Here is a 63,332-nt window from a genome sequence, read left to right as displayed (position 1 = left end):
AAAGGGAACACTGTGCTGTTCCGCGAGGACCAAAGTAAGGTTCAGGTAGTCCCTCCACGAACTGAGGCGTGCAGAGGCTTTCCACGAAACCTTAGGCAAGTAGTGCATGAATGTTCGTGGGCCTTTCCCAGGACCCCCGCTGCCTCAGCATGTCCCCTGGAAGAACACTGTGTACCGAGTACTCTTCTTGGCCCCCTGAGCACCGTGCCGCTACCAAAGCCCTCCGGATCATCTCTTTGCATGCCGAGTGAGAGGCAACACACTCTTTTCTTTGTTGGATAGCTAGATAGCCAAGACATTCAAAAGTGCTCCCCGAACAGAGGTGTAGAAGGTCTTAGGTGTAATGCCTAGTGTGTCTCTCAGTGCTGCCGCTGAGGAGCAAGGAGAAAGCCGGTGCGTAGTGTTCCTTCTGGGTGTACTTAGCTACCGGCTCGTTCTGGCGAGCAGTCACTCGACGTTAGCTGCAGTCTGGAAAATGGACGGTTTCCCCCTGCACACTGCTAGGCTTTTGGCAGCTGCAGGGACACCTAACTCACTCGACCTAGCCCCTCCAATATTTCATGCCATTCGCACAGTGCGCCACACCCCGGCTACCAAGTTATTCAGAGGGGGGGGCACAGTCCTCCTTGTGTCCCTTTCGGTGCGGGAGAACCTATAGGTACGTGGGGCCGTGCTCAACTTTGAGATTGGGACCTTCAGAGCACTGTAGTACCTCCCAACTGGAAAGAAGGGTGGTTCAACGTGAAAGCTGCCTGAAATACAGTGCTCTGTCAGCCCACGCGTGCCTGCTGGCATGTCTTTGGACGGAAAGTGGGCTTTCCTTGAGAGGCATAGTGTGTTTCCACGTCCACTCCTGAGGCACCCCAGGGTCGCCTCTACCTAAAAGGAACACTACGCTGAGCGCCAAGCTGAAGGCAAGGTCCGGGAATTGCATCCACAGCGCCGGGCAGGCACGCAGCGTTTCCCAGGGAGCCTCACTCCAAGCAGTGGCTAAACGCTAGTGTGCTTTGCAGGACTCCTGGGACTCCCGCGTCCTCACCACGTCTCATGGAAACACAGTGTGTACCGGATGCCACTTCTTAGGCGACCTACCAACATACAGGGACCTAGGCTCTTCGGTCCATGCCACTCTCCTACTTTGTCAATACATTGTTAATGTTAAGATTCGAGGTAAGTTTTTTATGTTTGTATGTTTCGAAGGGCTGTGTTCTGCTAGTTTTGGGTCTGTTTTCCAGATGATCCCCTTATCAGATACATTGTTTGAAAATCAATTTTTCTCAAATTTGGTCTGTTGCCTTTCCATCCTGCACACACTTGCCTGTGCCTTTGAAAACCTTTTCAGTCGCCTGGAGCCCCAACTGGGTTTATTTTGTTTCTGTTTCCCTTGCTTGAGTAGACTGATCCACAAACATGTTTCCAAGACTGATGTCCAAATCATACTGCTTATGGTGTCTTCTAGGCCCTTTCTGGCTTCCGAGTTTACAGAGCCTAGTCTATTTGGTTTGAGGTTGTGGTTGTAGGTGGCACGAGAAAGGAATACTGTGTGATGCTTGGGCATGGAGTTGTCCAGTATCCCCAACACCACTCAGAGCAGAGGCTATCTTGTCCCCATTGAACCTTCTCACATCCTTTGTCAGAGACGAACTGACCACTGAAGCATGTGTATCCTTCTAGGCTGTCAGTTCTCTTCTATGTGTCTATGTAGACGTCTGGTTTGCCAATACCATGCTATCTTGAGATGGTTGGTTTGCTGGCTAGTTGGGAAATCAGGCAGTGTGGGACGTCTAATGTCTGTGCTTCTTTCTGAAGAGCGTATTGACGTTCTCTAGGCTATTTTGTGTTTCCAGGCACATTTTCGAATTCTCGGTTATAGTTGTCTGAGAAACATCCATGGGTAATTTTGAGAGGAATGACACCGAGTCTCTAGATTGCCTTGGCAGTGTGGAATCATTTCCACGAGACGGATTGTTGCAATCCATGTGTACCACCTATTTTTCCATGTTGTGTGTCGTCTTCATATTCTTTCATCAATATGTCTCTAGTCTAGTTTTCTGAGTTACAGGTCTTTTATGTCGTGGGTTACAAGCTCTCCTAGGTATTTTATTTCCATTTTAGTCATTGTCCAAGAGGTTGTCTTCTTCATTTCTCATTCAGATATTTTGTTGTGAGCGTACAGAAACGCAACCGATTTCTGTATTGTCGATGATGTTTGTACCCTGCAATAGAACTGATATTTCTGAGGAGTTCTATCATTGCTTTTTTTTCAGGGGGTGACGGGATCTCCTTCAGCATTTACTATGTAGAGAATCTGTTTAACTGGACTCTTTCCTCTATCATCGGATCCCTCTTCTTTCTTCTTTCCATGTAGTTATCATGGTGAGGACTTCCTCCACCTTGGTGAATGAAAGCAGCATGAGGGGTCAGGGTTAGATTTAGACGTAAGCAATATCTGTCCCTCTTCCCCTCCCTCCCTCTCCATCTCTCTGAGGCCTCCAGAAAGGGCAGGACTAAGCGAGGGCCCCTTAGGGCTCAGGGAGTTGAGGTGGACAGCTGTTCGTATGTCCCTCCATCCCGGGCATAATTTGGTTTACCATCTGTGTCCTTTCTGTGTCCTTTCTGTGGCCAGGGGGGTCCCTTCAGATCTTTCCCTCTTTTGAATGGGAGTTCTTTGAACATTTTGAGACCAATCCTTTCTTTGTTATGTGTTGGCAAATTGCAGTCCACAAGATGGGTAGTCTGAGGTTGACCTTTATTTCGGGCCCAGCTCCAGCCTCTGGGGACTCCACCCTTTGGTGCCCAGCATTCAGCCCAGCCTGGTTAGGTTTGTGCTCCACGTTGGTGGACTCTGGGACCTCCAGCTTACTCGGGAGGAAGCTTAGCATGTTGCTCCATCTCAGAGCTGGCTGTGCTGAGCTCCGTGGATGCCTGGGAGTGAGTCTGTGAACCTCTGGGCCCTGGTTCAGGAGAACCCTCCATAGCCACACTCACCCGGTGCCTGGGCTGGCCCTCACGGGCAAAAGTAGTGGGTGGTGGGGAGGGCGCCCCTGCCCCTCTTTTGTGGAGATGCATTGGGTATCCCGGAGGGATCATGGCCAGGCCCAGCAATTATCACTGCATCTTCTGCCCACTCGACCTTCTGCTCCCATATGAGGCACAGACCTGGGTTGGCTCAAATATCCACCCGGGATGAAAAAGATCCACCCAAATGCTTTGGCATAAACCTCAAGCTGAAAGGGCACTGGCTGCACTCGCTACATCTGGCCCAGCAAGGTTGGGCCTGTAGTCTGGACCTGAAGGGTAACCAGGCTTCTCAGCCATGTTCAGCCTGATGTTGCTAGAGGCAGAAGCCACCAGACAGGAAAATCCCCCAGCTCCCTCCACGCTCCACACATCCAGGCAAGGGACAGAGGGCTACCCAGCTGGCAGCAGGGTGGTGGCCTATCCTGGGGCTCCTAGGCTTACCTTTGTGCTCCTCCAGGCAAATGGCCCATGCCTTTGGATAAGACCTCACACAACTCGACAGCTCTGAAGGACACCCTGACTGTGATCTTTCCTTAGGCTACAGCCCCAGCACATCAGGACACAACCAAACCATGTTTCTGGCCAAGTAAGCTGGGGAGGGAGCTCCTCTAAGATATCGATGCCTGGTTACCCAGGTTCCAGGTTCTGTTGGGCCCTACTGACAGGGAAGTGAGGTCTCGTCCTGGGCTCCCCTGGCCTGGGTTTCTTCCTTACACCAGTGACACGAACACAGCCTGCCTGAAAGTCTTGGGGCGGCTTGGGTGTAGCCAGGGCCCCCAGCTCTGTGGACACAGTTGCTTTCAGACCCGTCTCTCCTTCTTATCAGAGATGTGGCAGTGGATAAGCCATGGACCTCTCAGGGTCTCCCCAGTCTCCCCATCTACACAGTTGGCAGTCATTCTGGCATCGTCTTCCTGGGGAAGCCCTCAGGCAGATAGGCCTAGAAACAACTACAGTTCCTGTCAAACCTGTTGGCTGGTATCACATGGAGCACAGGTACACACTGCAACAATGGAAGAATTCCCCCAATGACTGGCCTAGTGCAAAATACAACTGAAAGAGGCCTGGCTCTCTCTGACATCTAGGGAGTGTCACTCATCTTCCAGCCTACTTCCCAGTTCTGCTGTGGGAGGACTGAAAGTCAAGAAAATTCAGACATCACCCCTCTGGCATACAAACTTCCAGGTATTCCTGTTGCAGATAGATTTACATCCAAGTGTCTCCTCTTGGCCTCTTGGGTGGGCTGTCCATACATTGTCTCCCAGCATTCTTGCCTCCTGGTCACATCTCCTTGTGGAAATCCCCACCTCTCCAGAATGGATGGACATTGTGGTCTGTGCCTCACCTATAGATGGATTTAGGAAAAGTCTGATTTCTATTCAATTCCTTTCTCCTATATTGTGTGTCGTATGCGTGTGTGTGTGTATATATATATATATATGTGTATATACATTTGATATGTAATATATATGTATTATATATTTATTATGTAGAAAAATTTATGATAGCTAATATATATATAATTATTATATATACTATATATTAGGTATCATAAACTTATTCTATATAATAAATTTATGATATATGATTATCATACATAACAGATGTATATTATGAATATAGTACATATAGGTGCACATACATACACACATCGTTAGGACAAGATTTGGGGTAGGTTTTTGTGTCTCAAAGTGTTGACTTGTGCAAGTTCTCGATCTTTTCTCCAGATGATCCCTTTATCATATACATAGTTTGCAAATCAGTGTTTTCTCACGTTTGGTCCAATGCCTTTCTGTCCTGTGGATGCTTGCGTGTACCATCAAAAAGCTTTTCAGTCGCCTGGAGCCCTGGGTTTATTGTGTTTCTGTTTCCCTTGCTTGAGGAGACTGATCCACAAACATGTTTCTAAGACTGATGTCCAAGAGCGTACTTCCTATGGTTCCTTTCTAGGCCTTGCTTGGCTTCAGCTTTTATGTTGCAGTAGTGGATTTGGTGTGAGCTTGTGGTTGTAGGTGGCATAACAAAGGAATCCAGTGTGATGCTGGTGCATGGAGCTGTCCAGTTTCCTCAACATTCTTTGCACAGGCTATCTTTTCCCCACTGGACATTCTCACCTCCTTTGTCAGAGACGAATGGACATCACAAGCATGAGTTTCTTTCTGGTTGCTCAGTTCTGTTCCATGGAACTATGTGGAAGTGTGGTGTGAAAATACCATACTGTCTTGATGATGTTAGGTTTGCAGGCTAATTGGAAATCAGGCAACGTGGGACATCCAAAGTGTGTGCTTCTTTCTGAAGAGTGCATTGACATGCTTTATGTTCTTTTGTGTTTCCAGACACATTTTGGAATTCTCGGTTGTAGTTGTCTGAGGAAAATCCATGTGTAATTTTGAGAGGAATGGCATGGACTCTCTGAATTGCCTCTGGGTTGTGGACTCATTTCCATGAGATTGATACTACCGATCCATGAGCACCGCCTATCTCTCCGTGTTGTGTTGTTCTTCTTTATTTTCCTTCATCAATAGGTCTCTCTTCCAGTTTTCTGAGTTACTTGTTTTTATGTCATGGATTACATGGACTTCTTGGTTTTTTATTTATGATGTTACCACCATTGTCCATGGGGTTTTTATCTTCATTTCTGATTTGGATAGTTCATTGTGAGTGTACAGAAAGGCAACCGACCTCTATAGTGTCGATGAAGTTAGTATCCTGCTATTGAACTGACTTCTCTGACGAGTTCTATCATTTTCTTTCTTTTTTTTTTTTTTTTGGTGGGAGTCACCTTCAGCATTTTCTATGTAGAGAATCAGGTCGATTGGACTCTTTCCTCTGCTGTCAGATTCCTCTATTTTCTTTCTTCCATGTAGTTACTATAACGAGGCCTTCATCTGCCTTAGTGAATGAAAGCGGCGACTGTGGTCAGGGTTAGAGTTAGGCGTAAGCAATAACTGGCCCTCTTCCCCTTCCTCATGCTCCATCTCTCTGAGGTCTCCACGAAGGGCAGGACTAAGCCAGGGCCCCATAGGGCTCAGCAGGTTGAGCTGGACTGCTGTTCGTCTGCCCCTTCATCAGGGGTAAAAATTGGTATACCATCTGTATCCCTTCTGTGGCCAGGGGGTCCCTTCAAATATCTCCCTCTGTGAACACTTTGAGACCAATCTTTGATTCATTTTGTGTTGACAAATTGCAGTCTACCAGATGGGTAGTCTGAGGCTGGCCTTTGTTCCAGGCCCAAAAGCAGCCCCTGGGGTTCAGGCCCAGCATTCAGGCCCAGACAGCTCACTTTTTCTCTCCACCTTGTTGGGCTCCAGGTCCTCCAGCTGACTCAGTGGGAAGCTTGACAAGGTGCTCCAGGCCAGAGGCTGCTGTGCTAAGCTCTTTGGAAGCCTGGAATAGGACCCCATGGAACTCTAGGCCCTGGTTTGCAAGAACCCTCTATGGCCACACTCACCCAGAGACTGTGCTGGCCCTCGGGAGCAAGGGGGGTGGGGGCATGGAGGGGCACCCCAGCGCCTCTCTCTGGGAGATGCATTGGTTGTCCCCATCGATGAGCTCCTTGCTGATCTCCAACTGAGGGCTCTGCTATGACAGTGACCAGCAGACGGCCCGGCCTGGCCAGAGGGATCAGGCCCCTGCCCGGCCATTATTGTTGCTTCTTCTGCCCACTCGACCTTCTGTTCCCGGATCTGTCACAGACCTGGGTTGGCTCACATATCCACCTGGGATGAAAGAGATCCACCAAGAGAGCTTGGTATAAACCTCGGGCTGAACGGCACTGCCTGGGCTTGCTCCATCCCGCCCAGCCAGCCTGGGCCTGGAGTGTGGACATGAACTGCTCCCAGGCTTCTTGCCTCTCATCAGCCTGCCCTTGCTGGAGGCAAACCCACCCCACAGGAGAGGGAACACACCCCCTCCACACTCCACACATCCAGGCAAGGAACAGAGAGCTACCCAGCTGGCATCAGGCTAGTGGTCTGGCCTGGGGCTCCTTGGCTTACCTTTGGGGTCCTCCTGGCAAAAGGCCCAAGGCCTCTTGGGTGAGACCTGACCCAACCTCAACAGCTCTGGAGGACACCCTAGCTATGACCTTTCCTGGAGCCAGAGCCCCAGCACATCGGGACACAACTGAACCATGTTTCCAGACAAGTGAGCTGGGAGGGGGCTCCTCTAGGATGTGGATGCCTGGATACCCAGGTTCCAGTTTCTATTGAGCCCTATTGCCAGGGAAGTGAGGTCACGTCCTGGACTCCACTGTCCCTGGTTTCTTCCTTACACCTGTGACAACATCACGGCCCACCTGACAGCATTGGGGAGGCTTGGGTGTTGCCAGGGCCCCAAAATTGTGAACACAGTCCCATCTCTCCTCCTTCTCAACAGGGATGTGGCCCAGGACAAGCCACTCAGGGCCACCCCAGCCTCCCCATCTTCACAGTTCGTGATCATTCTGGCATCGAATTCCTAGGGAAGCCCTCAGGCAAATAGGCCTAGAAACACCTACAGTGCCTGTCAAATCTGTGGGCTGGTATCACATGGAGCGCAGGCACACACTGCACAAAGGAAGGATTCACTCAAGGGCTGGCCTAGTGCAGAATACAACTGAAACAGGCCTGGGTCTGCTCTGGGATCTAGGAGAGTCACTCGTCTTCCGGCCTACTTCCTTGTCCCGCTGTGGGAGGACTGAAAGTCAAGAAAATTCAGACATCACCCCCTCTGGCATACAACCTTCCAGATCTTCCCGTTGCAGATGGATTCACGTTCAAGTGTCTACTCTTGGCCTCTGGGGTGGGCTGCCCTTGCAATGGCTCCTGGCATCCTTACCTCCTACTCACATATCAATGTGGAAATCCCCACCCCTCCAGAATTGATGGACATTGTGATTTGTTCCTCGCCTATAGATAGATTTAGGAAAATTCTGTGACTTCTACTCAGTTCCTCTCTCCTGTGATCATGTGTGTGTGGCATGTGCGTGTGCGCATATTTTTATATATATATATACACATATGATATGTAATATATATATGTTTTATATATTTATTATGTAGATAGATTTATGATATATAAACATTATATATAATAGTTATTCTATAATAACAATTAAATAAATAAATATAAATATAATAATTATAAATATAACTATTTTAGTTATTATACATAATATATATTATGTATCATTAACTTACACTATATAATAAAGTTATGATACATAATACTTTTATTATATATCGTATACCTACATTATGTGTATAATACATATAGGTGCCCATACATGCACACATTGTTAGGGTTAAGCTTCAGGTTAGGGTTTTTGTGTCTCGAAGGGTTGAGCTGTGCGAGTTCTCAGCCTGTTCTCCAGATGATCCCCTTATCAGATACATCACTTGCAAATCAATATTTTCTCATGTTCAGTCCGATGACTTTCCATCATGCGGTCACTTGCCTGTGCCGTTGAAAATCTTTTCAGTTGTCTGGAGCCCCAACTGGGATTATTGTGGTTCTGTTTCCCTTGCTTGAGGACACCAATCTACAAACATGTTTCTAAGACTGATGTCCAAGAGCATACTGCCTATGGTTCCTTCTAGTCCTTTCCTGGCTTCAGGTTTTACATTGCAGTAGTCAGTTTGGTTTGAGGTTGTGGTTATAGGTGGCACAAGAAAGGAATCCAGTGTGATGCTTGTGTATGGAGCTGTCCAGTTTCCCCAACACCTTTCATTGAAGAGGCTATCTTGTACCCATTGGATCTTCTCACCTCCTTGGTCAGAGACGAATGGACCGCACCACCTTGGGTTTCTTTCTGGGCTCTCAGTTCTCTTCTGTGGATCTATGTGAAAGTCTGGTGTGACAATACCATGCTGTCTTCATGATGGTAGGTTTGCAGTCTAGTTGGAAATCAGGCAGCATGGGACCTCCAAAGTCTGTACCTCTTTTTAAAGAGCGTATCAACGCTCTCTAGGTTCTTTTGTATTTCCAAATGCATTTTGGAATTCTTGATTGTAGTTGTCTGAGAAACTCTATGGGTATTTTGAGAGGAATGGCATTGACTCTCTGCATTGCCTTGGGAGTGTGGAATAATTTCCACAAGATGGATTCTTCCGATCCATGAGCACCACCTATCTTTTCATGTTGTGTGTGTTGTCTTCGTTTTCTTTCATCAATATGTCTCTCGTCCAGTTTTCTGACTTACAGGTCTTTTGTCGTGGGTTAGATAGACTCCTAGGTGTTTTATTTCTGTTGTTACCATCATTGTCCATGGGGTTGTCTTTGTCATTTTTCATTTGGATAGTTTACTGTGAGTGTACAGCAAGACACCAATTTCTGTAGTGTTGATGAAATTTGTACCCTGCAACTGAACTGAGTTTTCTGAGGAGTTCTATCTCTTTGGGGGGGGGGGCGGGGCAGGGGGTCACCTTCAGCATTTTCTATGTAGAGAATCAGGTCAGTTGGACTCTCTCCTCTGCCATCGGATTCCAAGATTTACTTCTTTCCATGTAGTTATTTTGGCAAGGACTTCCTCCACCTTGGTGAATGAAAGAAGTGAGCGTGGTCAGGGTTAGAGTTAGGCATAAGCAATATCTGGCTCTCTTCTCCCTCCTCCCTCTCCATCTCTTTGAGACCTCCAGGAATTTCAGGACTAGACCAGGACCCCACAAGACTCAGCGAGTTTCATTGCAGTGTTGTTTGTCTGCCCTCTGTCCCTTGCATAATTTGGTATACCTTCTGTGTCCCTTCTCTGGCCAAGGGTCACTTCAGATCTTTCCCTGTTTGAATGGGAGGTCTGTGTACATTTCGAGACCAATCCTTTCTTTGTTATGTATGTGTTGGCAAATTGCAGTCCACCAGATGGGTGGTCTTAGGTCAGCCTTTGTTCCAGTCCCAGCACCAGCCTCTGGGGGCTCCTCCCTGTGAGCCCCGGACTGCTCACCTATGTGCTCTTCTTTGGTGGGCTCCAGTTCCTGCCACTGACTCTGGGCAAAGCTTGACACAGTGCTCCAATTCAGATCCGGCTGTGCTGGGCTCCGTGGAAGCCCGAGTTTGAGCCCCATGGACCTCTGGGCCCTGGTTCTGGAGAACCCTCCATGGCTACACTCACCCGGAGCCTTCATGGTCAGTGGGAGTGGGGCGCCCCACCCCTCACTCAGGGAGATGCATTAGGTGTCCCCATCGATGAACTCCTCGCCTATCTCCAATGTGGTGCTCTGCCATGACAGTGAACAGCAGATGGGCCTTCCCAGCCATTATCACTGCTTCTTCTGCCCAGTCAACCTTCTGCTCCTAGATTAGGCACAGATCTGGATCTCCGCACATATCCACCTGGCACAAAAGAGATCCACCTAGAGGGCTTGGCATAAACCTTGGGCCCAAGGGTACTGCCTTGGCTCACTCCATCCCACCTAGCCAGCTTGGGCTTGGGGTGATGACATGACCAACCCACCAGGCTTCTGGCCCCTCATCAACCTGCTCTTGCTGTAGGCTACCCACCTCACAGGACAGGACCACCCCCCCTACTCCACACATCCAGGGAAGGGATTGAGGTCTACCTAGCTGGCATCAGGGTGGTGGCCTGGCCTGGGGCTCCCAGACTTACCTTTGGGGCCTTCTGGAGAAATGGCCCAAGGTCTCTCGGGTGAGACCTTACCCAACGTCTACAGCCCTGGAGGACACCTTGACTGTGACCTTTCCTGAGGCCACAACCTCAGCACATCGGGACACAGCAGAACCATGTTTCCAGCCAAGTGAGCTGAGGAGGGGGCTCTTCTAGGGTATGGATGTCCAGTTACCCAGGTTCCAGGTTCAGTTGTGCTCTATTGCCAGGGAAGTGAGGTAACGTCTGGGGGTTCCCTGGCCCGGGTTTCTTCCTTACTCCAGTGACACCAACACAGCTTGCCCGACAGCCGTGGGGCAGCTTAGGTGTAGCCAGGGCCCCAGCTTTGTGGACACAGCTGCTTTCAGACAGGGCTCTCTTCCTTCTCAGCAGGGGTGTGGTCCAGGACAAGCCATGGGCCTTCTCAGGGCCTCCCCAATCTCCCCATCTGCACAGTGGTGCTCATTCTGGCATTGACTTTCTAGGGAAGCCTTCAGGTGGATAGACCTAGAAACACCTACAGTGCCTGTCCAACCTGTGGCCTGGTATCACATGGAGCTCAGGCACACACTGCACAAAGGAAGGATTCACTCAGGGGCTGGCCTAGAGCAGAATACAACTGAAACTGGCCTGGGTCTACTCTGGGATCTAGAGAGAGTCACTAGTCTTCCGGCCTACTTCCCAGTCCTGCCGTGCGAAGACTGAAAGTCAAGAAACTTAAGACATAACCCACTGTGGCATACAACCTTCCAGGTCCTCCTGTTGCAGGTAGATTCAGGTCCAAGTGTCACCTCTTCGTCTCTGGGTTGGGCTGACCCTGCAATGGCTCCCAGCATCCTTGCCTCCTGGTCACATATACTTGTGGAAATCCCCATCCCTCCAGAATGCATGGACATTGTGATTTGGTCCTTGCCCCTAGATGGATTTAGGAAAAGTCTGTGACTTCTACTCAATTCCTCTCGCCTGTGATCGTTTGTGTGTGTGTGTGTCTCTGTGATGTGTATATACATATATATGTACATATATGATGCATAATATACATTTGTATTATATATTTATAATGTAGAAAAATTTATGATACATAATATATATATTATATATAATAAATTATATATATATATGCATACACACAGTGGAACATTACTCAGACATAAAAAAGAATGAAATAATGCCATTTGCAGCAACATGGATGGACCTAGAGATTATCATATTAAGTGTCAGTCAGACAGAGAAAGACAAATACCATATGATATCAATTATACGTAGAATCTAAAAATGATACAAATGAACTTATTTACAAAACAGAAATAGACTCACAGACATAGAAAACAAACTTATGACTACCAAAGGGGATAGCAGGGTGGGGGAGGGATAAATTAGGAGTTTGAGATTAAAATATACACACTACTATATGTAAAATAGATAAACTACAAGGACCTACTGTATAGCACAGAGAACCATATTCAGTATCTTATAATAACCTCTAATGGAAAAGAATCTGAAAAAGAATATATAATTTGAGTGGTATGTGGAAGGAAGCTTTTCCCCAAAGATTGGTGGTGTTAAAATAAGGCCACAAATTAATTGATACTCCTCCCTTTAGAAGGTACAGACTCCCCTGAGTGTGGACTATCCTTAATGACTGGCTTCTAACAAATAAAATGTGACAGAAATGATGGTTTATGCAGGGGAAGGTAGCTGCCACATCCTAAGAATATTCAGGCACTCCTGTGGAGAAGTCTAGATGGCAAAGAGCATAGGCCTCTTGCCAACAGCCAGCATTAGTTTGTTTACTGTATGAGTGAGTGAGCCCCTTTGAAAGCAGCACGGCCAGTGGCAGCCAAGCCTTCCTCCATGAATAGCTTGATGGCAACCTCATGAGTGACCCCGAGCCACAACCACCTAGGAAAGCTGCTCCTGAATTCTTGCGCCTCAGAAGATGTGTAAGGTAAAAAAGGTTCATCATTATTTTAAGTCAGTAAGTGATGGGGTAAATTTTTATGCAGCAGTAGGTAACTAATATACTGAGAGCAGTAAGACTCCAACCACTAAGACTAATGAGAGGTGAGCAGGGCTCCAGCCCTAGAGGAAAGGGGGCACTGAGCAGGAAACGAAGACCGGGACTCAGGTGGAAATTAGGAGCAGTCAAAGCAACAGGAACCACATGTTGGACTGAGTCCTTGGGACAGAGCTATGAATCCAGAGGTTCTTTTATTTCCCTGACTTGGAGTCCCATTGCTGCAGAGGCTGGGGCAGGATTGGGCCTGGAAGTTGGGCTAGTAATGGGCCGGTCCTCCTGCAGGGGCCGAAACCTGGTAGAAACATTGGCTTCCTGGTCTGGCTCCAGGCAGACTGAGGTCCCAGGGGTTAAACTGTCCCAGGATGAGTTGTGTGGAGCCGCCAGATACAGGGACCAACAGACAAGTAGAAATCACATCCCATGGCAGATCAAAGGTCTTAGTAGAACTTGAAAGTTGAGAAGTCAAAATCAGAGCTGGAGAGGAATACATAATTGAGACAGAGCAAATAGTAACATCTCAGGATGAAGGCTGTAAGAGGGGGGACCTGAATCAGGCAGGAGCCCCAGGGCAGGCCAGGTACAAATACCCAAGCCCTTAATGTGCATCAGCAGATTTCTTTAAACGGAGATTACTGCCCTCCCCCAGAGACTCTGAACCTAAAAATCAAGGGGGGGGGCCTGGCAATCTGCATTTATAATCAGTTCCCAGGTGTTGCTGATGCTCCTGGGGTACTTTGAGAAGCACTGAGCAAGGCAGGAAGGCTGGGATTATGCAGGGCTATGTCCTGGGTCTGTCACCAGGAAGAATCTGTAAAGAAGATCGCTTTGAGCAGAGAACCGTTCATGTTCCCTGAATCTAATTAGACATCTGCATGTCCCACCCTTATGCCCCTTCATATTTCTTAAGCCCCACCCTCTACTCTATGCTACTCCTTTTACCATTGAAAATGAAGTAACTGTAAAATAATTGCTATCATTTATTGAGCCATTACTATGTACCCTATTTATATTATACAATTCTGACATTAAACTTAGTAAGGGGAGTACTATTATTATCCCCAATGTACAAATGAAGAGAACCTAGAGCTTATAGTGGTTAATTAACTGGGTGGGCCCAAATCATTAAGGAAATTGGAATAAACCTTTAGACATTATTCTAACTGTGTAACAGTGACAAAGGTATATCTCTTTGGAAGCAGGAAGCCAAAGTTTCCTCACAGAAAAATAGAATCCACTGGGCACCAAAGTACCACATAATGAACTTTAGCTGTCATTTCTTTTCAAAGAGAAAAGAATTTCATTGTTTAATGAAAGCTTGGATGCAGCTCATATCCTTTTAAAGTAGAATGTATTTGAGATTCCTTGGATCTTTCTCTAAAGAACTCTTGTTTTATGGCAACCTTCAAGAAACATCAAATAGAAGTCAGGGGAAATCTCTACATTGGTTATTTCTTTCCTATCATGTGTACAAATGACCCATCTGTGGCTTATCTCTGCCCTAGAGACATAGTCTCTCCAGCTCCATTTAGCACTGGGTTAATTACAGTTGGATAGGAAAATTGAAAACATCTGAAATGTCCAATGAATTATTTATATAATCCATATGATAAATAACATGCAGCATTCAAAACATATATTTTAGAAAAGTTTTAAAATATTTAACATCATGTACAGGATATATTATTAAATGAAAGAAAAATCAGTTTATATCAACTTAAAAAAATGTCTTAGACTGCTATCTTGGTTTGGGTTCCCACAGCAGCAGACTATGAGTCAAGAATTCAAGTTCAAGTAACTTATTTGGGAGGTGACAACAAGGCACACTGTGAGGAGAGGGGAAGTGGGACAGGAAAGGAGAAGCAAATAAAGTTTGCACAGTCATGCAAGTTACTACCGTGGACAACCCAAATCAATTCCACTGGGAACTCTGGAGCCCAGGCAGATGGCATAATGGCTCAGCCTGATCCTGCAGAAAGGGTAAAGAATCCGGTATTTAAACAGCAACTTCTGTCAGTCACTGTTTGAGGGTTGCTCCCAAGGGCCATTAATTCTCTGGCACTTCCAGCTTGCCATGAACGATGCAAAGTAGGCTCTGGGGGAAAAAAAAAAAAACCCTTAGGGGAAGAGGTGTAGATGCTGGCAATTAGAATCAAGCCAGGGTGAACTGTGTGGGAAGGGCTGAAAGGAAAATTGGCAAAGCATCCAGAGTGTCTGCTGTACCCCTGTACCCCAGAACCTAGAGCTTGAGAAAAGCTGTGTACTGTTTTTCAGAAAGTGCCATCCCAGGGAGCAGGAGTGAGGGGAAAGGGAGGAAGGCAGAGAAAGAAGGTTCAATCAGTTCAAGGGTGAATTTCCAAGCTGGCCTCCACGTGGTAACAAATGCACTAGTTGCTTGATCTCAGAAAACTGTCTCTTGAGAGGATGTGTGAACAACTGCATCCCCAGACAATCTGTCCTAAGAAATGAGGAGAAGATTTTAGCCTCAGTTTCTACATCTCATTGGTGAAAAATTTCCCCATGGTGCATGAGCTCCTTAACACTTCCAGGTTCTGTATGTGGGGGCACCAACTGGGCCCGTGACCTCTCACACCTCAAAAGCATGAAAGAAGCCAAGAGTGGGAGGCTGGAGCATCCAGCGTGGACAGGAGGGAAGGCTGCAGGGCATGCCTGGGTGGAGCTGACAGGTCCTTTCATACTCAGTTACCCCCGTGGCAGCCAGGACAGAAAAGGTGGTCAAGGGCCTCAGAAATGGTCAAGGCCAAGAGGATCTGAGATGCTGCCTAAGACATGCCTAATGCATATTTGTTTAATAAATATTTACATACATTCACACAAAAAGCACACACATGTACAAACACAATCCCATATAAAAAAAACAACAGTTTTTTAAAAAGACAGTGGTGAAGAGCCAACCACATTTTATTCCCTCCTTTTTTCTTTGATATATGTTTAAAATTTTATATAATAAAGGTGTTTTGATTTTATAATAGGTAAAGTTCATATGGACTGTTTTAGAAAGGGAGGCAGAGTAGGAAAAATTTATTTTCCAAAGTAAAACAAACCAGTGAACGATTATTATTCTGTATTTTACTTGATGGGCACAGACAACATTACCTTCTTTAATGAAGGTTGAATATTTTAAGAGATTGTTTAGAAAAGTATCAATAAGTAGTTTTTTAAATGTGAGAAGGATAACTCTTGCCTTATAATAAAATTAGTTTCCAAGTAATTTTAAAATGTACTTTCTTTATGTATCTTGCTTCATTATTTATTCATTCACTGAATAGCTGTTATTCACCAAATACTTTCTAAGCCCCTATTATGGGCAAGGTCCTTGCCAGTCACTGGTGATAACAAGAAGAATCAGAAAAAATTTCCACCAACTAGGGGCCCATATTGGAATGGTAGATGGGTTATAGCAAAGAAAATTCATACTCACCAAGTACCCAAAAGATTTCTTACTTTTTGCAACCTCCAGAGCAATGAGGTTGGGGCCACATGACTAGTTCTGTCCAAGGAACTGTGAGCAGAAGAGTTGTATGTCACCCTTGGACTAAGGCAACTATGAACTGATGTCCTCTCCCCCTGGAGCGATGATCCTAAGGGCCACATTTTGCTAGATGACATAGCTACAAGAGGGACGAGGACCACAAGACCTGCATCAGACCTTGCATGAATAGGATACAAATCTTTATTGTTCACCACAGATTGAGTACAGACTATTTTCTTGCTTTGGGATCCACACAAAACCTGACAATCTCATGGGTTATTTTTGTCTAGTAAACATAGCAGAGAAACACACCCAAATACAGTGCCACCAAAACCCAAAGAGGCTCACCAAGCGACGTACCTTGTTTTGTGTAGTGTCTCTCACTTTAGAAGGCATAACCTGACATACCTCACACATCAGACCTCTAAAAATTTTACCAATGTAGCAGACTCCTAAACTGTTGCAGTGTTTTTCTTCCACACCTAAGAAGGTGTGACAGAAAGGACATGGCAACATTGTAATGTTCTTCCCAGAAGTTCATTACCCTGGTCTAATCATGAGACAACATCAGACAAACCCAAAGTGAGGTACAGTCTACAGAATATCTGACCAGGACTTTTAAAAAGTGTTAATACAAACAAAAAACCAAAGAAAAAAACAAAACAAAACAAACAAACAAACTCAAGGAAAGACTGAGCAATTGTCAGAGACTGAAGGAGACTAAGAAGACATTACAACTAAATGCAACATGGTACACTGTATTCAGTCCTGGAAAAGAAAAAAGACACTGGTGGAATAACTGGTGAAATCTGAATGAAGTCTTGGTTTGGTTAATAGTGCTGCACTGATGTTTCATAGTTTTGAGAAATATGCCACAGTTACATAAGCTTGTCAACATTAGGGGAAGCTGAGTGAAAGTTATAGGGAACCTCTCTGTACTATCATTACAACTCTTCTGTAACTCTAATATTACTAAAAGATAAAAAGTTTGTAGAAAGGAAGCTGGAAATTTCTGGTTGATAAGACTTGAATATACAGAACCGGAGAAATAAAGGTACATTTGAGAAAGTGCATGTGTGTGTGTATTTTTGTCTATTGTTGTGTCTGTGTGTGACTGTGTGTGGATCTGTGTGTGTGTGGGTGGGTGTCTTTGGGTGTCTCTGGGTATGTGGCTGTGTTTGTGTGCATCTGGTGCAGGCAGGGTGGGTTTACATGAGCACATAGTTCTACCGTGAGGGAATTAATAAACCAAGGCGCCTCCATGAACCTGAGAGTGAGTGCCTCCTTAAATTTTGAGCCCTAGGCACCTTGCTTACCTCACCCTAGATCCAGTCTTTTAATGAAGCTGGCAGGAAGAGCAAAAGAAAAAAAAAAGAAGGGGGCACCTGGATTTGAACCAGAGACCTCTTGATCTGCAGTCAAATGCTCTACCACTGAGCTATACCCCCAGATGCTATTATGCCTCCTATAAGCACTTATTCCAACTTTTATGAGTTTCATCATACTTCATAAATATCTGTGTGGCTGAGATTCCTCCTAGATTTAATTTCATCCCTGATTCCCTTCTAGCCACATCACCTCCTACTTTTCCCAGAGCATGTATATTCATTCTCTTCTCCGAACTTAAAGCTCGGTGCTATATTCTCAGTCTAACTCGCCAGTGTTTAAAATACACCACCAACTGCCCATAAATATCCAGGCACATCAGTGAATGTTGTAAATATCATGTGCTGCCATCAAGTATTGGACATGGAGGTGGTCTTAACTGGGAATCCACAACTGGACTACAGAGGTTCATGTTCAACTCTGAATTACAGGCAAATATTGTATGTGTGCATGGATTGTATATTGTACATGATTTCATCAGATTTTCAAGAGGATCTCATCCAGGTGAACTGTCTCATTTTACAGCTGGAAAAAAATAACAGTTAAGAAGTCCAAAATTCACCTTTGAACACCACTGGTTCCTAGTTCCTTGAGTTCCAGTCTGAGAACTTTCAATCTTGTGTATCTCCAAGATGGAGAAGAAAGGTCAAGGAAATCTCTGTCACTGCAGTAAGTTCTCCCTGATGAAGCCTGGCAGCTGCTGTGAAGCTAAGGAGCCCACAGCCCCCAGAGCTCCAGCTCACAGCTCTCTGAGGGCCGTAGACGACCCTTCCCAGCCGCTCCACTCTGAGGTTCTACAGAAGCTTCAGATTGCAAACCCAGTGCAAACCCCAAACTACACTTGCTGTCTTCCTGCTCAAACCTGCATCTCCTCCTATTTTGCTTTGTTGTGATAATAATAGTCCATATTTACTAAACACTTGCTATGTGCCAGGCTCAGTTCTAGCCATAACTTCCGGCTGAATCATCAGAAAAAATCCCACAAAACAGGTATTATTGTTAGCATACTGATTTTGCAAGTAAGGAAACTGAAGCACAGAGTGGCCATGCAGCTGGGAGGTGGTGGGGCCAGGATTTCAGTGTGGGCTCAGAGCTGGGTGCCAGGCCTGCCTATATAACCATCTGATCAGCCTCCTCCCTGCCTTGGTTGGTGACACCACTGTGTACTGTCATTTGGCCAAAGCATGTAACACAACTCTGGACTTCTTCCAACCTCTCCTCTCCAGTGCCAGTTAATCACTGGGTACTGCTGATTTTAGCTTTGACATCACTTATGCCCACCCCCACCCTTGCACCGCAGTGCCACCACCTCCTAAATGGTCTCCCAGCCTCCACCCCTCACGTCCATCCCCTACTGCTCCCACAGCAGTCATTTTAAAATCAGGTGCATCTAGGCCACTCCTCTTAAAGACCTCCATGATAAACTGCAAGCCTCTCAGCACAACAAGAGTTCTTACATTTTGATCCCTGTCTGCCTCCTCAGCTTCAGCCTCCTCTGCTGACACTCTCCATAGCACATTTTGTGCTCCAGCTGCCTCCAACTGCATCCATCTGGCTCCAGCCTCTGCCCATGCAGTTCTCTCTGCCTGGGACCCAACCCTCACTCACCGCACCCCTGCCTCTCCTCCACCCTCCCTCTGGTGTGATACTGTTCTTCTGTGAGACCCTGACTTGCCATCAGCTCCTCTTGGAAGCCTCCTGTAACCTCCCTCCTCTGGACAGAGGTAATAGCTGTCTCCTCTGCATTCCTGAAGCTGGCCCAGCTCAGTCCAACCCACAGCTGTCTGACTTCTTATTTTACAGGCCTGCTTCCTGGCTGAGAGCACACTGAGTCCAGGGGCTGTGTCTTATTCACTTCTGGGTTCACACTTTGCACAATTCTGGCATATAGTAGGTACTCAATGTATGTCATTCAAGCTGATTTAAAAATGCAGCAGTGCCTGAGCTGCAGGCAGGAGTTAAACCTAGACTAAGGCCTGACCTCTGACCCCAGCCTGGGTCCGGAATGCAGGCACCCAAGGTGGGGTGCTCGCTGCAGGAAATGAACTGGGGGTGGAAAGGTAATAGAAAGTCCTCAAGCTTTAGAACAGGAAAGGAGTGCAGTTACCTAAACTGTAGGCCAGTTCATGTTTATCCACAGCAGTGTTCTGTGAACTAGGACTCTATTCCCTGACTGACCCCAGGGCACTGTAAAGTGTGGGCACCATCACTAAGTTACTGGGTTTGCCCTGCAGCCAAAAGGTTCTAAAAGGCTATGGACAGTCCTAGCACTTTGGGAGCATTGCTAAGTGGAAATTTGTGACAAAGCTTTTAACAGAAGGGAGAACAGAATGAGTAGTATAATGAAGTCATTGAGAAGGTGTTCTCCTAGTTTAAATCCTGGGCCTGTCCTTTGTAGCATCTCCAAGTCTCAGACTCCTTGTGTAAAATGGAGATAATGTATCTTGTAAAATTTTAGTGAGAAATGAAGGAGATAATTAATGTAAAGAACCTAGTCTGCTGCCTGGAATATATACAAGGGACATTAGTTATTATTCAACCAGTCATGAGCTACAGAAGATAATATAGTCAAAATCAATCCATATTCTTCTAAAGCAAAAAGAAAAATGTGCAGGGGGCACCTGGATTTGAACCAGGGACCTCTTGATCTGCAGTCAAATGCTCTACCCCTGAGCTATACCCCCAGTGAAATGGCCTTGTTTTTATAATCTATCTCTCTCTCAGCATTATAGCTCTAAACACCTGCAGTGACTCAGGGAAGCTATAATTAGAGAGAATGTTGCCTGGAAGGAGTCTGGGCATCAGAGAATTTCATTATGAAAAAAGACCTGACTCCTGAGAATTAAGTTCTCTGAGTCTAGAAACTCTCTTAGACTTTCCATACTCAAAGCCTCTTCTGTCTGCCATATCTTATACAAAGTGAACCTCTGTTCCAGGTAAAAATCATCAGGTTTTCCACAAATAGCATCATCAGTATAATGTGATGATTGGATTCCTGTCATGCTTCCTTAGCCACGGCTCCCAGAAACTGAGATCTTCATTGCTCTTCTGATTTCACAGAACTGAGCTCGTAACTGGCACTCAATAGACATTTGTTGCATTAAATTGATGCTGGAAAAAATATGTATAAATAATTGTTTGTGTGAGATAGCTTTTCCAAGACGTGACTGTAAGATGTTTTTACTCACACAAAAACAGATGGCCAAGGAGATACACTCTTATGTAACATAACTTGCCTGATACTTGGAATACTGCCAACTCCAAAATGTCATTTTATGAAGAGAAACAAGATTCCAAATAAGAGCTTCTTAATCAAGTAAATTATTTATCATGGTCTTACCATTCCTTTTCAACTTCCAAACACCACCACAGTTGGAGCAACCTGTATTTCTGGGCATCATAAACATCCCCTCTCTCCCTAATAAATTCTTCATGTGCTTCTTATGGAATCTTAGACCTGTTGGGAAGGCTCTCTTCTGCCAATTTTCTGACCACATACATTATTGAGATCTTTTCAAAGGATCCTAGTGTGTCAGGGTGGTGGTTTGTTGGGAGCCCAGGAGAGGGGAGTCTCCACTACATTCATTTTCTCCCCTACCTCAGGCTGGAATTGAGAGCTAAGAAAAGAATCACATGTACTCTTTGCTCATTGTTCTTTTCTCACCTGGGACATCAGTGGGAGTAGAGATTTTAGCAGTAACAGATGTATTGTGTGCTTTGTATCGAAGAACCCCGGCGTTGGAAAGGATTTAGAGATCATTTATTCCAACCACTTCCTTTGCAGACTAAGAAACAGATGGAGGGAAGATGAAAAGCCCTGCTTAGTCACAGACATAACAGTAGCAAAAGCAACAGAACCAAGGGTCCATTCCACTGCCAACTCCTTAGAGGCTCTTTGGAAGCCCCCAGTGCTTGGAATGATGCAGGTGCTCATCAAATGTTTGTGGAATAAATATCAAACTGTAGTTATACAGGTAGACCAAATATCCTGGTTTGCTGGGGATTCTCCTGGTTTTAGCACTGAATGTCCTGCATCCTGGGAAATCCCTCAGAAAACCAGGCTGGGGTTGTTTGGTCACCACAGATATGACCTTATTTTTTCTCATTCATAGTATTTCCAAAACCTAATCATTCACTTTCCACTGTCTCAATTTTTTTTTTTACCATTATCACATACCTCCTATACTAATATTTATTTAATATTTGTCTTGAAATCAACCCACTGTTTTTTTTATATATTTAGTTTCATCCTAAGCAAAAATATTCTTGAAATCATGCCAACTGTATTTCTTTGTAGTGCACATCAAAATAAATACACGGCTTTTGAAATATGTTAAAATTGTATTTAACACATGTTGCACTTAACTACTTGCCATGTACCATTCTAAGTGATTTACAAGTATTGATTCATTTAATCTTTAAAACAATCCAATGAGAGAGGAACTATTGTCATCTTTACAGTGAGGAAATTGAGGCACAGTGAAGTTAAATAACTTGTCTAAGGTCACACAGCTGGTAAATTTATCCATGTTCCCCAAAGTTATCTTGGAAACCCTCAGTGATAATCACAGTGTGATGATAATTTTATGTGTCCACCTGACTGGGCCACAGGGTGCCCAGACATTTGGTGTCTAGATGTGTCTATGAGGGTGTTTCTGGATGAGATTAACATGTGAATCGGTAAAGGAGTAAAGCAGATTGATCTCTTTTTAGGTGGGCCTCTTCCAATTCACTGAAAGACTGAAAGATCAAGTAAATCAAAAAGACCACAAATAACCAGTTTTGGAGACGATGTGGAGAAAAGAGAACGCTAGTACACTGTTGGAGGGAATGTAAATTGAGGCAGCCACTATGGAAAACAGTATGGAGGTTCCTCAAAAAGCTAAAAATAGAACTACCATATGATCCAGGAATTCCACTCCTGGATATATATCCAGAGTAACTGAAAACACTAATTCAGAAAGATACATGCACCCCACTGTTCATAGCAGCACTATTTACAATAGCCAAAATATGGAAGCAGCATTATTTACAATAGCCAAGATATAGAAGCCAAGATAAGTATCTATCAACTGATGAATGGATAAAGAAGATACAGGTATTGGAACATTACCCAAAAAAAAGAACGAAATTTTGCCATTTTCAACAATATGGATAGGGAATTGGAGGGTATTATTCTTGGTGAAATAAGTCAGATAGAGAAAGGCAAACACTGTATGTTATCACTTATATGTGGAATATAAAAATAAAACAAATGAAGGAATATAACAAAACAGAAACAGGCTCACAGATATAGAGAACAAACTAGTGGTTACCAGGGGGAGAGAAAAGAGAAGAGAGGTAAGATAGGGGAGGGGGATTAAGGGGCACAAACTACTATGTATAAAATAAATAAGCTACAAGGATATATTGTACAACACAGGGAATATAGCCAATATTGTATAATAACTTTAAATGGAATATAATCTATAAAATTTTTGAATCACTATATTGTACACCTGAAACTAATATTGTAAATCAACTATACTTCAATAATTTAAAAAATAATCAAATAAGAGGTACCTCCTCCTGCTTGACTACTTTGAGCTGAGCCCTCAATCTTTTCCTGCCTTCAGAATGATGCTGAGCAGGACCCTGTGGGGCTCCTTGGCAGAAAGCCCTTCTGTGTCTCCATTACTTTGATTACAGGAAATAACCTTCATTCAGCCTCCATGACCTTCCCTGAGTTCCAACGGGCAGATTCAAGCAGCTGTTAATTAGGGATGGGAGGAGATATGAGACATGGGAGAAACAAAGTCAAGAGAAACAGTAGTTCAGCTTTGGGGCAAGGTCCTGGTTCCCCATCAATGGACACACGTACAACAATATCTTTGAACTATTTTTCAGATACTGAAACCCCCTCCAGGTAGGAAAAGTGAAGGATTAATGATGATATGCTGCCCACAAGCACATAGACTGCAGATCAGTTAGAACCAGAAGGTTGATGATGCTGACTCCCACTTACCCCACCACCAACCAATCAGAAAAATGTCCATGAACTGATCATGGCTTCTTTGAACCATTACTATAAAAACTTCTCACTACCCTCTCCAAGGGGGCCCAGTTTTTGGAGGCACTAGCCTGCTGTGTTCCCTCTTTGCCTGGCAAAGAAATAAAGCTACTCTTTTTCTTTCCTCCTAAATTCTGTCTCTGTATTTCTATTTGGCAACAGTGTACAGAGAGCCAATATTTTGGCATCAGAAATCAAACTGAAACATCAGCTCATCTGGGTCTCCAGCTTGCTGACTACAAATTTGGGACTTTTCAGCCTGCATAATCATGTAAGTCAATTCCTTATCATAAGTATCTTTATATACATACATACATCCTATTGTTTCTGTTTCTCAGGAGACCCCTAATACACAGGACATGCTCTGGGAAGATTTGTTGGGCCTGTACTGGCCTTGAGGCTCCTATCCATATTGCTGAGATTTCATATACTTCATGAGGCCCAGAACAGCACCTGCCACAAGATGGGGGTTCAGTAATGATGGTTAAGCTGACCTGCTGTTTTATTCCTAACTTCATGTTCCTTTCACCATCATGACATCACGTATGTGAATTTACTCTCTTTGTCAAAACTTAAACAACAAAAAAAGTTAATACATGTTATAACTATAAGGTATATGAGCCAATAATCTGTCCTGAGTTCCAAAGCCTATACTCAAAGAGTCACATTGGAGCTACAAAGAGGAGGGGATTACAGCACAAAACATCTTACAGAGACCTTGGAAAAATTGTGATAATCATTCAAAATGTGCTCAACCACAGGAAACTGAGTCTTCCAATATTTCCAGATTTGATAGAAATTTTTCATAATGGGGATGAAATAGAATTTAGGTTTTTCAGTAATTAGAAAGATTTTTTCCTCTTATATTAAGATATTTCTTCTCAGTTGAATTCTTTTTCACTTTTTAATCCTCAGTTTTCTCAGCTGTAAAATGGGGATGTTGTAATTAGAATATCTCTTATATCCTTTCCAGTTCCAGCAATCGATGACTCATAAATTTGAAATTTAGCTTCTAGTGGGGGATCAGGTCAGAAAGTACAAGTATGCTCAAATAACAGCAGAAAAGATGACTAAGCTATGTGGGAGGTTTCACATACAGTGCAACATAAAAAAGAAAGGGAGGGACTTCTCTGGTGGTCCAGTGGTTAAGACTCCATGCTTCCAATGCAGGAGGCATGGGTTTGATTCCTCGTTGGGGAACTAAGATCCCACATGCTGCTTAGCATGACCAAAAAAATTTTTTTAATTTTAAAAATTAAAAGAAAAAGAAAGGGAATATGTTCTTATCATGGCCATAAGATTCACCATCAATGTTACTACCCTAACTTTTCTTCATTTTATTCTGCACAAGATTTCTTTTCTTATAAATACCTATGCTCAATCAAAAGATGCTCAACATCATTAATCATAAAAGAAATGCAAACTACAATGAGATATTGAAGCCGAATCTAGCCTCTGTACCCTGAGACTGAATTAAATCTTGGAGACAGAGTTTTGGGTGAAATAGAAAAGAATAGCTTTATTGCTTTGCCAGGCAAAGGGGGACACAACAGGCTAATGCCCACAAAACTGTGTGTCCCTACCTGGAGGGGGTAGTGAGGAGTTTTATAGTAATGACTCAAAGAGGGCATGATCAGCTCATGGACATTCTTCTGATTGGTTAGTGGTGAGGTAAGTGGGAGTCAGCATCATCAGCCTTCTGGTTCCAACTGGTCTGGGGTCTACTCCCGGCTTGTGGGCAACATACAGTTAACTTCTCCCACCTGGTGGGGGGTTTCAGTATCTGCAAAACAGCTCAAAGACATTGTAATGTATATCCCTTGAGGGGGAAACAGGACCCTGCCCCAAGGCTGCACTATTGTTTCTTTTGACTGTTTCTCCCTTATCTCATATCCCCTCCCTTCCCTAATTAGCATCTGTTTGAACCTGCCCTCAGGGAAGATCATGGAGGCTGCATGAAGCTTATTTCCTATAATCAAGAAATGGGGGACAGGGGACTTCCCTGTAGGCACAGTGGATAAGTCTCTGCGCTCCCAATGCAAGGGGCCCAGGTTTGATCCCTGGTCAGGGAACTAGATCCCACATGCATGCCTCAACTAACGCATGCCACAAGTAAGGAGCGTGCCTGCCGCAACTAAGACCCAGTGCAACCAAATAAATAAATAACTATTTTTTAAAAACAAAAGAAAAGAAATGGGGGACACAGAAGGACTTTTGTGCCCAGGAGCCCCACAGGGTCCTGCTTGCTATCAATATCACCTCACGTCCATTAGGATAGCCCTTGTCAAAAAATAGAAGATAACAAGTGTTGGTGAGGATGCAGAGAAGTTGGAACCCTTGTGCATCCTCCTGCTAATGGGAATGTAAAATGGTGCAGCCATTATGGAAAACAGTATAGAGATTCCTCAAAAAGTTAAAAATGAAATTAGCATATGATCCAGCAATCCCACTTCTGGTTATATATCCAAAAGAATTCAAAGCAGGATCTTGAAGAGATATTTGCACACTCATGTTCACTACAACATTATTTACAATAGCTAAGAAATGGAAGCAACCCAAAAGTCCATTGACAAATGAATGGCTAAAGAAATGTGATATATATACATGGAATATTATTCAGCCTTTAAAAAGAAGGATATCCTACCTTTTGCAGCAAGACAGATGGGCCTGGAGGACATTATGTTAAGTGAAATAAGCCAGACACAGAAGGACAAATACTGAATGATCCCACTTTTATGAGGAATCTAATAGTCAAACTCACAGAATAGGATAGTAGATAGAATAGTGGTTACCTGGGCCTGGGCAGACAGGGAAATGGGGAGGTATTGGTCAGAGTGTACAGATTTCCAGTTAAAGCAGAAGAATAAATTCTGGAGATTTACTGTACAACATAAGGTGTATATGTAGTTGACAGTACTGTACTGTATACTTGAAAATTTGCTAGGTCAGTAGATCTTATGTTCAGTGCTCTTACCACAAAAGAAAAACTATATTAAAAATAAACAGGGCTTCCCTGGTGGCGCAGTGGTTGAGAATCTGCCTGCTAATGCAGGGGACACGGGTTCGAGCCCTGGTCTGGGAAGATCCCACATGCCACGGAGCAGCTGGGCCCGTGAGCCACAACTACTGAGCCTGCGCGTCTGGAGCCTGTGCCCCGCGACGGGAGGGGCCGCGATAGTGAAAGGCCCGCGCACCGCGATGAAGAGCGGTCCCTGCACCGCGATGAAGAGTGGCCCCCACTTGCCTCAACTAGAGAAAGCCCTCGCATGAACCGAAGACCCAACACAGTCAAAAATAAAAAAATAAAATAAATAAATAAAGTAGCTATAAAAAAAAAAAGAAAAGTGCTTTAAAAAAATAAATAAATAAACAAATAAAAATTTAAAAATATAAAGGGGGTAGGAGGAAACTTTTGGAGGCGAGATGTTGGATGGCCTTGAATGTAGTAAAGGTTTCATGAGTGTATACTTATTTCCTAACTTATCAAGTTATTGTTTCCTTTTTTAGATATGCACAGTTTTTTATGGCAATCATACCTCAATAAAATGGCTTAAAAAAATGAAAGAAAAAAGAGTAGTTGTCAAGGGCTGAGGGGAGGAAGGAATTCATTTTTAATTAATGTAGAGTTTCATATACTTAATACTAATGAACTGTACACTTAAAAGTGATTACAATGATAAATTTAATGTTATGTACTTTTTACCAAAAACACAAACCAACATCTATGTTCTGGTATTAGAAAATATTCATTAATGAAGCATGCCACCTCAAAAAACCAAACGCATATTGTAGAAATGGCAAGAACATGTAAGCACTTGTCTCACTGGATGGTAAACTCCTCAGCCTCCAACTAAGTGAACAGAGGTTGCCTGATTCACAGACCAAGACAAACTCTTCCTCAGTAGCAAACCCAATGCCTCTCACTGCTCCCAACAGGGCACAGCACCAGGTGATGCTGTTCATTCCCTAGATGGTCACTGGGGCATCGATTTTAGTCCCTTTTCAGTATCCACTTAACAACAAAGCAAAATAAAGCTAATATTAGCCTCTATTTTTCTGTTCTGGGAGAAATGGCCTCTGGATTTAGCCCCCTGAGCAAAGCTGCAAATCCACCTGTCCCGTGCCCAGGTTTTCTCTTCTGTGGCGTGTGGTCTAGGGAAGTCTTTCAAGTTTTGTTAAGCCTGCAGACAGATAAGAAAGTCGGGGACTGTGCATGTTAGCTTTATTAAGAGCAAGGGTGGCGGTGTGGGGTGGTGTGGAGAATGTCCCAGTCAAAGGGCACCCAAGTGAATTGTCAAGGGGAAGATTAGCCAAACGGTATTTTTACTAATTGCCTTTGCAGTTCATATCTCAAGAACCTTCAAGGGAAATCTATCTGCTCTACTTAGCCCTGAGGTCATAGTAAGTGCTGTATTTTATTTTCAAACTCACTCTCTCTTTCTCCCTTTCTCTCTTCCCTTCCCTCTTTTTTTCTTTCTCTCAAATCTAGGTTTTCCCAAGTTCAGTTTATTCTGTAAATGAAACAAGAGCTCTTTTACAAAGTACTTTCAAGTTACTCAGATTGCAGTGTTCTAGTTCAGAAGTTACAATATCAGGTAGAGATGTGCCTCATTTGTGTGAAAGTTTGGTCCTTAAGTTATTGTGTACACCCCCATCAGTGTGCCCTTCCATGAATGCTTCTGCTAATTTGTTTCATGAAATATTGTCTTTGCTGACATACATGCCCCCTCTCTAAGCTTTCCTAAAAATCTCCAAAAAATAGCCAACCTGCTAACCCTTTGGCTAGCACACTGAATATGAGGTTTTTGTGAGGATAAGGAGGATAATTTAATTCATAGAGGTGGTGGTGGGTATGAAGTCTCTTTAGCTAAGATGGAACTACATCTCCCAGAATTCCCTTCCCTGCATGGTTCTGGGTTAGGGCTGCACCCACAGGAAATGTGCAGGAGACGTGAAGGTGGAAGTGACGTGTTTCAGGGCAGGTGCAGCTACAGTCCACTCACACTCACCAATCTCATGGCCCACTTTGGCTTTGGGCAGCCCCAGGCTCACAACTCTGTCCACTTCGCACTGGAGCTCCTCCTTAACTCTTTGAATCCTGGGCCAAGTTCATGAGCAGCGTTAGAGTGTAGTGTGCCAGCAGGTCACCCACATCGTTGAGGTTGGAGGTTTGGAGACATTGAGAGACTGCTGTGGGTTCCAGTTTGTCTTTGTGATTCTAGTTTGTCCTTTCTTGCCCCTGCTTCACATTCATCTTCCCCTCTGGACTGCTGGTCTCAGTGACCGCAGGCCCAGCACAGACACAGGGCAGCAGACTCACATACACTGCTCAACCAGCTCAACCTGCATGAGGTCTTGTCCCTGCAATAAATCCTTTATATCACTTACATGGTCCTACCTTTCTGCTTGAATTCTAACTAGTTACTGGAGGAAATAAGTCAGCAAACAACATGTAGAAGCTGAAATTCTTTTTTTTTTTAATATAATGCAAGCTCTTGCACAGCAATCCAAATTTATTGAACTACTGATGCTAAGTTACACAAAATTGCACCACTTTAAGAATTTTAGTTTACATTTGGCCACCTCAAAGTAGTTGTAACATTAGGTTGGTCAGTTTAAATACTGTGGCTACCTATTGGATAGACACACAACAATCTGTACACCCAAATGTTAATGCATACAAAGCAACAGGCATTGTTAAATAAAATAGCAATAGTTACTGCAACTTAGGCCTTGTGACCAATTACACATGATTAAAATTACTTCCCACATTCACATCCACAGTACTCGTTCACTATTTAACATCGAACCAAAACATTACACATGTGAAAAAATCACTAACAGGCAAAAATACTAAACCTGTATATTTGGTATTGCAAATACACTTATGCATGAGCAAGCAGGGGAGTCACCGTGAGAATCTACAGCTGTAGAAGCCTGAACATGATTTACAAAGTTGTTAAATCATTAAAAAATTGTTTGAATATATACACTTCCTGTTGTAGACCCCCCACTGTACACACAACTATAAACATTGTTCCCTATGTAAACAAAAGAAGAAACATATAATAAAAGATTTGAAAAGTCTGGACATTTCCTTCCCAACAGATATTAAAGGCAACGTCTTTAATCTACGACATTATACTGAAAGGACTATCATATTTTAAAGGCAAGATCACTATCTCCACAATTTTTTTTAATTAAAAAAACTGTATAGCTGTGTTCATCAAAGTGATTACAATACAATGTAAGCGAGTACAATACAATGATAATGACCTTGAATTTCTTTAAAAAAAATTACAATACGCTACAAGTATCAAAGAAGCAAAGTTATCTGGAGTAGTCTATATAGGAGCTCTTTGGGCTTTCTTTTATTATGGTAAAATAGTGGTGCTTTTAGGATTTACATTATTGTACTCTCCAATACAAAGTATAGGGTGTGTTCACCATTTTCATACATATACAACATTGGTGGATGAAAAATGTCTCTTAGCAGTAATACTGGATTGTAGCCTCTGGTTTTACCAGCTGCATACTCTAGGACTATTATATAAGTAAAAATCTCTCTTGTGATACTGGAAAGTGATTAGAATGTGCAAACTGATGTAGTAGTTTTCATCTGCCTCTTAAAGTGTACCGCCACAGAAAGTCCATTTAACATGTTGGTAGGTTTAACAAAATTGGAATGCTGGCACCGTTGAAGTGAGCAACAGTTCTTCAGACCTGGCTCAGAGCTGCAATGCATTTATCGATAGTATATTAAAGCAGCTGACATGATGACTTTTTGCGGGCCTTCCCAGGCACTGGAGTTTTTCTGTAAATTTGCTGCACTAGGTCACAAAAGATCTCATTAACATTTATTTTTTATTTTGCAAAGGATTCTAAGACTGCACATTGTCTTGCTAGATTTTGACCTTGTTTCTTTCCTACAACTCTTTCATCTAGAATCATTGGAACAACATCAGTGTGTTTAACTCGAAGAATCTGTTCTCTCAGACCTTGTAAATCATTAAATGTGGACTGTGCTGTGATGCAATAAACTAATGTAAAGCTTTGTCCGTTTTTCATGTACAAATCCCTCATTGCTGTAAATTGTTGCATTCCCGCAGTATTCCAGATTTCAAGCATACACTGTTGTGCATCTACTTCTGCTTGCTTTCTATAAAAATCTTCTATCATAGGATCATATTTTTCAACAAAAATTTCTTGAACAAATTGTACAGTCAGAGCAGATTTTCCAACTCTTCCCGAGACAAGAACGACTAGCTTATACTCATGCATGGTGCAAACTTGTAAAAACTAGTACCTCTTGTGCTGTCACCGGGTCCCCGCAGCCAAACGTCGCCTCCCACTCCCTCCGGCTTGCTGCTCCCAGAGCCACGTGGTCCTGCTGCTACCGCTGCCGCTGCCGATCTGGCTGGTTTACCGAAGCTGAAATTCTTTGATCTGATCAAATTCTGCTTTGTAAAGCCCTTCGCCTCAATGGAGGGTAGTGGCATCCAGACTCAATCTCTCATTTTCTCTAGAGCCTCCCTGCAAGGCAGCGACCGGAAGAATGACTTCTGGCTTCCTTGGGGCCTCTCTCCACAATCTCACCCTATTGCTCTCTCTCTATTCTGCTACCTTAGTCCCCTGGTACTCACCACTGTCCAGCCATGCTGGTTCATGTTTCTTTAGAGTCCCTTTATATCTGAAATAAGACCAGTGTATAACAAATCATAATTTCTTACTGCAAATATATAGTTTAAAATTTTTTTCTCATTAAGCTTTATTTAGCAGTAACTCTGAAAACTTCAGAGGTAAGAATCTCTCCTCTATGGTATAAGGGGAAGAACATGGAGCTAGCAGTCAACCCCAGTTCTGCTCAATCAGTCTGGCCTTTGAACAAAGCCCTGAATCTCTTTAGATCTTCCAACCTTCATCTGCAGACAGAAAGAACCGGAACTGATGACCGCTCAAGACCTCTCTAACTTCAAACATTCTATTCAGAATAAACTTCTAAACAATGTTCTAAATACACTAAGAGAAATTTCATCTTTAAAGGAGCTGGAAGTAAATATTTCCAGAAGCAAATACTTAGCTGTTTGTACATTTTCAAAGATATGTCAGACATAGCTGTGTTAAAGCTTTTTCTGGAATGAAGCTCAGCGCAAATTTAATATTCAATCATTAATGATAAATTAACTCTAATTTTTAGCATACAGTTTGCATAGTTTTTGATCCTTTATTTTTATTTTGATAATCTTGGTTTTTTTTTTAAGTATACTGCCTCAATACTATTTAGAAGTATGTGAAATATAAACTGTAAGGAGGTAACTAAAATATCCTAGTAGCTCTGAAGGAAAGCTTCTTCAGGTTAAAACTCCTTTACTGTGTCACCTGGAAACAGCAAGTTAATGCATTATTTTAATATTACTGTGAAGAATACAGCTCTCAAAGGGCCCTGATTGACTCTTAGGAAGTGAATTAAGCTTGGGAAAAAAAGCAAGCATAAAGTTTTTGCTGATTTAACCAACTTCATATGGAGTGAAATAGCTTCACTCTTTGTCTTATAATAATATTCCGCCATCTACCTGGATCCTCCACTCTACCTCACTTTGTGTGAGGGATGTTGGACACTAATTTCTATCTAGTCCCCTGAAGAAGGACCGGGGCTGTATGTCTCACTGTACCACCAGTCTCTATGCCTAGGAACAGCCAGATTCCTGCTCCAAAACCAAACCCAGGGGCCAAAGCTCTGCTCCCTATGGACAAGTAGCCCAGGGGTCAGCTGCCTCCCTTCCCCAAACTCCTTGCATTACCTGTGAGTCTATTTCTTGAGGACAAGGAAAGGTAACTCTGAGGGTAAAACTAAGAGCCCAGAGAGCAGAGTCAAGGGCCACGGAATTAATATTCCCAGATAGTAGTATTGAGCCCTGATAAGAAACTAGTCAAATGTGCCTTGTTGGATTGCAGAATTGCTGGATTTCAGAATTTGAGAATTTCAGTGGCTGCTGTGTGCATCCTGTTTTCCCTCTTTTTGAATGGGAGTGTCAATTGCAGTTACCCCATGCCTGTTCCACTACAGTGGGACAGATAATCTCTTCAGTTCACAGGTCTTCAGATTGAGAAGATTAGTACTCAAGGAGCTGGATTTGAGGAACCAGACCCAGGGAACCTCATTTGCACTTAGACCTTGAGGCTGAACCTGATTTCATAATGGGGTGAGACTTCTGTAGGGACTTGGGAGGAGTAAATATATTTTGCACGTGGGAGGAATGTAAATTGTGGTCAGAGGATATTGTGGTTTAAAACATGACTCCAAATTTCTTTATCACTCCTCCCATTGAAAAGTGGTGTCTGTGTCCCCGCCACTTGATTCTGACCAGGGACTTGGAACTTCTACAGGAGAGTAGAAGTAACCAGGAGAGTATGGCAGAAGTAATGATGTGTTACTCCCAAGGTTAGGTCAGAAAGGGATATGCAGCTTCCACCTGCTTCTCTTGGTATTCTTGCTCTTGGATCACAGCCACCGGGCTCTGAGGAAGCCCAAGTTGCCATATGGAAAGGTCAGGCCAACAGTCCCAGCTAAAGTCTAACCACAAGACATGTGAGTGATCAAGTCTTTAAGTCATTCCAGCCCTAGCTGTCAAGTCATCCTCAGCCTTCAAATCTGCCCAGCTGAGGCCCCAGACAATGTGGACAGAGAGAAGCCATCTCCATCATGCTCCTTCCAAATTCCTGACACACAGAATTCCTGAGCATAATAACTTTGGTTTTACACCATTAACTTTGGGATGGTTTATTTTTCTGCAGTACATAACCGGAACCACCTATCTATATTCGCAGTCACTGTTGTAGCTGCTGAGGTATTCCACCACTTTATGCTTCAACCAGGACTGGAGTTTTCAGTGCCCATGGGTCCTGTTCCTTTCCTGTCTTGCTGACTATCTCCAACCACGATCACAATATATGAAGCTAAGATCCAGACCCTGTCCCTCCCCTTACTGGCTCTGATTTTACATGTTAAACTGCACTGCCTTATGGATGAAACCCAAGATAGCACAAAAACATAATCATGAGTAACATGATTATGAGTAGGTAGTAATTAAGGCAAAGGAAGACAGAGTCTAATAGTTGACACTTGGCAATATGGTATGATGGGCTGAGCCTGAGACTTCTGAATTTTTTGTTTTGTTTTTATTTGTCCTGGCACCTATATTTAGAAAGTTACATTACATGTCCAGTTTCCATTTCATCCAGGACAAGGACCAGTGACCAGTAGATGGTGAGTTTCTGGCAAATCTCCAGCTTCATTTGACAGAACTCCAAGCCAGATACAATTGCCTCAGACTCCTCTAGACAAGCCAGGATTCCCCATGAGGGAAAGAGTGCAGCTAGTAACACTACTTTCTCACACTTTCAAATTTCCTTGTCAGCACCCACCATCCCTTCTACACATTCAGTCTCAGTCTCCTTTGGGTCGGAGATCTCAAGGCTTTAAGGAAAGTGAGATGTTCTCCTTCTCCCAAAATGGAATCTGGCACATAGCCCCTACACCTCATTCTTCCAGCCAATGCCATCAGCTCCTCTTACGGTAGTACCTGTCACACATGTACTACAAAGTCTTCAAAATAATGACAGCAATGCCAACAAGAAGACCTAGGTTTGGGGGAGGTCTGCAGGATTAGATGAAATAACCACTAGATTCACTAGATTGCCAGCTGCTAACTGTGACAGCAACTCCTTCCCACTGGCCTGAGATCTTGGATAGCTTATCATAGAACCAGGTGACAAAGCCTGTGGAGGGCAATGCGGAAAACTGGGCAGCGGGTAGTGAGACTAAGAAGAAAAAGTGGAAATGGACAGATGGTGGATCCTGCAGCTGAGATCTGATTCTTCAGTTTGACATGGTTGACATATAGATTTCAAATGGAACTTGGTAAAGGTCAAGTTGTTTGACCATAGACCAAACCCTTGGTCTCCATAAGGTCTTGAATTTTTATTTGCTTTGCTTTCACTAATGTTTCTTTACCTCCCAAGAACTTCAGAAGGAGCTTAGACAGTTGGGGGAGGAAGAAAGTGGGAGATCAAAGAGAATTAAAGTCCTAGATCTAAACTTTGAAACCCTAAAATATTGTGAGTTATTTTTTTTTTAATTTATTTTTTTAAATTTATTTATATTTATTTTTGGCTGTGTTGGATCTTCGTCCCTGTGCGAGGGCTTTCTCCAGTTGCGGCAAGCGGGGGCCACTCATCATCGCGCTGCGCGGGCCTCTCACTGTCGCGGCCTCTCCCGCTGTGGAGCACAGGCTCCAGATGTGCAGGCCCACTAGTTGTGGCTCACGGGCCCAGCCACTCCACGGCATGTGGGATCCTCCCAGACCAGGGCTCGAACCCGTGTCCCCTGCACTGGCAGGCAGACTCTCAACTGCTGCACCACCAGGGAAGCCCTGTGAGTTATTTTTTAAAAAAGTCCCACTTCCAGGAACCCAGTTCTGTAAATAGTTTTCAGAAGTGAAGAGACTCACAGAGATTGACTGATGAAATTTTCATTTGCCTCTAGCAAATATAATCAGAGCTGTCTTGCCACCACCAATTTGCAATCATAAAACCAAAAGAAGAAAAAGAAGGAGTAAACAAGAACAACTCAGCACAGCTTCCAGGAACCAGAACCTGTCCCAACTAACCGTCTTTCATCAGCCCCATCCTGCCTCCTCCCACTGTGTCTCAATCTAATGTCATAATTCAACTGCAAATATACTTAATAGGAAACATCAGTCCTAATCCTATTTGTTCTGTTATCACTCAAAAACCACCAAGGTTTGATCAGAATAGAAAAGAAAAACAATGAAAACTAAAACTATGTGAACATAAACTACACTCAAGGATTCTGTACATCCCCAACCATTTCAGCCACACATGCTTCTAATGAGGAAAATCTAACTCCTTCTGGGCAGGCTGGCACCTGGCTCCTGGCCTGATGGTCATTATTAGGTCTCCCTGACTTGGCTTTGACTCTAAGCCAGAGCTGTTCATTGGAAATGTAATGTGAACTGCAAATGAGAGCTCCATATAAAATTTTAGATTTTCTAATAGCCACATTTAAAAAGTAAAAAGAAACAGGTGAAATTAATTTGCATAATACATTTTAATCCCATATATGAAAAATATTGTCATTTCAATATTTAATCAATATGTGGCTAGTGTGCAGGTAAGCCTGTCCTTATTTTTGTTCCTTTCTGAAAGGAAGTGACTCTCCTGTGTTAAGCAAATGAAATGGGAACCCCTGTTCCCTAGAAGTAAGCTTCCCAGGTAAAATGTAAGACACGTAGCTAAACTTGAATTTCAGATAAACAATGAATACTTTTTTAGTATAAGTATGTCCCAAGTATTACATGGGACATACTTACACTACAAAAAATATTTCATTGTTTATTTGAAATTCAATTTAACTGGGCTTCCTGTATTTCTATTTGGTAAATCTATCAACCTGAGAGGAATTATTGGAATTGAGTCCTTCTTTAGCTAAAAGAGAGTATGTAAGTGGTGAGTGAACATAGCTCTCTCCTATGAGAACCACAATTAAGGTAATGGGAGGGGAACATGTCTTCAGGTGGCCAGTAGAGGTTGGAAGGGCCAAGATGTGTTCTACCTTGGCCCAGCATAGACAGGAAGGTACTGGCAATCCCACAAAAGAAAGAAGGAGGAAATGGAGGCAAAGAGAGAAAATATGGCCAGTACTTGGGGCAGTAGAAGATGATGCTGCACAAGAAAGTCAGGGGCAGGCCTGCTGGGAGAGTCCTTCTGTTCAGGGTGAGAAGCACCCTTATCAAGGATGAGTAATTAGGACACCTGCCAGGAATGTACACAGGCTGAGCAGCAGGTGGTGCTGACCCTCTGGAGCCTACTCCTCTCTACCCTGCTTTCTTCTCGTTCCATGAATTTTACAAAATATCTGTATATCCCATAAGAATATACATTTTGCAAGATGTTGATCTTAATGTGGCATCTGCTGCTTTCCAATTTGCTATGGATTTTCTTTAATTAAAAAAAGTCTTTTATTTTCATTTTATGTGCTAAGAGCTCTAAAAATGGGTGAGGAGAGAGAAACGCTGAGGTTGTTCAATTTATTCCTTTGTATGCTACAAGTGAGAGGGGTGAAATATGCCCCCCCAAATTCCTAAAAATTCTAAAAGGGTAACCTGGTTAAAGCTAAGGGGCATAGGGATTACAGAACTTTGGGGGTGATATGTTTTCGATTGCTAGGTGTTGAGCACTTATAAGGCTCAGAGTTAAGATCCAGAGTGTCTGATACAGTAGATTCGGACTGGGTCTCGAGAATTTTTATTTCTAAACATTTCCCGGGTGATGCTAACACTGCTGGTCCAGGGACCACACTTTAAGAACCATTGCCTTAGACAATGAGAGAGTGTCCACAGGGATTTAAATAATACCTGTTGAGACTTTTTGTTTTTTCATTAGTTAGAGACCAAAAGAATATAAACTGCATCAGCAGTGGTCCTGCAGAGCCAGTGGTCTCTGTTGCTGCTGTTGATGGTGCAGCTGAATGATGTGGGTTTTCACATCATGAGTCAGATGGTTTATTTGAAGCTATGGAGGTTGGAGGAGGAAGTGTCTAAAAGGTGATCCTTTGAGATCCAAACCAGATGCTTATCACTCCTGGTCACTTCTGCTCTTTCTGCCCTATGTCATTCATCGTGCTTCCTTCTAATCAGCCCTAAATTTCCCTAGTCTATCCCGCTGCCTCAGCCTCCAGCCAGTCCTACCTTGGGTCACAGGAGGGTTATCTTCTTTAGCCAATATTCAAGATGATTGGCACCCAAAAATTTGCTTCTGGGTATAGGAAGCCTTCCATGTTCTTTTCCTGAGCATGGTGGTTAGAGAACCCACTTGGTAGTGACATCTTCCATTCCCTGTTACATTTTTGTCTAGAAGGAGAGAGCCCATCAGTCCCAGACAAATGAGGAAGATGGAACTCTACATAAGGCCACTAACAATGAGACTCAGTGAGATTTTCAGCACTTACAAAAAGCTTTTCCATCTTCTAACCTCTCCTGAGCCTATCCAATTCCTTCCCAGTAGGCTTCTGGGAGGCAAGCCTATTCTCTATTTCTCTTTAGGAATTTCATCCTCTTAGAACTGTCTCCAAGACTTCCTGTCAAGCCAGGTTCCCCCTTGCCCATCCACTTTTAATTTAAGAACTTAATAACTAAGTTAAATGGAGTTATAAGGGATGTCCAAGATCAAATATAAAGAAACCACAGAGAAGCAGGGGGACACGGCCTACACGAGGCCCCGCCAGCTTGGAAAAGGAAGTCACACGTGTCCACCAAGATTGGACTCAATGTAAGCTTCCTGATTCCTTTGACTGGAGACCCCAAGAAGAAAGAGGAGTCTTCAAAAAGAGACAAGACTGGTTTCCCGCCTTCCTGTTAGGGAAGGTTCTGTGACCCGTCCTGGCCACTGAGGTGTCTTCTGCTGAGACTTCTGATTTTTTGCTGAGGCTTTCCATTTTTCATCTGTTTCAAGTGTGTTCATGGGCAGTTGCTAGTTGGAGCATTTTTTCTTGTTTTAAAATCCTTGTCAGGGGAGACCTTCAAGATGGCTGAAGAGTAAGATGTGGAGATCACTTTCCTCCCCGCAAATACATCTGCAGATGATGCAGAAATGCATCTACATATGCAACAACTCCTACAGAACACCTACTGAATGCTGGAAGAACACTTCAGACTTCCCCAAAAGCAAGAAGCACCCCACGGACCTGGGTAGGCCAAAAGAAAAAAGAAAAAACAGAGACAAAACAATAGGGATGGGACGTGCACCAGGGGGAGGGAGCTGTGAAGGAGGAAAAGTTTCCACACACTAGGAAGCCCCTTCATTGGTGGAGATGGGGGGTGGCAGGGGGGAAGCTTCGGAGCCACAGAGGAGAGAGCAGCAACAGGGGTGCAGAGGGCAAAGCAGAGAGATTCCCTCACAGAGGATCGGTGCCAACCAGCACTCACCAGCCCAAGAGGCTTGTCTGCTCACCCGCCGGGACGGGTGGGGGCTGGGAGCTGAGGCTCAAGCTTCAGAGGTCAGATCCCAGGGAGAGGACTGGGGTTGGCTGCATGAACACAGCCTGAAGTGGGCTAATGGCCACAGCTAACTGGGAGGGAGACCGGGAAAAACTCCAGACCTGCCTAAGAAGCAAGAGATCATTGTTTCAGGGTGTGCGAGGAAAGGGGATTCAGAGCACTGCCTAAATGACCTCCAGAGATAGGCATGAGCTGTGGTTATCAGCGCGGACACAAGAGACAGGCGTGAAATGCTAAGGCTGCTACTGCAGCCACCAAGAAACCTGTGTGCAAGCACAGGTCACTATCCGCACCTCCCCTCCTGGGAGCCTGTGCAGCCCACAACTGCCAGGGTCCTGCGATCCAGGGACAATTTCCCCAGGAGAACACACAGTGTGCCTCAGGCTGTTGCAATGTCACGTTGGCCTCTGCCACCACAGGCTCGCCCTGCATTCTGTACCACTCCCTCCCCCTGGCCTGAGTGAACCAGAGCCCCCTAACCAGCTGCCACTTTAACCCCGTCCTGTCTGAATGAAGAACAGAGGCCCTTAGGCGACCTACACACAGAGAAGAGGTCAAATCCAAAGCTGAACCTCAGGAGCTCTGCGAACAAAGGAGAGAAAGGGAAATCTTTCCCAGCAGTCTCAGGAACAGCGGATTAAATTTCCACAATCAACTTGGTGTACCCTGCATCAGTGGAATACCTGAATAGACAATGAATCATCCCAAAATTGAGGCAGTGGACTTTGGGAGCAACAATATATATATTTTTTCATTTTTCTCTTTCTGTGAATGTATATGTGTATGCTTCTTTGGATGATTTTGTCTGTATAGGTTTGTTTTTACCATTTGTCCTAAGGTTCTGTCTGCCCTTTTTTTTTTTTTTTTAGTATACTTACTAGCACTTCTTATCATTGGTGGATTTCTTTTTTGGTTTGGTTGCTCTCTTCTTTCTTTTTTTCCTTTTTTAAAATTTTTTATTACTTTAAATTTTTTTTTATTTTTAATAATTATTTTTTATTTTCTATTTTAATAACTTTTTTATTTTATTTTTATTTTTATTTTTTTTCCCCTTTTATTCTGAGCTGTGTGGCTGACAGGGCCTTGGTGCTCTGGTCAGGTGTCAGGCCTGTGCCTCTGAGGTGGGATAGCCAAGTTCAGGACATTGGTACACCAGAGACTTCCCAGCTCCACGTAATTATCAAATGACGAAAATCTCCCAGAGATCTCCATCTGAACACCAAGACCCACTCCACCCAACGACCAGCAAGCTACAGTGTTGGACACCCTATGCCAAACAACGAGCAAGACAGGAACACAACCCCACCCATTAGCAGAGAGGCTGCCTAAAATCATTATAAGGCCACAGACACCCCAAAACACACTACCAGACGTGGACGTGCCATCCAGAAAGACAAGATCCAGCCTCATCCACCAGAACACAGGCACTAGTCCCCTCCACCAGGAAGCCTACACAACCCACTGAACCAACCGTAACCACTGGGAACAGATACCAAAAACAACGGGAACTACGAACCTGCAGCCTGTGAAAAGGAAACCCCAAACACAGTAAGATAAGCAAAATGAGAAGACACAGAAACACACAGCACATGAAGGAGCAAGGTAAAAACCCACCAGACCAAACAAATGAAGAGGAAATAGGCAGTCTACTGGAAAAAGAATTCAGAATAATGATAGTAAAGATGATACAAAATCTTGGAAATAGAATGGAGAAAATACAAGAAATGCTAAACAAGGACCTAGAAGAACTAAAGAGCAAACAAACAATGATGAACAACACAATAAATGAAATTTAAAATTCTCTGGAAGGAAAAACAAAAACAAAAAACAGCAAGAATAAAAATGGAAAAAAAAATTCTCTAGAAGGAATCAATAGCAGAATAACTGAGGCCAAGAATGGATAAGTGACCTGGAAGAAAAAATAGTGGAAATAACTACCACAGAGCAGAATAAAGAAAAAAGATGAAAAGAATTGAGGACAGTCTCAGAGACCTCTGGGACAATATTAAACGCACCAACATTCGAATTATAGGGGTCCCAGAAGAAGAGAAAAAGAAAGGGACTGAGAAAATATTTGAAGAGATTATAGTTGAAAACTTCCCTAATATGGGAAAGGAAATAGTTAATCAACTCCATGAAGTGCAGAGAGTCCAATACTGGATAAATCCAAGGAGAAACATGCCATGACACATACTAATCAAACTATCAAAATATTAAAAGCAGCAAAGGAAAAAAAACAAATAACATACAAGGGAATCCCCATAAGGTTAACAGCTGATGTTTAAGCAGAAACTCTGCAAGCCAGAAGGGGGTGGCAGGGCATATTTAAAGTGATGAAAGGGAAAAACTTACAACCAAGATTACTGCACCCAGCAAGGATCTCATTCAGATTCGACGGAGAAATTAAAATCTTTACAGACCAGCAAAAGCTAAGAGAATTCAACACCACCAAACCAGCTTTGCAACAAATGCTCAAGGAACTTCTCTAAGCAGGAAATACAAAAGAAGGAAAAGACCTACAAAACAAAGCCAAAACAATTAAGAAAATAGTAATAGGAACATACATATCAATAATTACCTTAAATGTAAATGGATTAAATGCTCCAACCAAAAGACACAGACTGGCTGAATGGATACAAAAACAAGACCTGTATATATGCTGTTTAAAGAGACCCACTACAGACTTAGGGACACATACAGACTGAAAGTGAGGGGATAAAACAGATATTCTATGTAAATGGAAATCAAAAGAAAGCTGGAGTAGAAATTCTCATATCAAACAAAATAGACTTTAAACAAAGACTATTACAAGAGACAAGGAAGGACACTACATAACGACCAAGGGATCAATCCAAGAAGAAGATACAACAATTGTAAATATTTAGGCACTGAACATAGGAGCACCTCAATACATAAGGCAAATGCTAACAGCCACAAAAGGGAAAATCGACAATAACACAATCATAGTAGGGGAATTTCACACCCCACTTTCACCAATGGACAGATCATCCAAAATGAAAATAAAGAAAACACAAGCTTTAAATGATACATTAAACAAGATGGATTTAATTGATATTTATAGGAGGTTCCATCCAAAAGCAGCAGAGTACACTTTCTTCTCAAGTGCCCATGGAACATGCTCCAGGATAGATCATATCACGAGTCACAAATCAAGCCTTGGTAAATTTAAGAAAATTGAAATCGTATCAAGTATCTTTTCTGACCACAATGCTATGACACTAGATATCAATTACAGGAAAAAATTTGTAACAAATACAAACACATGGAGGCTACACAATACACAACTTAATAACCAAGAGATCACTGAAGAAATCAAAGAGGAAATCAAAAACTACATAGAAACAAATGACAATGAAAACAGGATGACCCAAAACCTATGGGATGCAGCAAAAGCCATTCTAAGAGGAAGTTTATAGCAATACAATCCTACCTCAAGAAAAAAGAAACATCTCAAATAAACAACCTAACCTAACAACTAAAGCAATTAGAATAAGAAGAACAAAAAACCCCCAAAGTTAGCAGAAGGAAAGAAATCATAAAGATCAGATCAGAAATAAATGAAAAAGGAATAAAGGAAACAATAGCAAAGATCAATAAAACTAAAAGTGGGTTCTTTGAGAAGATAAACAAAATTGATAAACCATTAACCAGACTCATCAAGAAAAAAACGAAGAAGACTCAAACCTATAGAATTAGAAATTAAAAAGGAGAAGCAACAATTGACACTGCAGAAACACAAAGGAGCATGAGAGGATTGACTATATGTCAATAAAATTGACAACCTGGAAGAAATGGACAAATTCTTAGAAAAGCACAACCTTCCAAGACTGGACCAGGAAGACTTGAAGGCTAAAAACCATATGATCATCTCAATAGACGCAGAAAAAGCTTTTGACAAAATTCAACACCCATTTATGATAAAAACTTTCCAGTAAGTAGGCAAAGAGGGAACTTACCTCAACATAATAAAGGTCATATATGACAAACCCACAGCCAACATACCTCTCAATGGTGAAAAACTGAAACCATTTCCACTAAGATCAGGAACAAGACAAGATTGCCCACTCTCCGCTCTATTATTCAACATAGTTTAGGAAGTTTTGGCCACAGCAATCAGAGAAGAAAAAAAAATAAAAGGAATCCAAATCGGAAAAGAAGTAAAACCATCAGTGTTTGCAGATGACATGATACTATACATAGAAAATCCTAAACATGCTACCAGAAAACTATTAGAGCTAATCAACGAGTTTGGTATAGTAGCAGGATACAAAATTAATGCACAGAAATCTCTTGCATTCGTATTCACCAATGATGAACAATCTGAAAGAGAAATTAAGGAAACACTCCCATTTACCACTGCAACAAAAGAAGAAAATACCTAGGAATAAACCTACCTAAGGAGTCAAAGACCTGTATGCAGAAAACTCTAAGACACTGATAAAAGAAATTAAAGATGATACAAATAGAAGGAGAGATATACCATGTCCTTAGATTGGAAAAATCAACATTGTGAAAATGACTATACTACACAAAGCAATCTACAGATACAGTGCAATCTCTATCAAACTACCGATGGCATTTTTCACAGAACTAGAACAAAAAATTTCACAATTTGTATGGAAACACAAAAGACCCCGAATAGCCAAAGCAATTTTGAGAAAGAAAAATGGAGATGGAGGAATCAGGCTCCTAGATTCAGACTATACTACAGAGCAACAGTAATCAAGACAGTATGGTACTGACACAAAAACAGAAACATAGATCAATGCAACAGGATAGAAAGCCCAAACACAAACCCACGCACATATGGTCACCTTATTTTGGATAAAGTAGGCAGAATATGCAATGGAGAAAAGAGAGTCTCTTCAATAAGTGGTGCTGGGAAAACTGGACATTTACATGTAAAAGAATGAAATTAGAACACTTCCTAACACCATACAGAAAAATAAGCTTAAAATGGATTAAAGACTTAAATGTAAGGACAGTCACTATAAAACTCTTAGAGGAAAACATAGGAAGAACACTCTTTGACATAAATCACAGCAAGATCCTTTTTGACCCACAACCAGAGAAATGGAAATAAAAACAAAAATAAACACACGGGACCTAATGAAACTTAAAAGCTTTTGCACACGAAAAGAAACCATAAACAAGACAATAAGACAACCCTCAGAATGGGAGAAAATTTTTGCAAATGAAGCAACTGACAAAGGACTAATCTCCAAAATTTACAAGCAGCTTAAGCAGCTCAATATCAAAAAAACAAACAACCAAATCCAAAAATGGGCAGAAAACCTAAATAGACATTTCTCCAAAGAAGATATACAGATTGCCAACAAACACATGAAAGCATGCTCAACATCACTAATCATTAGAGAAATGCAAATCAAAACTACAATGAGATATCATCACATACAGGTCAGAATGGTCATCATCAAAAAATCTACAAACAATAAATGCTGTAGAGGGTGTGGAGAAAAGGGAACCCTCTTGCACTGTTGGTGGGAATGTAATTTGATACACCCACTATGGAGAACAGTATGGAGGGTCCCTAAAAAACTAAAAAAAGAACAACCATGTGGCCCAACAATCCCACTACTGGGCACATACCCTGAGAAAAACATAATTCAAAAAGAGTCATGTACCACAATGTTCATTGCAGCTCTATTTACAATAGCCAGGACATGGAAGCAACCTAAGTGTCAATCAACAGATAAATGGATAAACAAGATGTGGCACAGAGAGGGCAGACAGCAGAAGCAAGAAGAACTACAATCCTGCAGCTTGTGGAACAAAAACCACATTCACAGAAAGAATGACAAGATGAAAAGGCAGAGGGCTATGTACCACATGAAAGAACAAGATAAAACCCCAGAAAAACAACTAAGTGAAGTGGAGATAGGCATCCTTCCAGAAAAAGAATTCAGAGTATTGATAGTGAAGATGATCCAGGACCTTGGAAAAGAATAGAGGCAAAGATAGAGAAGATGCAAGAAATGTTTAACAAAGACCTAGAAGAATTAAGGAACAAACAAACAGAGATGAACAATACAATAATTGAAATGAAAACTACACTATAAGGAATCAATAGCAGAATAACTGAAGCAGAAGACCGGATAAGTGACCTGGAAGACAGAATGGTGGAATTCACTGCTGCAGAACAGAATAAAGAAAAAAGAATGAAAAGAAATGAAGACAGCCTAAGAGACCTCTGGGACAACATTAAACACAACATTCACATTATAGGGGTTCCAGAAGGAGAAGAGAGAGAGAAAGGACCAGAGAAAATATTTGAAGAGATTATAGTTGAAAACTTCCCAAACATGGGAAAGGAAATAGCCACCCAAGTCCAGGAAGCGCAGTGAGTCCCATACAGGATAAACCCAAGGAGAAACACACTGAGACACATAGTAATCAAACTGGCAAAAATTAAAGACAAAGGGAAATTATTGAAAGCAGCAAGGGAAAAATGACAAATAACATACAAGGGAACTACCAGAAGGTTAACAGCTGATTTATCAGCAGAAACTCTACAAGCCAGAAGGGCGTGGCATGATATGCTTAAAGTGATGAAAGGGAAGCACCTACAACCAAGATTACTCTACCTGGCAATGATCTCAATCAGATTCAATGGAGAAATCAAAAGTTTTACAGACAAGCAAAAGCTCAGAGAATTCAGCACCACCAAACCAGCTCTACAACAAATGCTAAAGGAAGTTCTGTAAGTGGGAAACATAAGAGAGGAAAAGGACCTACAAAAACAAACCCAAAACAATTAAGAAAATGGTCATAGAAACATACATATCGATAATTACCTTAAACGTGAATGCATTAAATGCTCCAACCAAAAGCCACAGGCTTACTGAATGGATACAAAAACAAGATCCATATATATGCTGTCTACAAGAGACCCACTTCAGACCTAGGGGCACATTCAGACTGAAAGTGAGGGGATGGAAAAAGATATTCCATGCAAGTGGAAATCAAAAGAAAGCTGGAGTAGCAATACTCATATCAGATAAAATAGACTTTAAATTAACGAATGTTACAAGATACAAGGAAGGACACTACATAATGATCAAGGGATCAATCCAAGAAGAAGATATAACAATTATAAATATATATGGACTCAACTTAGGAGCACCTCAATACATACGCCAACTGCTAACAGCTATAAAAGAGGATATAGACAGTAACACAATAATAGTGGGGGACATTAACACCTCACTTACACCAATGGACAGATCATCCAAAACGAAAATAAATAAGGAAACACAAGTTTTAAATGACACAATAGAACAGATAGATTTAATCGGTATTTATAGGACATTCTATCCAAAAAACAGCAGATTACACTGTCTTCTCAAGCTTGCATGGAACATTCTCCAGGAGGGATCACATATTGGGTCATAAATCAAGTCTCAGTAAATTCAGAGATAATTGAAATCCTATCAAGCTTCTTTTCTGACCACAATGCTATGAGATTAGAAATGAATTACAGGGAAATAAAGTAAAAAACACAAACACATGGAGGCTAAACAATACGTTACTAAATAACCAAGAGATCACTGAATAAATCAAAGAGGAAATCAAAAAATACTTAGAGACAAACGACAATGAAAACACAGCAATCCAAAACATATGGGATGCAGCAAAAGCAGTTGTAAGATGGAAGTTTATAGCAATACAAGCCTACCTTAAGAAAAAAGAAAAATCTCAAATAAACAATCTAACCTTACACCTAAAGGAACTAGAGAAAGAAAAACAAACAAAACCCAAAGTTAGCTGAAGGAAAGAAATCATAAAGATCAGAGCGGAAATAAAAGAAATAGAAACAAAGAAAACAATAGCAAAGATCAATAAAACTAAAAGCTGGTTCTTTGAGAAGATAAACAAAATTGATAAACCATTAGCCAGACTCATCAAGAAAAAAAGGGAGAAGACTCTAATCAACAGAATTAGAAATGAAAAGGGAGAAGTTACAAGAGACACCACAGGAATACAAAGCATACTAAGAGACTACTACAAGCAACTCTATGCCAATAAAATGGACGACCTGGAAGAAATGGACAAATTCTTAGAAAGGTATAAACTTCCAAGACTGAACCAGGAAGAAATAGAAAATATGAACAGACCAATCACAAGTAATGAAATTGAAACTGTGATTAATAATCTTCCAACACACAAAAGTCCAGGACCAGATGGCTTCACAGGTGAATTCTATCAAACATTTAGAGGAGAGCTAACACCCATCTTTCTCAAACTCTTCCAAAAATTTGCAGAGGAAGGAACACTCCCAGACTAATTCTATGAGGCCACAATCACCCTGATACCAAAACCAGACAAAGATACTACAAAAAAAGAAAATTACAGTCCAATATCACTGATGAATATAAATGCAAAAATCCTCAACAAAATACTAGCAAACAGAATCCAACAAGACATTAAAAGGATCATACACCATGATCAAGTGGGGTTTATCCCAGGGTTGCAGGGATTCTTCAATATACTCAAATCAATCAGTGTGATACACCATATTAACAAATTGAAGAATGAAAACCATATGATCATCTCAATCGATGCAGAAAAAGCTTTTGACAAAATTCAACACTCATTTATGATAAAAACTCTCCAGAAAGTGAGCATAGAGGGAACCTACCTCAACATAAAAAGGCCATATACAACATACCCACAGCAAACATCATTCTCAATGGTGAAAAACTGAAAGCATTTCCTCTAAGATCAGGAATAAGACAAGGATGTCCACTCTCCCCACTATTATTCAGTATAGTTTTGGAAGTTCTAGCCATGGCAATTAGGGAAGAAAAAAAAATAACAGGAATACAAATTGGAAAAGAAGAAGTAAAAATGTCACTTTTTGCAGATGACATGATACAATATATAGAGTATCCTAAAGATACAGTTAATGAATGAATTTGGTATGGTTGCAGGATACAAAATAAATGGACAGAAATGTCTTGCATTCCTATACACTAAGGATGAAAAATCTGAAAGAGAAATTAAGGAAACACTCCCAATTACCATTGCAACAAAGAGAATAAAATACCAAGAATAAACCCACCTAGGGAGACAAAAGACCTGTATGCAGAAAACTGTAAGACACTGATGAAAGAAATTAAAGATGATATCAACAGATTGAGAGATATACCATGGTCCTACATTGGAAGAATTAATATTGTGGAAATGACTATACTACCGAAGGCAATCTACAGATTCAGTGCAATCCCTATCAAATTACCAATGGCATTTTTTACAGAACTAGAGCAAAAGATCTTAAAATTTGTATGGAGACACAAAAGACCCTGAATCGCCAAAGCAGTCTTGAGGAGAAAAAACGGAGCTGGAGGAATCAGGCTCCCTGACTTCAGACTATACTACAAAGCTACAGTAATCAAGACAGTATGGTACTGGCACAGAAACAGAAACATAGATCAATGGAACACAACAGAAAGCCCAGAGATAAACCCACGCACATATGGTCACCTTATCTTTGATAAAGGAGGCAGGCATATACACTGGAGAAAGGACAGCCTCTTCAATAAGTGGTGCTGGGAAAACTGGACAGCTACATGTAAAAGAATGAAATTAGAATACTCCCTAACACCATACACAAAAATAAACTCAAAATGGATTAGAGACCTAAATGTAAGGCCAGACACTATAAAACTGTTAGAGGAAAACATAGGAAGAACACTCTTTGACATAAATCACAGCAAGATCTTTTTTGATCCACCTCCTAGAGTAATGGAAATAAAAAGAAAAATAAACAAATGGGACCTAATGAAACTTATAAGGTTTTGCAAAACAAAGGAAACTACAAACAAGAAGAAAAGACAACCCTCAGAATAGGAGAAAATATTTGCAAATTAATCAACGGACAAAGGATTAATCTCCAAAATATATAAACAGCCCATGCAGCTCAATACTAAAAAAACAAACAACCCAATCCAAAAATGGGCAGAAGATCTAAATAGACATTTCTCCAACGAAGATATACAGATGGCCAATAAGCATATGAAAAGCTGCTCAACATAACTAATTATTAGAGAAATGCAAATCAAAACTACAATGAGTTATCACCTCACACCAGTTAGAATGGGCATCATCAGAAAATCTACAAACAACAAATGCTAGAGAGGCTGTGGAGAAAAGGGAACCCTCTGGCATTGTTGGTGGGAATGTAAATTGATACAGCCACTATGGAGAACAGTATGCAGTTTCCTTAGAAAACTAAAAATAGAATTACCATATGACCCAGCAATCCCACTACTGGGCATATACCCAGAGAAAAGCATAATTCAAAAAGACACATGCCCCCAATGTTCATTGCAGCACTATTTACAATAGCCAGGTCATGGAAGCAACCTAAATGCCCATCAACAGACGAATGGTTAAAGAAGTTGTGGTACATATATACAATGGAATATTACTCAGCCATTAAAATGAACGAAATTGGGTCATTTGTAGAGACGTGGATGGATCCAGAGACTATCATACAGAGTGAAGTAAGTCAGAAAGAGAAAAACAAATATCGTATATTAACGCATATATGTGGAACCTAGAAAACTGGTACAGATGAACAAGTTTGCAGGGCTGATATAGAGACACAGATGTAGAGAACGAATGTATGGACACCAAGGGCAGAAAGTGGCGTGGGGGGTGGAGTGGTGGTGTGATGAATTGGGAGATTGGGATTGACATGTACACACCTACATGTATGAAATGGATAACTAATAAGAACTTGCCATATAATAAAATAAATAAGATAAAATTCAAAATAAATAAATAAATAACAATAAAAGTATGACAGAGCAAGGAAAAAAAAAAAAGAAGAGAAGATCTGGAATCAAAGCATGAGTACTAATAGCATTGTTTTCCTACAGGCTCCATGCAGAGATGTCCTGTGAGGCTATGAAATCTTGGGGAAAGTGACTGACTGTTCAAAGTGAGCAAACAGCCTACGACAGATGATTTTTACACTTCTCCAGGATTTATGTGGTTTTTTTTAGCCAGAGTCCTTTCCCCATGTCAGTTTTTTTTAAAGGGTGGTCCACAGATCATGTTCAGCAACATTGCTTGGAGTGCTTATTTGAAATTCTGATTTCTGCCCCCACCTGACCCTCCAAATCTAGAGATTCAGGATATCTGGGAGCAGAGTCCAGGATCCTGCATTTTTTACCAGCATCCCAGGTGATTCAGGAAAACTCTAGGACCTAGCAGCTTTCTGTTCCCTAGCTCCCTGTGTTGCCCAAGCTGTAAGTTTGTATGTTTGATTGATTAGTTTCAAAAGGAATACATTATCCACATTCTACATTATTCTTTTTTTTTTTTTTAAACATCTTTATTGAAGTATAATTGCCTTACAATAGTGTGTTAGCTTCTGCTTTATAACAAAGTGAATCAGTTATACATATACAATATGTTCCCATTTCTCTTCCCTCTTGCATCTCCCTCCCTCCCACCCTCCCCATCCCACCCCTCTAGGTGGTCACAAAGCACCGAGCTGATCTCCCTGTGCTATGCGGCTGCTTCCCACTAGCTATCTATTTTACATTTGGTAGTGTATATATGTCCATGACACTCTCTTACCCTGTCACATCTCACCCCACCCCCTCCCCATATCCTCAAGTCCATTCTCTAGTAGGTCTGTGTCTTTATTCCCGTCTTGCCACTAGGTTCTTCATGGCCTTTTTTTTTTTCCTTAGATTCCGTATATATGTGTTAGCATACTGTATTTGTTTTTCTCTTTCTGACTTACTTCACTCTGTATGACAGACTCTAACTCCATCCACCTCATTACAAATACCTCCATTTCATTTCTTTTTATGGCTGAGTAATATTCCATTGTATATATGTGCCACATCTTCTTTATCCATTCGTCTGTCGATGGACATTTAGGTTGCTTCCAGGTCCTGGCTATTGTAAATAGAGCTGCAATGAACATTGTGGTACATGACACTTTTTGACCTATGGTTTTCTCAGGGTATATGCCCAGTAGTGGGATTGCTGGGTCGTATGGTAGTTCTATTTGTAGTTTTTTAAGGAACCTCCATACTGTTCTCCATAGTGGCTGTATCAATTTACATTCCCACCAACAGTGCAAGAGTGTTCCCATTCCTCCACACCCTCTCCAGCATTTATTGTTTCTAGATTTTTTGATGATGGCCATTCTGACCGGTGTGAGATGATATCTCATTGTAGTTTTGATTTGCATTTCTCTAATGATTAATGATGTTGAGCATTCTTTCATGTGTCTGTAGGCTATCTGTATATCTTCTTTGGAGAAATGTCTATTTAGGTCTTCTGCCCATTTTTGGATTGGGTTGTTCGTTTTTTTGTTATTGAGCTGCATGAGCTGCTTGTAAATCTTGGAGATTAATCCTTTGTCAGTTGCTTCATTTGCAAATATTTTCTCCCATTCTAAGGGTTGTCTTTTGGTCTTGTTTATGGTTTCCTTTGCTGTGCAAAAGCTTTTAAGTTTCATTAGGTCCCATTTGTTTATTTGTGTTCTTATTTCCATTTCTCTGGGAGCTGGGTCAAAAAGAATCTTGCTGTGATGTATGTCATAGAGTGTTCTGCCTATGTTTTCCTCTAAGAGTTTGATAGTGTCTGGTTTTACACTTAGGTCTTTAATCCATTTTGAGTTTATTTTTGTGCATGGTGTCAGTGAGTGTTCTAATTTCATACTTTTACATGTACCTGTCCAATTTTCCCAGCACCACTTATTGAAGAGGCTGTCTTTTCTCCACTGTATATGCTTGCCTCCTTTATCAAAGATAAGGTGACCATATGTGTTTGGGTTTATCTCTGGGCTTTCTATCCTGCTCCATTGATCTATATTTCTGTTTTTGTGCCAGTACCAAACTGTCTTGATTACTGAAGCTTTGTAGTATAGTCTGAAGTCAGGGAGCCTGATTCCTCCAGCTCCATGTTTCGTTCTCAAGATTGCTTTGGCTATTCGGGGTCTTTTGTGTTTCCATACAAATTGTGAAATTTTTTGTTCTAGTTCTGTGAAAAATGCCAGTGGTAGTTTGATAGGGATTGCATTGAATCTGTAGATTGCTTTGGGTAGTAGAGTCATTTTCACAATGTTGATTCTTCCAATCCAGGAACATGGCATATCTCTCCATCTATTTGTATCATCTTTAATTTCTTTCATCAGTGTCTTATAATTTTCTGCATACAGGTCTTTTGTCTCCTTAGGTAGGTTTATTCCTAGATATTTTATTCTTTTTGTTGCAATGGTAAACGGGAGTGTTTTCTTAATTTCACTTTCAGATTTTTCGTCATTAGTGTATAGAAATGCAAGCGATTTCTGTGCATTAATTTTGTATCCTGCTACTTTACCAAATTCATTGATTAGCTCTAGGAGTTTTCTGGTAGCCTCTTTAAGATTCTCTATGTATAGTATCATGTCATCTGCAAATAGTGACAGCTTTACTTCTTCTTTTCCGATTTGGATTCCTTTTATTTCTTTCTCTTCTCTGATTGCTGTGGCTAACACTTCCAAAACTATGTTGAATAATAGTGGTGAGAGTGGGCAACCTTGTCTTGTTCCTGATCTTAGTGGAAATGGTTTCAGTTTTTCACCATTGAGGACAATGTTGGCTGTGGGTTTGTCATATATGGCCTTTATTATGTTGAGGAAAGTTCCCTCTATGCCTACTTTCTGCAGGGCTTTTATCATAAATGGGTGTTGAATTTTGTCGAAAGCTTTCTCTGCATCTATTGAGATGATCATATGGTTTTTCTCCTTCAATTTGTTAATATGGTGTATCACATTGATTGATTTGCGTATATTGAAGAATCCTTGCATTCCTGGGATAAACCCCACTTGATCATGGTGTATGATCCTTTTAATGTGCTGTTGGATTCTGTTTGCGAGTATTTTGTTGAGGATTTTTGCATCTATGTTCATCAGTGATATTGGCCTGTAGTTTTCTTTCTTTGTGACATCTTTGTCTGGTTTTGGTATCAGGGTGATGGTGGCCTCGTAGAATGAGTTTGGGAGTGTTCCTCCCTCTGCAATATTTTGGAAGAGTTTGAGAAGGATAGGTGTTAGCTCTTCTCTAAATGTTTGATAGAATTCACCTGTGAAGCCATCTGGTCCTGGGCTTTTGTTTGTTGGAAGGTTTTTAATCACAGTTTCAATTTCAGTGCTTGTGATTGGTCTGTTCATATTTTCTATTTCTTCCTGGTTCAGTCTCGGCAGTTTGTGCATTTCTAAGAATCTGTCCATTTCTTCCAGGTTGTCCATTTTATTGGCATAGAGTTGCTTGTAGTAATCTCTCATGATCTTTTGTATTTCTGCAGTGTCAGTGGTTATTTCTCCTTTTTCATTTCTAATTCTATTGATCTGAGTCTTCTCCCTTTTTCTCTTGATGAGTCTGGCTAATGGTTTATCAATTTTGTTTATCTTCTCAAAGAACCAGCTTTTAGTTTCATTGATTTTTGCTATTGTTTCCTTCATTTCTTTTTCATTTATTTCTGACCTAATCTTTATAATTTCTTTCCTTCTGCTGGCTTTGGGGTTTTTTTGTTCTTCTTTCTCTAATTGCTTTAGGTGCAAGGTTAGGTTGTTTATTCGAGATGTTTCCTGTTTCTTGAGGTAGGCTTGTATTGCTATAAACTTCCCTCTTAGCACTGCTTTTGCTGCGTCTCATAGGTTTTGGGTCGTCGTATCTCCATTGTCATTTATTTCTAGGTATTTTTTGATTTCCCCTTTGATTTCTTCAGTAATCACTTCATTATTAAGTAATGTATTGTGTAGCCTCCATGTGTTTGTATTTTTTACAGGTCTTTTCCTGTAATTGATATCTAGTCTCATAGCGTTGTGGTCGGAAAAGATACTTGATACGATTTCAATTTTCTTAAATTTACCAAGGTTTGATTTGTGACCCAAGATATGATCTATCCTGGAGAATGTTCCATGAGCACTTGAGAAAAATGTGTATTCTGTTGTTTTTGGGTGGAATGTCCTATAAATATCAATTAAGTCCATCTTGTTTAATGTATCATTTAAAGCTTGTGTTTCCTTATTTATTTTCATTTTGGATGATCTGTCCATTGGTGAAAGTGGGGTGTTAAAGTCCCCTACTATGATTGTGTTGCTGTCGATTTCCCCTTTTATGGCTGTTAGTATTTGCCTTATGTATTGAGGTGCTCCTATGTTGGGTGCATAAATATTTACAATTGTTATACCTTCCTCTTGGATCGATCCCTTGATCACTATATAGTGTCCTTCTTTGTCTCTTGTAATAGTCTTTATTTTAAAGTCTATTTTGTCTGATATGAGAATTGCTACTCCAGCTTTCTTTTGATTTCCATTTGCATGGAATATCTTTTTCCATCCCTTCACTTTCAGTCTGTATGTGTCTCTAGGTCTGAAGTGGGTCTCTTGTAGACAGCATATATATGGGTCTTGTTTTTGTATCCATTCAGCCAGCCTGTGTCTTTTGGTGGGAGCATTTAATCCATTTACATTCAAGGTAATTATCGATATGTATGTTCCTATTCCCATTTTCTTAAATGTTTTGGGTTTGTTATTGTAGGTGTTTTCCTTCTCTTGTGTTTCTTGCCTAGAGAAGTTCGTTTAGCATTTGTTGTAAAGCTGGTTTGGTAGTGCTGAACTCTCTCAGCTTTTGCTTGTCTGTAAAGGTTTTAATTTCTCCATCACATTGGAATGAGATCCTTGCTGGGTAGAGTAATCTTGGTTGTAGGTTCTTCTCCTTCATGACTTTAAGTATATCCTGCCACTCCCTTCTGGCTTGCAGAGTTTCTGCTGAAAGATCAGATGTTAACCTTCTGGGGATTCCCTTGTGTGTTATTTGTTGTTTTTCCCTTGCTGCCTTTAATATGTTTTCCTTATATTTAATTTTTGACAGTTTGATTAATATGTGTCTTGGCGTGTTTCTCCTTGGATTTATCCTGTATGGGACTCTCTGTGCTTCCAGGACTTGATTCACTATTTCCTTTCCCATATTAGGGAAGTTTTCAACTATAATCTCTTCAAATATTTTCTCAGTCCCTTTCTTTTTCTCTTCTTCTTCTGGGACCCCTATAATTCGAATGTTGGTGCGTTTAATGCTGTCCCAGAGGTCTCTGAGACTGTCCTCAGTTCTTTTCATTCTTTTTTCTTTATCCTGCTCTGCAGTAGTTATTTCCACCATTTTATCTTCCAGGTCACTTATCCTTTCTTCTGCCTCAGTTATTCTGCTATTGATCCCATCTAGAGTATTTTTAATTTCATTTATTGTGTTTTTCATCATTGCTTGATTCCTCTTTAGTTCTTCTACGTCCTTGTTAAATGCTTCTTGCATTTTGTCTATTCTATTTCCAAGATTTTGGATCATCCTTACTATCATTATTCTGAATTCTTTTTCAGGTAGACTACCTATTTCCTCTTCATTTGTTAAGTCTAGTGTGTTTTGACCCTGCTCCTTCATCTGCTGTGTGTTTTTCTGTCGTCTCATTTTGCTTATCTTACTGTGTTTGGGGTCTCCTTATCACACGTTGCAGGTTTGTAGTGTTTGGGGTCTCCTTATCACAGGTTGCAGGTTTGTAGTTCCCGTTGTTTTTGGTATCTGTCCCCAGTGGCTAAGGTTGGTTCAGTGGGTTGTGTAGGCTTCCTGGTGGAGGGAACTAGTGCCTGAGCTCTGGTGGATGAGGCTGGATCTTGTCTTTCTGGTGGGCACGTCCACGTCTGGTGGTGTATTTTGGGGTGTCTGTGGCCTTATTATGATTTTAGGCAGCCTCTCTGCTAATGGATGAGGCTGTGTTCCTGTCTTGCTAGTTGTTTGGCATAGGGTGTTCAGCACTGTAGCTTGCTGGTCATTGAGTGATGCTGGGTCTTGATGTTGAGATGGAGATCTCTGAGAGATTTTTGCCGTTTGGTATTACGTGGAGCTCGGAGGTCTCTTGTGGACCAGTGTCCTGAAGTTGGCTCTCCCACCTCCGAGGTACGGCCCTGATGCCTGGCTGAAGCACCAAGAGCCTTTCGTCCACACGGCTCAGAGTAAGAGGGAGAAAAAATAGAAAGAAAGAAAGAAAGGAAGGAAGGAAGGAAGGAAGGAAGGAAGGAGGAAGGAAGGAAGGAAGGAAAGAAAGAAAGAAAGAAAGGAAAGAAAGAAAGAAGCTATAATATAGTGAAGTAAAATAAAGCTATTGTAAAGCAAAGCTATACAGACAAAATCTCCCCCAGAAGCATATACATATACACTCACAAAAAAAAAAGGAAAAGGGGAAAAATTAATATATCCTGCTCCCAAAGTCCACCTCCTGAATTTGGGATGATTCGTTGTCTATTCAGGTATTCAACAGATGCAGGCACATCAAGTTGTTTGTGGAGTTTTAATCCACTTCTTCTGAGGCTGCTGGGACAGATTTCCCCTCCTCTTCTCTGTTCGCACAGCTCCTGGGGATCAGCTTTGGATTTGGACCCGCCTCTGCGTGTAGGTCGCCTGAGGGCGTCTGTTCCCCGCCCAGACAGGACGGGGTTAAAGGAGCAGCTGCTTCGGGGACTCTGGCTCACCCAAGCCGCGGGGAGGGAGGGGTACAGAGGAGGCGGGGCGAGCCTGCGGCGTCAGAGGCCGGCGTGACGTTGCAGCAGCCTGAGGCGCGCAGTGCGTTCTCCCGGGGGATGTTGTCCCTGGATCACGGGACCCTGGCAGTGGCGGGCTTCACGGGCTCCCGGGAGGGGCGGTGTGGAGAGTGACCTGTGCTCGCACACAGGCTTCTTGGAGGCGGCAGCAGCAGCCCCAGCGTCTCACGCCCGTCTCTGGGGTCCGCGCTGATCGCCGCGGCTCGCTCCAGTTTCTGGAGTTCGTTTAGGCGGCGCTCTGAATCCCCTCTCCTTGCGCGCCGTGAAACAAAGAGGCAAGAAAAAGTCTCTTGCCTCTTCGGCAGCTGCAGACTTTTTCCCGGTCTCCCTCCCAGCCAGCTGTGGTGCGCTAACCCCTTCAGGCTGTGTTCACGCCGCCAACCCCAGTCCTCTCCCTGCGATCCGACCGAAGCCCGAGCCTCTGCTCCCAGCCCCGCCTGCCCCGGCGGCTGAGCAGACAAGCCTCTCGGGCTGGTGAGCGCTGCTCGGCGCCGAGCCTCTGTGCGGGAGTCTCTCCGTTTTTCCCTCTGCGCCCCTGTTGCTATGGGATCCGCGCTGTTAGCTGCGGCTCGCGCCCGTCTCTGAAGTTCGTTTAGGCGGCGCTCTGAATCCCCTCTCCTCGCGCACCAGGAAACAGGGAAGAAAAAGTCTCTTGCCTCTTCGGCAGCTGCAGACTTTTTCCCGGACTCCCTCCCGGCTAGCTGTGGTGCACTAACCCCTTCAGGCTGTGTTCACGCCGCCAACCCCAGTCCTCTCCCTGCGACCGAAGCCCGAGCCTCAGCTCCCAGCCCCGCCCGCCCCGGCGGCTGAGCAGACAAGCCTCTCGGGCTGGTGAGTGCTGGTCAGCGCTTAGCCTCCGTGCGGGAAGTGCGGGAATCTCTCCGCTTTGCCCTCCGCACCTCTGTGGCTGCGCTCTCCTCCGTGGCTCCGAAGCTTCCCCCCTCTGCCACCCGAAGTCTCTGCCCGCGAAGGGGCTTCCTAGTGCGTGGAAATCTTTCCTCCTTCACAGCTCCCTCCCACTGGTGCAGGTGCCGTCCCTATTTTTTGTCTCTGTTATTTCTTTTTTCTTTTGCCCTACCCAAGTACGGGGGGAGTTTCTTGCCTTTTGGGAGGTCTGACGTTTTCTGCCAGCGTTCAGTGAGTGTTCTGTAGGAGCAGTTCCACGTGTAGATGTATTTCTACTGTATCTGTGGGAAGGAAGGTGATCTCCGCGTCTTACTCTTCCGCCATCTTCTCTCCTCTGTCCCTACATTATTCTTTATGCTAAGAAAGGATCTAGAGACATTTGGAGCTCTAACAGTATAATTGAATCTATGGATCAAGATGTGGAAGTTATGAATTCATCTGCCTCTTTACTATGGGATGTAGGTTTTTTGGTGATAAACAGGCTCAAAATGGGAGGAAGTTTAGAATATATATTTTAATTTGAAGAAAAGGCCCAGCCATATAATAATTAGGGAAAGTTTGCCACTTTGGTAAAGAAAAAAATACATAAAGATGGTTACTATATCAAAGCACATAATGGTACAGTCTACAATGAAGTTCTAATTATCATAAGTTTTATATAGCAAATATCATAACATATAAATCCAAAAGGCAACAACTTCAAATAAGGCAACAAGAAGTGGGCAGAAATACAATTACAGTAGAAGACTTTAGCTTGCCTTTGAAAATTAAAAACTAAAAACAAAGAATCCTGTCACCAAAAAATTTTGAAACCTTCTCTCAGTTTGGTCAAGAAAAAAATCAAAAACCGTAACTAATTTAGAAAATAGCAATAATAAAATAACAATGCATCATAAACTGTGAGAAACTTCTAAAGCCATGAGGAAAACTCCTAACTTTTAACAATTTTTATTATTAACCAGGAAAGTGTTAAACTTTCAAATCAAGACATTTCAGAAGAAAGCAAAAGTAAACCAAATGGAACAACATAAAAGAAAGATAAAAGCAAAAGTCAACGGATTAGAAAAAAAGGAAAAACAGAGATTGAGCTAATAAATACACTTAAGAATGGGACAATAACAATGAAATAGTTTCCAGGCTATCTTTAAACAGGAAGTGTACAAATGTAGAAGTGATAAAAAGTGTAAACATACTGTAACACAAATGTAAAGGGAATTTTTAAACATTATGAGACAGTTGGATAAAATGGACAATTTTAATAGAAAGTATCAAATTTATATTAAATACAAATTATATATTAATATAAATGAACAAAAAAGACAGCAAAAGAGATGAGAAAATCCCAGGAGACCAAATACCACAAACAAACAGCTACCCTTTAAAAACCACGCAATCCAGGCAATGTCACAGGGGACTTCAATCAAATTCTGTTACATTTACAAAGATTTCCAATGCTATTAAAATAGTTCCAAAGTATAAAAAGAAAAGGAAGACATTCAAACAGTGTTTACAAAGCCAGTATAACTTTGCACCAAAACCTGAAAACCATAAAACATAAAACTACTGACCAATATTTTATGAATACTATTAACATTTTAAAATCCAAAATAAAATTATAGAATCAGAACCCAGTTGTGCATTACAAGAAAAATGTAACATGATCAAAAGGGATTGGCTGCAGAAATTTAAAGTTAAAATTCAACATATTAAAAGATCAAAGCAGCAAAATAGATACTTTTTCCCATAGATGTCAAAAAGGAATCTGTAAAATACCCAATAACTATTCAACATACTTTTCTTAATTTTTAAAGACTCAATAGAGTGGGAATTCAGAGATATGTTTAATTCTATAAACTGGAGGGTGTGGGGAATGTGTGCTTGTATCTGTGTGTGTATGTGTCAAATAAAAATTCCAGCTTTTACTCCAAGGCGAAACATTAAAGTATTCCCTTTAAAGTCAGAAGTGGGCTAAAAATGTCTTTGTATGATTTAAAATTACATTATGTAATTTACAATTAGATAGTTTTCTATTACAATTAGAAAAGAGAAATAAGAGGTTAAGAAAAAAAAGAAGAGGTACTCTTAACAAATTTGTGCTGGATAAAAAACAGATAAAACAATCTGAGTAAAGGAACGTTGAGATATTAAAACCAAGAATTCAGTTGGGTCCTTGTCTCTGCCTGGTAATTTCACTGTATTTCCATTGAAATCTCCCCATCATCCAGGATATGCATGTCCCAACTCCTTGCTCCTGAACCCTCTAAAACAGTCTCTACCCTCCTTGCTTTCATTTTCCCAGATGATGTTGCTTCTTACTTTTTACTTAGAATATAAAGTCTCTCAGAATAGAACTTGCTCCTCCTATTAAAATGCATGAGGGAATTCCCTGGAGGTCTAGTGGTTAAGACTCCATGGTTCTACTGCAGGGGGCATTGGTTTGATCCCTGGTCGGGGAATTAAGATCCCAAGCAGCAGCCTGGCCAAAAAATTAAAAATGCATGAATTGTCCATTTCTTATCTATCCAACCATTCCATTGTGTTCTGGACCCCATTCCCTCTCCCCATTCAAGGGCTTTCTTCAGTAATTTTTACTGCATCGTCATACAAACTCAATAATTAAATATATACACAAACACGGGGGGGGGGGAAACCCACATCTTCTTCTTCTTCAATTTCTCCATCTCCCCATTTTCAGCTCCTTTTCATAGTTGAATTTTTCCAAAGAGTTGGTCCTGGTTACTGCTTCTACATCCTCACCTCTCATTCCCTGACTGTACTTCCAACTCCTCCACTCTGCTGTTACTGCTCCTATCAAAGTCACATGGCTTCATCTTACCCAATCCAGTGGTCACTGCTCTGTCCTTTCTGCAAACACTGGGGGCTTTCAAACAGTTGACCACTTCCTCCTTGAATTACTCTCTCCTTCAGCTTCTGTGACACTACACTCTCCTGTTCCCTTCCAAGTCTTCACTACATCTTTCCATGTGTTTGCACTCTAAATGTTGGCATGCCCAGTTCTTGGTCCTTTCATTTTCTTTTTCTTAACAACGTTGTTGAGGTATAATTTACATACAATGAAATCCATCCATTTTAAGTGTGCAAGTCAATGATTTTTAGTAAATTTACAGAGTTGTGCAACCATCACCACAATCCAGTTTTAGAACATTTCTCTTACCCCAGGAAGATCTCTTTTGCTCATTTATAGCTAATTCTCATTCCCACACCCAACCTAGGCAACTACTAATCACCTTTCTCTACACATAGACTCGCTTTTCTTGTTCAGTTTTTATATACTCTCTATAGGTGATTTCATATAAGCCTGTGGCTTTATATACTATCTCTATGTCCAGGATAACCAGATTTATGTCAATACTCCCAGTCTTCCCCTAACTCCAGATTCATACATCCAATCATCATTCAACATCTCTACTTGGATTTTTAATAGGCATTTCAAACACTTCTAAACCGGATCTTTATTTGTTTACTCCACATGGTGTAGTGTCTAAGAGCATGGTCTGCACCAGACATCCAGGTAAGTTAATCTTTCTGCACCTCAATTTCCTCATCTATAAAATAAACTTTAATAATGGTACTTATCTCATAGGACTGTTAAGAGAATTAAATATACATAAAGAATTTTAAAGAGAATTAAACATTCTCTCTGAATTTTAAACAGACTCTGGGTGTAGTAAACCAGTGGTTCTCAAATTTAGGGGTACATTAAAATTACTTGGGGCACCTTCTCAAATCTGCAGCCCAGGTTACACCCCATATCCTTTAAATTAGGATCTCTGGAGGTGACACAAGATATAGGTATTCTTTATTCCCAGGTATTTCATTGTGAAGCAAATGAGAACCAGAGTAGTAAGAGCTATATAAGTTTGTATTAAAAAGTAAGATCAGGACTTCCCTGGTGGCACAGTGGTTAAGAATCCCCCTGCCAATGCAGGGGACATGGGTTCAATCCCTGGTCCGGGAAGATCCCACATGCTGCGGAGCAACTAAGCCCGTGCGCCACAACTACTGAGCCTACGCTCTAGAGCCTGTGAGACACAACTACTCAGCCCTCGTGCCACAACTACTGAAGCTCACATGCCTGGAGCCTGTACTCTGCAACAGGAGAAGCCACAGCAATGAGAAGCCTTCTCACCACAACGAAGAGTAGCCCTCACTCGCCGCAACTAGAGAAAGTCCACGCTCAGCAACGAAGACCCAACACAGCCAAAAATAAATAATTTTAAAAAATTAAACACACTTTGCATTCCAGATATAAACCTAGCTTGGTCATAAAGTGTTATCATTTAAAATAAAATAAAATAAAAACAAGATCAACCTGTTTCTCAAGCTTTACCTCCTGCTCTTCCTCATGTTCACAAATCTGTATATGACATGTTTGTTGCTTACTCACAGCATCTATCCACATTTTTTTCTGGCTAAAAGAATGAAAATCTTGTTCAGATACCAGACAATAATGTGCTTCCTGGGACTAGGCCCCTTCCCAGCTCCAGAGGATGACTCATGGTCAGTCTGTGTCAATCATAGTGGTCCTACCCCCTACCAGTGATTGGCTTAAGTGTGGTGTTGTGATGTTGCCCTAGTCAATAAAATGTGAAGGCAAGGTTTTCTTTACAGATTAAGTGAGCCATACAAATGAAATACCCACCCTTTTTCTGCATCTGGCTGTTTCCACCTGCATGCCTTAGTATTATAGCTATACTATAGGTAAAGCAGTTATACCTACAATAATGGCAGCCACATTGAGACCATGAATAGAGCTAATCTAAAGTAGAGAAAAGGTGAAAGAAATAACCTAGGCTCTTGATGACATCCTTGAGCCCTAAATTAAACAACCCTGGAATGTTCTACCTCTGTACTACTTGTTATGAAAATTGAAATGTTTCTTCAGCAACTCATGGCCCAAAGCATCCAGATATGTGGCCTCAATAATAGAACAACCATTCATTCAGTTTCTCAAGCCCAATGCCTAGGAGTGTTCCTTGATTTCCCCCTCCCCCTCACTTCTCATATCCAAGACTGATGGATATTGTTACTAAGTCAGAATTCATGCTGTTTGTTGCACAACAGGACAATAAATTGAGGGGTGAGTTGCTGGGGCAAGGAATGGTGGTTTTATTTAGAAAACCAGTAAACTGAGAAGATGGAGGACTAGTGTCCCAAAGAACCATCTTACCCAAGTTAGAATTCTGGCTTCTTTTATACTAAAAGGAGAAGAGGTATAGTCCTGGTCCTGGCCAGATTCTGAGGGGCTGTGTTAATTTCTCCCTTCCTACAGCGATTCACAGGTGGCCTAGTCAGGATGTTTCCTGTGAGCTAAGCAAGGTATTTTAGCTTAACACTCATTACCGGGGAAGCAGTGTTCCCAGAGATGGGCCTATGTATAGGCAACATCTCTTTAGTGATTACTAATTAGTAATAGAATACAAGTTACTTCCCTATTACAATACATATTTTCCATCTTTCCACCTCCGTATGTCTACCCTGATCCAGGCCATCTGTCTCCTGGGTCAGTGTCATACCTCTTGGCTCTTCTCTTTGCTCCTCTATTTCTTGACAAGTAGCCACAGTGATTTTTAATACATGTCAGTCCCATGATTAAAATTCCTCATTTATCTTCCCATTGAATTTAAAGTAAATCCAAACTCCACCACAGCAAACAAGACCCTATGGGATTTGGCCCTTTCTCCCCTCTCTGACCTCATCTCTTCTCGCTCTTGCCCATGTTTATTAATCTCCAGCCATATTGGCCTTCTTTCCTTCCCTCTGATACAACAGCCTCATTCTGGTCTTAGATTCACTCTGCCCAGTCAGCTGTGCTCCAGATGCTCACAGAAATCAGACTTTCACTTCAGTTGGTCTCACCTCAAATGCCACCTCAGAGATACCCTCCCTGATCACCCATCTAAAGTGGCCCCACCCACAGAGTCACTCCCTGTCTTATCACTTTATTTTATTGTGCTTACAGTAGCTATTACTACATGAAATTATCCTGTTTGTTTATTCATTTACTTGTTTACCTGTCTCTCCCTGAAAAAATAAAGTTTCATGAAAGAAGAAACTTATCTGTTTTGTTCACTCCAGTATTTAAGGAACTAGAACAGTGCCTAACACCCGCAGATAGTCAATTTGTTTGAATGAATGTGAG

General features: G+C 42.0%; 2 non-coding genes and 1 pseudogene across 2 annotated transcripts; all 3 read right to left on the bottom strand.

The window, feature by feature from the left end:
* Window positions 1–17,486: 17,486 nt before the first annotated feature.
* Window positions 17,487–17,558, bottom strand: TRNAC-GCA (transfer RNA cysteine (anticodon GCA)). Its single transcript has one exon. It is a non-coding gene; the product is annotated as a tRNA-Cys (tRNA).
* Window positions 17,559–20,108: 2,550 nt separating this feature from the next.
* On the bottom strand, window positions 20,109–20,180 carry TRNAC-GCA (transfer RNA cysteine (anticodon GCA)). Its single transcript has one exon. It is a non-coding gene; the product is annotated as a tRNA-Cys (tRNA).
* Window positions 20,181–30,304: 10,124 nt separating this feature from the next.
* Window positions 30,305–30,826, bottom strand: LOC132365238 (ras-related protein Rap-1b-like; annotated as a pseudogene).
* Window positions 30,827–63,332: the final 32,506 nt, after the last annotated feature.

The sequence above is a fragment of the Balaenoptera ricei genome, chromosome 4, assembly GCF_028023285.1.
Source record: "Balaenoptera ricei isolate mBalRic1 chromosome 4, mBalRic1.hap2, whole genome shotgun sequence".
In the NCBI taxonomy this organism is placed as follows: domain Eukaryota; kingdom Metazoa; phylum Chordata; class Mammalia; order Artiodactyla; family Balaenopteridae; genus Balaenoptera; species Balaenoptera ricei.
This window is presented reverse-complemented; position numbering and strand designations above follow the sequence as displayed.